This window comes from Chlorocebus sabaeus, chromosome 12 (genome assembly GCF_047675955.1).
Source record: "Chlorocebus sabaeus isolate Y175 chromosome 12, mChlSab1.0.hap1, whole genome shotgun sequence".
In the NCBI taxonomy this organism is placed as follows: domain Eukaryota; kingdom Metazoa; phylum Chordata; class Mammalia; order Primates; family Cercopithecidae; genus Chlorocebus; species Chlorocebus sabaeus.
The window spans coordinates 92,838,751-92,910,839 of NC_132915.1; positions in this window are offsets into that span (position 1 = coordinate 92,838,751).

Below are 72,089 nucleotides of genomic sequence, written 5' to 3' on the forward strand. Positions count from 1 at the left end.
TTGCTAACCCTGTTTTCTTGGAATCTGCAAAGGCATATTTGGGAGTGCATTGAAGCCTATTGTGAAAAAGGAAATATCCTCAGTCAAAAACTGGAAGCTTTCTGAGAAACTGTTTTGTGATGTGTGAATTCATATCACAGAGTTACACCGTTCTTTTCATTGAGCTGTTTGATAACACTGTTTTTGTGGAATCTGCAATAGGATATATGGGAGCACGTTGAAGCCTATAGTTACAAAGGTATCATCCTCAGGCAAAAAACAAAAAGATGCTTTCTGAGAAATGACTTTGTGATGTGTGAGCTCATCTCACAAAGTTAAACTGTTCTTTTCATTGATCAATTTGCTAATACTGTTTTCTTGGATTCTGCAAGGGGATATTTTGGAGAGCATTGAAGCTTATGGTGACAAAGGAAATATCTTCAGACAAAAACTAGATAGAAGCTATCTGAGAAACTGCTTTTTATTTGTGAATTCATCTCACAGAGTTAAACTGTTCTTTTCATTGAGCTGTTTGATCATAGTCTTTGTGAAATCTACAAAGGTATATTCGGGAACACATTGAGGCCTATGATGACAAAGGAAATATCCTCAGATAAAAACTAGGAAGAAGCTTTCTGAGAAACTGCTTTGTGATGTGTGAATTCGTGTCACAGAGTTACATGATTCTTTTCTTGAAGCAGTTTGCTAACACTATTTTCAAGGAATCTGCAGTATTGTACTTGGGAGTTCATTGAAGCCTACAGTGACAAAGGAAATATTCTTGGATAGAAACCAAAAAGAAGCTTTCTGAGAAACTGCTTTGTGATGTGTGAATTCATCTGACAGATTTTCACCTTTCTTTTCACGGAGCAATTTGCTCACACCATTTTCGTGGAATCTGCAAAAGTATATTCGTGAAAGAATTGAGGCCTATTGTGAAAAAGGAAATACCCTCAGACAAAACCTAGAAAGAAGATTTCTGAGAAACTGCTTTGTGATGTGTGAATTCATCTCACAGAGTTTCACGACTCTTTTCATGGATCATTTGCATTTTCATGGAATCTGCAATAGGATATTTTGAGTGCATTGAAGCCTATGGTGACAAAGGAAATATCGTCATATAAAAAGTAGAAAGAAGCTTTCTTAGAAAGCACTTTCTGGACGGGGGCGGAGCAAGATGGCCGAATAGGAACAGCTCCGGTCTCCAACTCCCAGCGCGAGTGACACAGAAGATCGGTGATTTCTGCATTTTCAGCTGAGCCTCTGCTGCTGATACCCAGGCAAACAGGGTCTGGAGTGGACCTCAAGCAATCTCCAACAGACCTACAGCTGAGGGTCCTGACTGTTAGAAGGAAAACTATCAAACAGGAAGGACACCTACACCAAAACCCCATCAGTACATCACCATCATCAAAGACCAGAGGCAGATAAAACCACAAAGATGGGGAAAAAGCAGGGCAGAAAAGCTGGAAATTCAAAAAAGAAGAGCGCATCTCCCCTGGCAAAGGAGCGCAGCTCATCACCAGCAACGGATCAAAGCTGGATGGAGAATGACTTTGACGAGATGAGAGAAGAAGGCTTCAGTCCATCAAATTTCTCAGAGCTAAAGGAGGAATTACGTACCCAGCGCAAAGAAACTAAAAATCTTGAAAAAAAAGTGGAAGAATTGATGGCTAGAGTAATTAATGCAGAGAAGGTCATAAAGAAAATGAAAGAGATGAAAACCATGACACGAGAAATACGTGACAAATGCACAAGCTTCAGTAACCGACTAGATCAACTGGAAGAAAGAGTATGAGCGATTGAGGATCAAATGAATGAAATGAAGCAAGAAGAGAAACCACAAGAAAAAAGAAGAAAAAGAAATGAACAAAGCCTGCAGGAAATATGGGATTATGTAAAAAGACCAAATCTACGTCTGATTGGGGTGCCTGAAAGTGAGGGGGAAAATGGAACCAAGTTGGAAAACACTCTTCAGGATATCATCCAGGAGAACTTCCCCAACCTAGTAGGGCAGGCCAACATTCAAATCCAGGAAATACAGAGAACGCCACAAAGATACTCCTCGAGAAGAGCAACTCCAAGACACATAATTGCCAGATTCACCAAAGTTGAAATGAAGGAAAAAATCTTAAGGGCAGCCAGAGAGAAAGGTCGGGTTACCCACAAAGGGAAGCCCATCAGACTAACAGCAGATCTCTCGGCAGAAACTCTACAAGCCAGAAGAGAGTGGGGGCCAATATTCAACATTCTTAAAGAAAAGAATTTTAAACCCAGAATTTTATATCTAGCCAAACTAAGTTTCATAAGTGAAGGAGAAATAAAATCCTTTACAGATAAGCAAATGCTTAGAGATTTTGTCACCACTAGGCCTGCCTTACAAGAGACCCTGAAGGAAGCACTAAACATGGAAAGGAACAACTGGTACCAGCCATTGCAAAAACATGCCAAAATGTAAAGACTATCAAGGCTAGGAAGAAACTGCATCAACTAACGAGCAAAATAACCAGTTAATATCAAATGGCAGGATCAATTTTACACATAACAATCTTAACCTTAAATGTAAATGGACTAAATTCTCCAATTAAAAGACACAGACTGGCAAACTGGATAAAGAGTCAAGACCCATCAGTCTGCTGTATTCAGGAGACCCATCTCACACGTAGAGACATACATAGGCTCAAAATAAAGGGATGGAGGAAGATTTACCAAGCAAATGGAGAACAAAAAAAAGCGGGGGTTGCAATACTAATCTCTGATAAAACAGACTTTAAACCATCAAAGATCAAAAGAGACAAAGAAGGCCATTACATAATGGTAAAGGGATCAATTCAACAGGAAGAGCTAACTATCCTAAATATATATGCACCCAATACAGGAGCACCCAGATTCATAAAGCAAGTCCTTAGAGACTTACAAAGAGACTTAGACTCCCATACAATAATAATGGGAGACTTCAACACTCCACTGTCAACATTAGACAGATCAGCGAGACAGAAAGTTAACAAGGATATCCAGGAATTGAACTCATCTCTGCAGCAAGCAGACCTAATAGACATCTATAGAACTCTCCACCCCAAATCAACAGAATATACATTCTTCTCAGCACCACATCGCACTTACTCCAAAATTGACCACGTAATTGGAAGTAAAGCACTCCTCAGCAAATGTACAAGAACAGAAATTATAACAAACTGTCTCTCAGACCACAGTGCAATCAAACTAGAACTCAGGACTAAGAAACTCAATCAAAAGCGCTCAACTACATGGAAACTGAACAACCTGCTCCTGAATGACTACTGGGTACATAACGAAATGAAGGCAGAAATAAAGATGTTCTTTGAAACCAATGAGAACAAAGATACAACATACCAGAATCTCTGGGACACATTTAAAGCAGTGTGTAGAGGGAAATTTATAGCACTAAATGCCCACAAGAGAAAGCAGGAAAGATCTAAAATTGACACTCGAACATCGCAATTAAAAGAACTAGAGAAGCAAGAGCAAACACAGTCGAAAGCTAGCAGAAGGCAAGAAATAACTAAGATCAGAGCAGAACTGAAGGAGATAGAGACACAAAAAACCCTCCAAAAAATCAATGAATCCAGGAGTTGGTGTTTTGAAAAGATCAACAAAATTGACAGACCACTAGCAAGACTAATAAAGAAGAAAAGAGAGAAGAATCAAATCGACGCAATTAAAAATGATAAAGGGGATATCACCACCGACCCCACAGAAATACAAACTACCATCAGAGAATACTATAAACACCTCTACGAAAATAAACTGGAAAATCTAGAAGAAATGGATAATTTCCTGGACACTTACACTCTTCCAAGACTAAACCAGGAAGAAGTTGAATCCCTGAATAGACCAATAGCAGGCTCTGAAATTGAGGCAATAATTAATAGCCTACCAACCAAAAAAAGTCCAGGACCAGATGGATTCACAGCTGAATTCTACCAGAGGTACAAGGAGGAGTTGGTACCATTCCTTCTGAAACTATTCCAATCAATAGAAAAAGAGGGAATCTTCCCTAACTCATTTTATGAGGTCAACATCATCCTGATACCAAAGCCTGGCAGCGACACAACAAAAAAAAGGAATTTTAGACCAGTATCCCTGATGAACATGATGCAAAAATCCTCAATAAAATACTGGCAAACCGGATTCAGCAACACATCAAAAAGCTTATCCACCATGATCAAGGGGGCTTCATCCCTGGGATGCAAGGCTGGTTCAACATTCGCAAATCAATAAACATAATCCAGCATATAAACAGAACCAAAGACAAGAACCACATCATTATCTCAATAGATGCAGAAAAGGCTTTTGACAAAATTCAATAGCCCTTCATGCTGAAAACGCTCAACAAATTTGGTATTGATGGAACGTACCTCAAAATAATAAGAGCTATTTATGACAAACCCACAGCCAATATCATACTGAATGGGCAAAAACTGGAAAAATTCCCTTTGAAAACTGGCACAAGACAGGGATGCCCTCTCTCACCACTCCTATTCAACATAGTGTTGGAAGTTCTGGCTAGGGCAATCAGGCAAGAGAAAGAAATCAAGTGGATTCAGTTAGGAAAAGAAGAAGTCAAATTGTCCCTGTTTGCAGATGACATGATTGTATATTTAGAAAACCCCATTGTCTCAGCCCAAAATCTCCTTAAGCTGATAAGCAACTTCAGCAAAGTCTCAGGATACAAAATTAATGTGCAAAAATCACAAACATTCTTATACACCAGTAACAGACAAACAGAGAGCCAAATCAGGAATGAACTTCCATTCACTATTGCTTCAAAGAGAATAAAATACCTAGGAATCCAACTTACAAGGGATGTAAAGGACCTCTTCAAGGAGAACTACAAACCACCACTCAGTGAAATAAAAGAGGACACAAACAAATGGAAGAACATACCATGCTCATGGATAGGAAGAATCAATATCGTGAAAATGGCCATACTGCCCAAGGTAATTTATAGATTCAATGCCATTCCCATCAAGCTACCAATGAGCTTCTTCACAGAATTGGAAAAAACTGCTTTAAAGGTCATATGGAACCATAAAAGAGCTTGCATCTCCAAGACAATCCTAAGTCAAAAGAACAAAGCTGGAGGCATCACGCTACCTGACTTCAAACTATACTACAAGGCTACCGTAACCAAAACAGCATGGTACTGGTACCAAAACAGTGATATAGACCAATGGAACAGAACAGAGTCCCCAGTAATAATACCACACATCGACAGCCATCTGATCTTTGACAAACCTGAGAGAAACAAGAAATGGGGAAAGGATTCCCTATTTAATAAATGGTGCTGGGATAATTGGCTAGCCATAAGTAGAAAGCTGAAACTGGATCCTTTCCTTACTCCTTATACGAAAATTAATTCAAGATGGATTAGAGACTTAAATGTTAGACCTAATACCATAAAAATCCTAGAGGAAAACCTAGGTAGTACCATTCAGGACATAGGCATGGGCAAAGACTTCATGTCTAAAACACCAAAAGCAACAGCAGCAAAAGCAAAAATTGACAAATGGGATCTCATTAAACTAAAGAGCTTCTGCACAGCAAAAGAAACTACCATCAGAGTGAACAGGCAACCTACAGAATGGGAGAAAATTTTTGCAATCTACTCATTTGACAAAGGGTTAATATCCAGAACCTACAAAGAACTCAAACAAATTTACAAGAAAAAAACAAACAACCCCATCAAAAAGTGGGCAAAGGATATGAACAAACAGTTCTCAAAAGACGACATTCATACAGCCAACAGACACATGAAAAAATGCTCATCATCACTGGCCATCAGAGAAATGCAAATCAAAACCACAATGAGATACCATCCCACACCAGTTAGAATGGCGATCATTCAAGAGTCAGGAAACAACAGGTGCTGGAGAGGATGTGGAGAAATAGGAACACTTTTACACTTTTGGTGGGATTGTAAACTAGTTCAACCATTATGGAAAACAGTATGGCGATTCCTCAAGGACCTAAAACTAGATGTACCATATGACCCAGCCATCCCATTACTGGGTATATACCCAAAGGATTATAAATTATGCTGCTAAAAAGACACATGCACACGTATGTTTATCACAGCACTATTCACAATAGCAAAGACTTGGAATCAACCCAAATGTCCATCAGTGACAGATTGGATTAAGAAAATGTGGTACATATACACCATGGAATACTATGCAGCCATAAAAAAGGATGAGTTTGTGTCCTTTGTAGGGACATGGATGCAGCTGGAAACCATCATTCTTAGCAAACTATCACAAGAACAGAAAACCAAACACCGCATGTTCTCACTCAGAGGTGGGAACTGAACAATGAGATCACTTGGACTCGGGAAGGGGAACATCACACACCGGGGCCTATCATGGGGAGGGGGGAGGGGGGGAGGGATTGCATTGGGAGTTATACCTGATGTAAATGACGAGTTGATGGGTGCTGATGAGTTGATGGGTGCAGCACACCAACATGGCACAAGTATACATATGTAACAAACCTGCACGTTATGTACATGTACCCTACAACTTAAAGTATAATAATAATAAATAAATTTAAAAAAAAAGAAAAAAAAGAAAGCCCTTTCTGATGTGTGAATTCATCTTACACAGTTACACCTTTCCTTTGATGGAGCAGTTTGCTAACACTGTTTTCATGGAATCTGAAAATGGATATTTGGGAGTGCATTGAGGCCTATAGTGAAAAACTAAATACCCTCAGATAAAAACTAGAAAGAAGCTTTCTGAGAAAATGCTTTGTGATCTGTGAATTCATCTCAAAGAGTTACACTGTTCTTTCATGGAGCAGTTTGCTAACACTGTTGTCCTGGATTCTTTAATGGCATATTTCGGAGCCCATTGAAGCTTATGGTGACAGAACAAATATCCTCAAACAAAAACTAGAAATAAGTCTTCTGAGAATCTGCTTTGTGTTGTTTCAATTCATTTCACAGAGTTACACGATTCTTTTCATGGAGCAGTTTGGTAGCACTGTTTTTGGGTAATCTGAGAACCGATAATTTGGACCGTATTGAACCCTATGGAGACAAAAGAAATATCCTCAGATAAAAAGTATAAAGAAGCTTTCTTTGAAAGCTTTTTGTGATGTGTGAATTCATCTCACAGAGTTACAGCTTTCTTTTCATGGAGCAGATTGCTAACCCTGTTTTAGTGGAATCTGCAAAGACATATTTTGGAGCACATTGAGGCCTATGGTGAAAAAGAATTTGTCCTCCAATAATAAGTAGAAAGAAGCTTTTTGAGAAACTGCTTTGTGATGTGTTAATTCATATCAGAGAGTTACACCATTCTTTTCATTGAGCAGTTTGATAACACTGTTTTCCTGGAATATGCAATGAGATATTTCGAGGGCATTGAAACCTATTCGCCAAAGGAAATATCCTAAGACAAAACTAGAAAGAAGCTTTCTGAGAAAGTGCTTTGTCATATGCTAATTTATCTCACACAGTTACACAATTCTTTTCATGGATCAACTTGGTAGCACTTTTTATGGTGAATTTGTGAAGGGATATTTTGGATTGCATTGAATCCTATGGTGACAGAGGAAATATCCTCAGATAAAAACTGGAAAGACACTTTCTGAGATACTTCCTTGTGATTCGTGTATTCATCTCACAGAGTAACACCTTTCTTTTCATGGAGCAGTTTGCTAACACTGTTTTCATGGAATCTACAAAGCGATATTTGGGAGCAAGTTCAGGCCTCTGGTGAAAAAGGAAATATCCACAGGTAAAAACTAGATAGATGCTTTCTGAGAAACTGCTTTGTGATGTGTTAATTCATCTAACAGAGTGACACCACTCTTTTCATGGAGCAGTTTCATAACGCTGTTTTCTTGGAATGTCCAATAGGATATTACAGATTGCATTGAAGCCTATGTTGACAAAGGGAATATTCTCAGATAAAAGCTAGAAAGAAGCTTTCTGAGAATGATTCTTGTGATGTGTGAATTCATCTCAAACAGTTACACCTTTCTTTTCATGGAGCAGTTTGCTAACACTGTTATCGTGGAATCTGCAAAGGGATATTTGGGAGCGCATTGATGCCTATGGTGAAAAAGGAATTATCCTCAGATAAAAACTAGAACGAAACTTTCTGAGAAAGTCCTTTGTGATGTGAATTCATCTCACAGAGTTATACCTTACTTTTCTTGGATCAATTTGCTAACACTGTTTTCGTGGAATCTGCAAAGGGATATTTGGGAGTGCATTGAGGCCTATACTGAAAAAGTAAATATCCTCATAGAAAAACTAGAAAAAAGCTTTTGAGAATCTACTTTGTGATGTTTGAATTCAAGGCACAGAATTACACAGTTCTTTTCATGAAGCAGTTTGCTAAGACAGTTTTCTTGGAATCTACAATGGCATACTTCAGAGCAAATTGAAGCTATGGTGACAAAGAAATTATCCTCAGATAAAAACTAGAAAGAAGGTTTCTGACAAACTGCTTTGAGATGCGTTAATTCATCTCACAGCATTGCATGATTCTTTTCATGAATCAGTCTGTTAGCACTGTTTTTGGGGGATTTGAGAAGGGATATTTTTTATCGCTTTGAAGCCTATGATGACAAAGGAAATATCCTAAGAGAAAAACAAGAAAGAAGCTTTCTGAGAAAGTTCTTTGTGATGTGTGACTTCATCTCACAGTGTTACACCTTTCTTTTCCTGGAGCAGTTTGCCCACACTGTTTTCATGGAATGTGCAAAGGGATATATCGGAGAGCATTGAAGCTTATTTTGACAAAGGAAATACCTCAGACAAAAACTGGAAAGAAACTTTCTGAGAAACTGTTTTGTGATTTGGGAATTCATCTCACAGTGTTACACTGTTTTAAGGAGCATTTTGTTAGCACTATTTTTTGGGAATCTGAGAAGGGATATTTTGGATTGCATTGAAGCCTGCGGTGACAAAAGAAATATCCTCACACAATAATATATACTCTGATAAAAATTATAAAGAAGTTTTATCAGAAGCTGCTTTGTGATGTGGGAATTCAACTCACAGTGTTGCACCTTTCTTTTCATGGAGCAATTTCTAACCCTGCTTTTGTGGAATCTGCAAAGGGATATTTGGGAGTGCGTTGAGGCCTAATGCGAATAAAGAAATATCTTTAGGTAAATACTATAAAGAACCTTCCTGACAAACTGCTTTGTAATATGTGAATTCACCTCAGAGTTACAATGTTCTTTTCATTTAGCAGTCTGCTAACACTGTTTTCTTGGAATATGCATTGAAATGTTTTGCAGTGCATTGAAATTTGTGATGACTAAGGAAACATCTTCATATAAAAACTAGAAAGAAGCTTTCTGAGAAACCGCTTTGTGATGTGTTAATTCACCTCACAGAGTTACATGATTCTTTTAATGGATCAGTTTGGTAGCACTGTTTTAGGGGAAACTGAGAAGGTACGTTTTGGATCACACTGAAGCCCATGGTGACAAAGGAAACATACTCAGATAAAAACTAGGAAGGGGCTTTCTGAGATAGTGTTTTGTAATGTGTGAATTCATCTCACAGAGTTACACTGTTCTTTTCATTTAGCAGCTTGCTAACACTGTTTTCGTGGAATCTGCAATAAGATATTTGGGAGCGCATTGAAGCCAATGGTGACCAAGAAAGCATAATCAGATAAAAACCAAAAAGAAGCTTTCCGATAAAGTGCTTTGTGACGTGTGAACTCATCTCACAGACTTACACTGACCTTTTCATTGAGCAGTTTGCTCACACTGTTTTCTTGGAACCTGCAAAGGGATATTTTGGAGTACACTGAAGCTTAAGGTGGCAAAGGAAATATCCTCAGAAAGAAACTAGAAAGAAGCTTTTTGAGAAACTGCTTTGTGATGTGTGAATCCATATCACAGAGTAACACAATACTTTTCATGCAGCAGTTTGGTCGCAGTGTTTTTGGGGAATCTGAGAAGGGATATTTTGGATTGCCTTAAAGTCTATGGTGACAAAGGAAATATCCTCAGTTAAACACTAGTAAGAAGCTTTCTAAGAAACTTCTTGGTGATATGCAAATTCATCTCACATAGTTACACCTTTCTTTTCATGGAGCAGTTTGCTAACACTGTTTTTGTGGAATCTGCAACGGGATATTTGGGAGCGGTTTGAGGCCTATGGTGAAAAAGAAAAAATACCCTCAGCTAAAAAATAGAAAGAAGCTTTATGAGAAACTGCTTTGTGATGTGTGAATTCATCTCACTGACTTACATGATTCTTTTCATGGAGCAGTTTCCTAACACTGTTTCCTTGGAATCTGCAATGGGATATTTCAGAGTGCATTGAAGCTTAGGGTGACAAATGACATATCATCATACAAAAACTAGAGAGAAGCTTTCTGAGAAACTGCTTTGTGATATGTTACTACATCTCCCAGATTTACACGATTCGTTTCATGGATCAGTTTGGTAGCACTGTTTTTGGGGAATGTGAGAAGGGATATTTTGGATCACATTGAAGCCTATGGTGTCAAAGGAAATATCCTCAGATTAAAACTAGAAAGGTTTCAGAGAAACTTCTTTGTGATGTGTGTATTCATCTCACAGAGTTACACTGTTGTTTTCATTGAGCAGTTTGGTAACACTGTTTTCTAGGAATCTGCAATGGGATATTTTGGAGTGCTTTGAAGCTTATGGTGACAAATGAAACACATTCATATAAAAACTAGAAAGAAGCATTCTGAGAAACTATGTTGTCATGTGTTAATTCATCTCACAGAGTTACAAAAGTCTTTTCATGGATCAACTTTTTAGCACTGTTTTGGGGGAATCTGCGTAGGTATATTTCAGATAGCATTGAAGCCTAGGGTGACAAGAGATTAGCCTCAAATAAAAACTAGAAAGAAGCTTTATGAGAAAGGCTTTGGTGTTGTCTGAATTTATCTCACATAGTTACACCTTTGTTTTCGTGGAGCAGCTTGCTAACACTGTTTTCGTGGAATCTGCAAAGGGATATTTGGGACTGCTTTGAGGCCTATAGTGAGAAAATAGATATTCTCAGTTAAAAACGAGAAAGAAACTTTGTGAGGAAGTGTTTTGTGATGTGTGAATTCATCTCATATAGATACAGTGTTCATTTCATGGAGCAGTTTTGTATCAACGTTTTTGGGGAATCTGAGAAGGGATATTTTTGATTGGCATTGATGCCTATGGTGACAAAAGAAATATCCTCTGATAAAAAAGTAGAAAGAAACTTTCTGAGTAAGTTTCTTGTGTTGTGTGAATTCATGTGACCAATTTAACCCTTTCTTTTCATTTAGCAGTTTGCTAACACTGTTTTCCTGGAATCTGCAAAGGGATATTTGGAAACGCATTGAGGCATATGGTGAAGAAGGAAGTATCCTCAGGTCAAATCTAGAAAGAACCTTCCTGAGAAACAGCTTTGTGATTTGTAATTTCATCTCACAGAGTTACATCGTTCTTTTCATTGAGCAGTTTGATGACACTGTTTTTGTGAAAACTGCAATAGGATATTTGGGAGTGCATTGAAGCCGATGGTGACAAAGGAAATATCCTCAGAAAAAAACCAAAAAGAAGCTTTCTGAGAAACTGCTTTGTGATGTGTGAATTCACCTCTCTATGTTACACTGTTCTTTTCATTGAGCAGTTTGCTAACACTATTCTCTTGGAATCTGCTATGGGATATTTCAGAGGGCATTAAAGCTTATGGTGACAAAGGAAATGTCCTCAGACAAAAACTAGAAAGAATCTTTCTTAGAAGCTGCTTTGTGGTTTGTGAATTCATGTTACAAAGTTACATGATTCTTTTCATGATGCAGTTTGTTAGCACAGTTTTTGGTCAATCTGGAAGGTATATTTGGATCTCACTGAAGCCTATGGTGACAAAGGAAATATCCCCAGACAGAAACTAGAAAGAACCTTTCTGAGACACTGCTTTGTGATTTGTGAATTCACCTCACAGTGTTACACATTTCTTTTCATGAAGCTGTTTGCTAACACTGTTTTCCTGGAATCTGTAAAGGGATATTTGTGAACGCATTGAGGCCTATGGTGAAGAAGGAAGTATCCTCAGATAAAAAGTAGAAGGAACCTTTCTGAGAAACTGCTTTGTGATGTGTGATTTCATCTCATAGAGTTTCATCGCCCTTTTCATTGAGCAGTTGGATAACACTTTTTTCATGGAATCTACAATAGGGTATTTGGGAGTGCATGGAAGTCCAAGGTGACAAAGGAAATATCCTCAGATACAAATCAAAAAGAAGCTTTCTGAGAAACTGCTTTGTGATGTGTGAATTCAACTCACAGAGTTACACCTTACTTTTCATGGAGCAGTGTGCTAACACTGTTTTTGTGGAATCTACCAAGGGATATTTGGGAGTGCTCTGAGGCCTATAGTGATAAAGGAAATATCCTCAGATAAAAACTAGAAGGAAGTTTTCTGAGAAACCACTTTGTAATGTGTTAATTCATCTCATGAAATTACATGATCCTTTTCATGGATCAGTATGTTAGCACTGTTTTTGGTAAATCTCAGAAGGGATATTTTGGATCACATTGAAACCTATGGTGACAAAGGAAATATCCTCAGAGAAGAACTAGAAAGAAGCTTTCTGAGAAAGGTCCCTGTGATGTGTGAATCCATCTCAGAGTTTAACCGTTCATGAGCAGTTTGCTAACACAGTTTTCTGGGAATCTGCAGTGGGATATTTGGGAGTGCATTGAAGCTTATGGTGACAGGAAAATGCTCATATAAAAACAAGAAAGAAGCTTTCTCAGAAACTGCTTCGTGATGTGATAATACATCTCACAGAGTTATACAATACTTTTCATGGAGCAATTTGGCAGCACTGTTTTAGGGGAATCTGAGAACGGATATTTTGGATCACATTAAAGCTGACAAAGGAAATATCCTCATATAAAAACTTGAAAGAAGCTTTCTGAGAAACCACTTTCTGATGTGTTAATTCATCTCACAGAATTTCACGATTCACTTCATGGAACAGTTTCTTAGCAGTGTTTTGGGGGAATCTGAGAAGGGATATTTTGGATTGCATTGAAGCCAATGTTGACAAATTAAATATCCTCAGATAAAAACTAGCAAGAAGGTTTGTGGGAAAGGTTTTTGTGATGTAAGAATTTATCTCACAGAGTTACACCTATCTTTTCCTGCAGCAGTGTGCTACCACTGTTTTCATGGAATCTGCAATGGGATATTCCAGAGCCCTTTGATGCGTATAGTGAACAATGCACTTTCCACAGATAGAAAGTAGAAAGAAGCCTTCTGAAAAACAGCTTTGTGATGAGTGAGTTCATCTTACAGAGTTTTGCCGTTCTTTTCATTGAGCAGCTTGATAACACAGTTTTCGTGCAAGCTCAACAGGACATTTGGCAGTACATTGAAGCCTATGGTGACAAAGGAAATATTCACAGATAAAAGTCCAAAAAGAAGCTTTCTGTGAAACTTCTTTGGGATGTGTGAACTCTTCTCACAGAGTTACACAGTTCTTTTCATTGAGAAGTTTGCTAACACTTTTTTCGATTAATCTGGTATGGGATATTGGGGAGTGCATTGATTAATATGGTGAAAATGGAAATATACTCAGATAAAATATAGAAAGAATATTTCTGAGAAACACCTTTGTGATATGTGAATTCATGTAACAGTTTGATAGCACTCTTTTTGAGAAATGTGAGAAGGGTTATTTTGGGTTACATTGAAGCCTATGGTGACAAAAAAAATCCTCAATTAAAAATTAGAAGGAAGGTTTCTGAAAAACTACTTCATGATGTGTGAATTTTTCTCAGAGAGTTACACTGTTGTTTTCATTGAGCAGTTTCATAACACTGTTTTCGTGGAATCTGCAATAGGATATTTGGGAGAGCACTGAACCCTATGGTAACAAAGGAACTATCCTCCGACAAAAACCAAAAAGAGGCTTTCTGAGAAACTGCTTTGGGATTTGTGATTTCAACACACAGATTTACACTTTTCTTTTTATGGCTCAGTGTGCTAACACTATTTTCCTGGAAGCTCCAAAGGGATATTCAAGAGCACATTGAGGCAAATGGTGAAAAAGGAAATATCCTCAGATAAAAAATAGAAAGAAGGTTTCTAAGAAAGTTCTTTGCGATGTGTGAATTCATTTCAGAGTTGCACCTTTCTTTTCATGTAGCAGTTTGCTAACACTGTTTTTTTTTTTTTTTTTTTTTTTTTTTTTGGAATCTGCAAAGGAATATTTTTGAGCGCTTTGAGACCTATGGTGAAAAAGGAAATATTCTCACATAAAAACTAGAAAGAAGCTTTCTCAGAATCTGCTTTCTGATGTGTAAATTCATCTCACAGAGTTACACTGTTCTTTTCATTGAGCACTTTGCTAAAACTGTTTTCTTGGAATTTGCATTGGGATCTTTAGGAGTGCATTGAAGCTTATGGTGATAAAGGAAATATTCTCATATAAAAAGTAGAAAGAAGCTCTCTGAGAAACCGCTTTGTGAGGTATTAATTCATTTTACAGATTTACACGATCCTTTCCATGGATCAGTTTGGTAGCACTGTTTTTGTGGAATCTGAGAAGGGATATTTTGGATTGCATTGGAGCTTTTGGTGACTAAGGAAATATACTCAGATAAAAACTAGAAGAAGCTTTCTGAGAATGTTATTTTTGATGTGTGAATTCATCTCGCTGAGTTACACCTTTCTTTTCATGGAGCAGTTTGCTAAAACTGCTTTCCTGGATTTACAAAGGGATATTTGGGAGCGCCTTGAGGCCTATGGTGAAAAAAGAAACATCCTCAGATAAAAACTAGAAAGAAGCATTATGAGAAACTGCTTTGTGATGGGTGAATTCATCTCACAGAGTTACACCTTTGTTTTCATGGAGCAGTTTGATAGAACTGTTTTTGGGGAATCTGCAAAGGGATATTCAGGAGCTCATAGAGGCTGATGGTTAAAAAGGTAATATCTTCAAATAAAAACTGGAGGGAAGGTTTTTGAGAAACTGTTTTGTGATGTGTGCATTCACCTCATAGAGACAAACCATTTTTTTTGATTGACCAGTTTGGCATCACTGTTTTTGTGGTGTCTGTGAAGGGATATTTGGGAATGCATTGAGACTGATGGTAGAAAAGTAAATATGCTGAACTCATGAAAGGTAGAAAGGAACCGTCTGAGAAATTTCTTTGTGATGGGTGAATTCATCTCCCCAAGGTAAAGCATTCTTTTCATTGAGGAGTTTGTTAACCCTGTTTTTCTGGAATCGACAAAGGGATATTCGAAGCACAGAGAAGCTTATGGTGAAAAAGGAAATATCCTCAGATAAAAATTAGAAAGAAGCTTTCTGAGAGACTGTTTTGTGATGGGTTAATTCATCTCACAGGGTTAAATCTTTTTTTTAAGCACATAGAGTCCTAAGGTGAAATAAGAAAATTCTCCAGGTTCAAACTGGAAAGAAGCTTTCAGAGAAAATCCTTTGTGATTCTTGCATTCGTCTCATACAGCCAAACATTTGTCTTGAGGGAGCACTTTGGCATCACTGTTTTTGTGGTGTCTGAGAACGGATATTTGAGAGCACATTGAAGCATATGGTTTAAAAAGAAATATCTGTATATAAAAACTAGAAAGAAACTTTCTGAGAAACTGCTTTGTGATGTGTGAATTCATCTCACTGAGTTTCACTGTTCTTTTCATTGAGCAGTTTGCTAACACTGTTTTCTTGGAATCTGCAATGGGATATTTCAGAGCACATTCAAGCTTATGGTAACAAATTAAATAATATCATTTAGAAACCAGAATGAAACTTTCTGAGAAAACGCTTTGTGATGTGTTAACTCATCCCACAGAGTTACACGACTCTTTTCATGGAGCAGTTTACTAGCAGTGTTTCTGGGGAATCTGAGAAGGGATATTTTGGATCGCATTGAATCCTATGGGGACAAAGGGAATATCCTCATATAAAAACTGGAAAGAAGTTATCTGAAAAAATGCTTTGTGATGTGTTAGTTCAACTCACAGAGTTACACCTTTCTTTTCTGGAGCACTTTGCCATCACTGTTTTCATGTAATCTGCAAAGGGATATTTGGGAGCACATTGGGGCCTATAGTGAAAAAGGAAATATACTCAGATAAAAATTAGAAAGAAGCTTTCTGATAAACTGCTTTGTGATGTGTGAATTCATTGCACAGAGTTACACCACTCTTTTCATGGAGCACTTTGGTAGCACTGTTTTTGGGGAATCTGAGAAGGGATATTTTCATTTGCATTGAAGTCTTTGGTGACAAAGGAATAATCCTCAGATAAAAGCTTCAAAGAAGCTTTCTGAGAAACTTATTTGTGATGCCTGAATTCACCGCACAAAGTCACACCTTTCTTTTCATGGAGCAGTTTGCTAACACTGTTTTTGTGGAATATGCAAAGGGATATTTGTGAGTGTATTGAGGCTTATGGTGAAAAGGGAAATATCCTCAGATAAAAACTACAAAGAACCTTTCTGAGAAACTGCTTTGCAATGTGTGAATTCATCTCACAGAGTTACACCACTCTTTTCATGGAGCAATTTAGTAGCATTGTTTTTGGGGAATCTGAGAAGGAACATTTTCGTTTCCATTGAAGTCTTTGGTGACAAACTAATAATCCTCAGATAAAAGCTAGAAAGAAGCCTTCTGAGAAACTTGTTTGTGATGTGTGACTTCACCTCACAAGGTTACAGCTTTCTTTTCATGGGGCAGTTTGCTAACACTGTTTTTGTAGACTATGCAAAGGGATATTTGTGAGTGTATTGAGGCTTATGGTGAAAAGGGAAATATCCTCAGATAAAAACTAGAAAAAAGCTATCTGAGAAACTGCTTTATGATATGTGAATTCACCTCACACAGTTTCATGGTTCTCTTCAATGAACAGTTTGCTAACACTGCTTTCATGGAATCTGCAAAGGGATATTTGGGAGAGCATTGAAGCCTATATTAAAAAAGGAAATATCTTCAGATAAAAACCAAAAAGAAGCTTTCTGAGAAACTGCTTTGTGATGTGTGAATTCAGCTTATGGAGTTACACTGTTCATTTACCACTTTGCTAACACTCTTTTCTTGGATTCTGCAATTGGATATTTCTGAGCACATTGAAGCTTATGGTGGCAAAGGAAATATCCTCATATAAAAATTACAAAGAAGCATATTGAGGAACCATTTTATGATGTGCTAATTCATCTCACAGAGTTACACAATTCTTTTCATGGATCACTTTGGTAGCACTGTTTTGGGGGAATCTGAGAAGGGAGAGTTTTGATTACCTTAAAACCTGTGGTGACAAAGGAAATATGCTCAGATAAAAACTAGAAGAAAGCTTTCTGAAAAAGGTTTTGGTGATGTGTGAATTCACCTCACAGAGTTACACCTTTCTTTTCTTGGAAGAGTTTGCTAATACTGTTTTCATGGAATCTGCAAAGGGATATTTGGGGGCATATTGAGGCCTAGGAAATATCCTCAGATAAAAACTAGAAAGAAGATTTCGGAGAAACAACTTTGTGATGTGTGAATTTGTCTCACAGAGTTACACCTTTCTTTTCATGGAAGAGTTTGCTAATACTGTTTTCATGGAAACTGCAAAGGGATATTTGTGGGCAAATTGAGGCCTAGGAAATATCCTCAGATAAAAACTAGAAAGAAGTTTTCCGAGAAACAACTTTGTGATGTGTGAATTCATCTCACAGAGTTACACCTTTCTTTTCATGGAGCAGTTTGGCACTACTGTTTTTGGGGAATCTGAGAAGGGATATTTTGGACTCCGTTGAAGCCTAAGATGACAAAGGAAATATCCTCAGATAAAAACTAGAAAGAAGCTTCCTGAGAAAGTTATTTTTGATGTGTGAAATCATCTTACAGAGTTACAACTTTGTTTTCATGGAGCTGTTGGATAACACTCTTTTAGTGGAATCTGCAATAGGATATTTGGGAGTGCATTGAAGTCTATGGTTACAATGGAAATATGCTCAGATAAAAAGCAAAAAGAAGCTTTCTGTGAAAATGCTTTGTGATGGGTGAATTCATTTCACTGATTAACACTGTTCTTTTCATTGAGAAGTTTGTTAACACTTTTTTCGTTTAATCTGCAATGAGGTATTTGGGAGCGCATTGAGGAATACCATGAAAAACGAAATATCCTCAGATAAAAACTAGAAAGAATCATTCAGAGAAACTCCCTTGTGATGTGTGCAATCATCTCATAGAGATAAAATTTTCTATTGAGGGAGCACGCTGGCATCACTGTATTTGTGGTGTCTAAGAAGGGATGTCTGAGAGCGCATTGAAGCCTGGGATGGCAAAGGAAATACCCTCAGACAACAACCAACAAGAAGCTTTCAGAGAAACTGGTTTATGATGTTTGAATTCATCTCACAGATTTACACTTTGCTTTCCATGGAACAGTTTGCTAACACTATTTGCATGGAATCTGCAAAGGAATATTCATAAGTGCATTGAGGCAAATGGTGAAAAAGAAAATTTCCTCAGACAAAAACTAGAAAGCAGCTTTCTGACAAACTGCTTTGTGATTTGTGAATATATCTCATAGAGTTACATGATTCCTTTCATAGAGCAGTTTTGTAGCACTGTTTTTGGAGAATCTGAGAAGGGATAATTTGGAACACATTGAAGACTATGGTGACATAGGAAATATGCTCACATAAAATCTAAAAAGAAACTTTCTGAGAAACTTCCTTGTGCTTTGTGAATTCATCTCACAGAGTTACATGGTTCTTTTCACTGAGAAGTTTTTAACACTTTTTTCATGGAATCTGCGATGGGATATTACGGAGTGCATTGAGACCTGTGGTGGAAAAGGAAATATCCTCAGATAAAAAACAAAAGGAAGCTTTCTGAGAAACTAATTTTTGATATGCGAATTCATTTCACACAGTTACACTGTTGTTTTCATGGAGAAGTTTGCTAAAGCTGTTTTCTTGGAATCTGCAATGGGATATTTCGGAGCGCATTGATGCTTCTGGTGACAAAGGAAATATCCTCATAAAGAAACTAGAAAGAAGGTTTCTGAGAAACCACTTTGTGATTTGTGAATTCATCTCATAGAGTTACATGATTCTCTTCATGGAAGAGTTTGGTAGCACTGCTTTTGGGGAATCTGAGAAGGGATATTTGGGGTCGCTTTGAAGCCTATGGTGACAAATTAAATACCTCACATAAGAACTAGATAGAAGCTTTATGAGAAACTGCTTTGTGATGTGTGAATTAATTTCACAGAGTTACACTGTTCATTTCCTTGAGCAGTTTGCTAACACTGTTTCCTTGGAATCTGCAATGGGATATTTCGGAGCACATTGAAGCTTATGGTGACAAAGAAATATCCTCAGACATAAACCAAAAAGAACCTTTCTGAGAAACCACATTGTGATCTGTGAATTCATCTCACAGATTTACACATTTCTTTTCATGGAGCCATTTGCTAACACTGTATTCGTGGAATCTGCAAAGGGATATTCACTAATGCCTTGAGGCAAATTGTGAAAAAAGGAAATATCCTAAGACAAAAACTAGAAAGAACCTTTCTGAGAAACTGCTTTGTGATTTGTGAGTTCATTTCACAGAGTTACACCTTTCCTTTCATGGAGAAGTTTGGTAGCACTGTTTTTAGGGAATCTGAGAAAGGATATTTTGCATCACATTGAAGCCTATGATAACAAAGGAAATATTCACAGATGAAATCTAGAAAGAAACTTTCAAAGGAACCTCTTTGTGATGTGTGAATTCATCTCACAGAGTTACACCATGCTTTTCATTGAGAAGTTTGCTAACACTCTTTTCGTGGAATCTGCCATGGGATATTTGCTAGCACCTTGAGGCAAATGGTGAAAAAGGAAATATCCTCAGATAAGAACTAGAAAGAAGCTTTCTGAAAAACAGCTTTGTGATGTGTGAATTCATCTGACTGAATTACACCATTGTATTCATTGAGCAGTTTGGGAGCACTGTTTTTGGGGAATCTGAGTAGGTATATTTTGGATTGTATTGAAGCCTAGGGTAACAAAGGAAATATCCTCAGAGAAAAACTAGAAAGAAGCTTTCTGAGAAACTTCTTTGTAATGTGGGAATTTATCTTACAGAGTTACATGATTCTTTAAATGGAGGAATTTGCAAACACTGTTTTCATGGAATTTGTAAAGGGAGGCAATGAGGCCAATGATGACAAAGGAAATATCCTCAGATAAAAACCAGAAAGAAGATTTCAGAGAAACTGCTTTGTGATGTGTGAATTCAGCTAACAGAGTCACACTGTTCTTTGCATTGAGCAGCTTGCTTACACTGTTGTCTTGGAATCTGCAATCTGATATTTTGGAGTGCATTGGCCATTATGGTGACAAAGGATATATCCTCATACAGAAACTAAAAGAAGCTTTCTGAGAAACTTCTTTCTGATGTTTTAATTCATCTCACACAGTTACATGATTCTTTTCATGGAGCAGTTTGGTAGCACTGTTTTCGGTGAATATGAGAGGGGATATTCTGGATGACATTGAATCATAAGTTGACAAAGGAAATACCGTCAGATAAAAACTAGAAAGTAGCTTTCTGTGAAAGTTCTTTGTGATGTGTGAATTCATCTCACAGAGTTGCACCTTTCTTTTCATGGAGCTTTTTGCTAACACTGTTTTCATTGAACTTGAAAAGGGATATTTGGGAGTGCATTGAGGACTGCAGTGAAAAACAAAATATCCTCAGAAAAAAATTAGAAAGAGTCTTTCTGAGAAACTCCTTTGTGATGTGTGAATTCATAACACAGAGATACACCATTCTTTTCATAGAGAAGTTTGCTAACACTGTTTTCATGGAATCTTCAAAGGGATATTTGGGAGCACATTGAAGCCTATGATGACAAAGAAATATCCTCAGCTAAAAACCAAAAAGAGGTTTTCTGAAAAACTGCTTTGTGATGAGGGAATCCATCTCACAGAGGTACACTGTTGTTTTCACTGAGCAGTTTGCTAACACAGTTTTATTGGAATCTTCAACAGTATATTTCGTAGTGCATTGAAGCTTTTGATGACAAAGGAAATACCATCATACAAAAACTAGAAAAAAGCTTTCTGAGAAACCCATTTGTGATGTGTTAATTCGTCTAACTGTTTTACATGATCCTTTTCATGGATCAGATTGGTAGCACTGTTCTTGGGCAATCTGAGAAGGAATATTTTGGATCACATTGAAGCCTATGGTGACAAAAGAAATATCCTCAAGTAAAAACTAGAAAGAAGGTTTCTGTAAAAGTTCTTTATGATGTGTTAATTCATCTCAAAGAGTTACACCTTTCTTTTCATAGGGAAGTGTGCTAACACTGTTTAACTCGGTTCTGCAAAGGGATATTTGGGAGTGCACTGAGGTCTAAGGTGAAAAAGGAAATATCCTCAGATAAAAACTAGAAAGAAGCTTTCTGAGAAACTGCTTTGTGATGTGTGAATTAATTTCACAGAGTTACACTGTTCTTTTCATTGAGCAGTTTGCAAACACTCTTTTCTTGGAATCTGCAGTGGGATGCTTCGGAGTGCATTGAACCTTATGGTGACAAAGGAAATATCCTCATATAAAAACTAGAAAGAAGGTTTCTGAGACGCCACTTTTAGATGTGCTAATTCATCTCAAAGTGTTACATGATCCCTTTTAATCACCATTTTGGTAGTAGTGTTTTTGGGGAATATGAAAAGGGATATTTTGTATTACATTGAAGCCTATGGTGACAAGGGAAATATCTTCAGATAAAAACTAGAAAGAATCTTTCTGAGGAAGTACTTTCTGAAGTGTTAATTCATCACACAGAGTTACACCTTTGTTTTCATGGAGCAGCTTGCAAACACTGTTTCCCTGCAATCTGCAAAGTGATATTTGTGAGCACAATGAGGCCTACAGTGAAAAAGGAACTATCCTCAGATAAAAACTAGAAAGAACCTGTCTGAGAGACTGTTTTGTGATGTCTGAGTTCATCTCCCAGAGTTACACCATTCTTTTCATGGAACAGTTTTGTTGCACTGCTTTTGGGGAATCTGAGAATGGATATTTTGGATTGCATTGAAGTCTAAGGTGATAAAGGAAATATCTTCAGATAAAAATGAGAAAGAAGCTTTCTGAGAAACTTCTTTGTGATGTGTGAATTCCTCTCACTGAGTTACACCTTAGTCTTCATGAAGCAGTTTGCTAACACTGTTTTCATGGAATCTGCAAAGTGATATTTGGGAGCGCATTGAGGCCTAAGGTGAAAAAGGAAGTATCCTCAGATAATAACGAGAAAGAAGCTTTCTGATAAATTGCTTTCTAATGTGTGAATTCATTTCACAGAGTTACACTTTTTTTTTCGTGGAACAGTCTATTACTACTGTCTGGGGAATCTGAGAAGGGATACCTTGGATTGCATTGAAGCCTATGCTGACAAAGGAAATATCCTCAAATAAAAACGATAAAGAAGCTTTCTGAGAAACTTCTTTGTGATGTGTGAATTCATCACACAGAGATTCACCTTTCCCTTCTTGTAGCGGTTTGCTAACACTCTTTTCGTGGAATCTGCACAGGGATATTTGGGAGCTCATTGAGGCCAATAGTGATAAAGGAAATACCCTCAGATAAAACCTAGGAAGAATCTTTCTGGAAAACTGTCTTGTGATGTGTGAATTTATCTTACAGTGTTACACCATTCTTTTCATTGAGAAGTTTGCTCACACTGTTTTTGGGGAATCTGAAAAGGGATTTCTGGCAGCACCTTGAAGCCTACGTTCACAAAGGAAATATTCTCAGATAAAAACCAAAAATAAGCTTTCTGAGAAACCGTTTTGTGGTGTGCCAATCCATCTCACAGTGTTACATGATTCTTCCTGTGGATCAGTTGGGTAGCACGTTTTTGGGGAAACTGAGAAGGGATATTTTGGATCACATTAAAGCCTATGTTAGCAAAGGAAATATCCACAGATAAAAACTAGAAAGAAGCTTTCTGAGAAAGTTTGTTGTGATGTGTGAATTCATCTCACAGAGTTACATTGTTCTTTTCATTGAGCAGTTTACTAACACTGCTTTCGTGGAATCTGCAAAAGGATATTTGGGAGCACCTTGAGGTCTATGGTGTCAAAGGAAATATCCTCAGATAAAAACCAAAAAGAAGATTTCTAAGAAATTGATTTGCGATGTGTGATTTCATCTCACAGTGTTACGCTGGTCTTTTCATTGAGCAGTTTGCTAACACTGTTTTCTTGAAATCTGCAATGGGATATTTCAGAGCGCATTGCTGCTTATGGTGACAAAGGAAATATTCTCATATAAAAACGAGAAGGAAGATTTGTGAGAAACTGCTTTGTGATGCTTTAATTTCTCTCACAGAGATACATGATCCTTTTCATGGTTTAGTTTGGTAGCAGTGTTGTTGGGGAATCTTAGAAGGGTTATTTTGGATCACATTGAAGCCTATGGTGACAAAGGACATATCCTCAGACAAAAACTAGAAAGTAGTATTCTGAGAAAGTTCTTTGTGATGTGTGAGTTCATCTCTCAGAGTTACACCTTTCTTTTCATGGAGCAGCTTGCAAACACTGGAATCTGCAATGGAATATTCTGGCCTACAGTGAAAAAGGAAATATCCTCAGATGAAAACTAGAAAGAAACTTTCTGAGAAACGGCTTTGTGATGTTTGAATTCATCTTACAGAATTACACCGTTCCTTTCATTGAGGAGTTGGAAAATACTGTTTTTCTGGAATCTGCAATAGTATATTTGGGAGCGCATTGAAGCGTATGGTGACAAAGTAAATATCTTCAGACAAAAAACAAAAAGAAGCTTTGTGAGAAACTACTTTGTGATGTGTGAATTCATCTGACAGAGATACACGATTCTTTTCATGGAACAGTTTGCTAACACTATTTTCCTGGAATCTCCAAAGGGATGTTCACAAGTGCTTTGAGGGAAAAGGTGAAAAAGTTTTTCTAAGTCCTCAGAGAAAAACTAGAAAGAAGCTTCCTAAGAAACTACTTTGTGATATGTGAATTCATCTCACAGAGATACATGATTCTTTTCATGCAGCAGTTTGGTAGCACTGTTTTTGAGGAATCTGAGAAGGCATATTTTGGATTGAACTGAAACCTATGGTGAAAAAGGAAATAATCTCAGATAAAAACTAGAAAGAAGCTTTCTGAGAAACTGCTTTGTGATGTGTCAATGCATCTCACCGAGTTACACTGCTCTTGGCATTGAATAGTTTCGTTACACTGTTTTCTTGGAATCTGCAATCTGATATTTTGAAGCACATTAATACTTATGGAGACAAGGGAAATATCCTCATATAAAAACTAGAAAGAAGCTTTCTGAGAAACTCCTTTGTGCTTTGTCAATACATCTCACAGAGTTACATGATTCCTTCCATGGATCAGTTTGGTAGCACTGTTTTTGATGAATCTGAGGAAGGATATTTTGGATCTCAATGAAGCCAATGGTGACAAAGTAAACATCCTTAGATTAAAAACAAGAAAGGAGCTTTCTGAGAAAGTTCTTTGTGATGTGTGAATTCATCTAACAGAGCTGCACCTTTCTTTTCATGGAGCAGTTTGCTAACACTGTTTTTGTGTAATCTGCAAAGGGACATTTGGGAGCGTAATGAGGCCTATAGTGAAAAAGGAAACATCGTCAGATAAAAACTAGAAAGAAGCTTTCTGAGAAACTTCTTTGTGATGTGTGATTTCATCTCACAGAGTTACACTTTTCATGGAGCAGTTTGCTAACACTGTTTTCCTGGAATCTGCAAAGGGATATTTGGGAGTGCATTGAGGCTTGAGGTGAAAAAGGAAACATCCTCAGAAAAAAACTAGAAAGAAGCTATCTAAGAAACTGCTTTATGATGTGTGAATTCGTCTCACAGAGTAACACTGTTCTTTTCATTGATCAGTTTGCTATCATTGTTTTTTTTTTCTTTTTGAATCTTCAACAGGATATTTCAGAGCACATTGAAGCATATGGTGAAAATGGAAATATTCTCATACAAAAACTAGAAAGAATTTTCTTGAGAAACTGCTTTGTGATTTGCAAATTATTCTCAAAGAGATACATGATTCTTTTCATGGATCAGTTTGTTACCACTGAGTTTGGGGAGTTTGAGAAGGGATGTTTTGCATGACATTGAAGCATATGGTGACAAAGAAAATATACTCAGATAAAAACTAGAAAGAAATTTTCTGAGAAAATTTGTTGTGACGTGTTTTTTCATGTCACAGAGTTACAACTTTCTATTCATGGAGCAGTTTGCTAACACTGTTTTCATGGAATCTGCAAAGGTACATTTGGGAATGCATTGAGCCCTATGGTGAGAAGAGAAATATTCTCTGATGAAAACCAAAAAGAAGCTTTCTGAGACACTGTTTTGTGATGTGGGAATTCATGTTACAAAGTTACACTGTTCTTTTCATTGAGCAGTGTGCTAACCCTGTATTCTTGGAATCTGCAATGGGATATTTTGGAGCACATTGAAGTTTATGGTGACAAAGAAAATATCCTCATATAAAAACTAGAAAGAAGCATTCTGAGAAACAGCATTGTCATGTGTTAATTCATCTCACAAAGTTACACGATTCTTTTCATATAGCAATATGGTAGTAATGTCTTTGGGGAATCTGAGAAGGGATATCATGGATCTCATTGAAACCTAAGGTGACAATGGAAATATCCTGATATAAGAACGAAAAAGCAGCTATCCAATAAGCTGCTTTGTGATGTGTGAATTCATCTCACAGGGTTACACTGTTCTTTTCATTGAGCAGTTTACTCACACTGTATTCTTGGAAACTGCAATGGATTATTGCGGAGCATATTGAACCTTATGGTGACAAAGGAAATATCCTCAGACAAAAACTAGAAAGAAGCATTCTGAGAAACTGCTTTGTGACTTGTGAATTCGTCTCACAGAGTTACACCTTTCTTTTCATAGATCAGTGTGGTAGCATTGTTTTTGGGGAATCTGAGAAGGGATATTTTGCATCGCTTCAAAGCCTATGGTGACAAAGGAAATATCATCAGATAAAATCTATAAAGAAGCATTCTGAGGAACTTCTTTGTGATGTGTGATTTCATTTTGCAGTGCCACACCTTTGATTTCATGGAGAAATTTGGTCGCACTCTTTCTGGTGAATCTGAGAAGGCATACTTTGCATTGCATTCAAGAGTATGGTGACAAAGGAAATTTCCTCAGATAAATAATAGAAAGAAGACTTGTGAGAAACTGCTTTGTGATGTGTGAATTCATCTCACAGAGTTACACTGTTCTTTTCATTGAGCGGTTTTCTCACACTGTACTCTTGGAATCTGCAATGGGATATGTCAGAGAACATTGAAGCTTATGGTGACAAAAGAGATATCCTCAGCCAAAAATTCTCAAGAAACTTTCTGAGAAACTGTTTTGTGATTTGTGAATTCATCACACAGAGTTACACAATCCTTTTCATGGAGGAGTTTGGTAGAACTGTTTTTGGGGAATCTGAGAATTGATATTTTGAATTGCAATGAAGTTTAGGGTAACAAAGCAAATATCCTCAGATAAAGACTAGAAGGAAGATTTCTGAGAAACTTCTTTGTGATGTATGAATTCATCTCAGAGAGTTACACCTTTCTTTCCATGGAGCAGTTTGCTAACACTGTTTTCGTGGAATCTGCAAAGAGATATTTGGGAGTGCTTTGAGGCCTTTGGTGAAAAAGGAAATATCCTCAGATAAAAACTAGAAAGAAGCTTCGTGAGAAACCGTTTTGTGATTTGTGAATTCATCTCACAGAGTTACACCTCATCTTTTCGTGGATCTGTTTGATAGCACTGCTTTGGGGAATCTGAGAAGGGATATTTTGGATGACATTGAAGCTTATATTGACAAGGGAAATGATATCACATAAAGACTAGAAAGAAGCTTTCTGAGAAACTTCTTCATGATGTGTAAATTCATCTCAGAGAGTTGCACCTTTCTTTTCATGGAGCAGTTTGCTAACACTCTTTCCATGGAATCTGCAATGGGATATTTGGGAGCACATTGCAGCCTATGGTGACAAAGGAAATATCCTCAGATAAAAACTAGAAAGAAATTTTCTGAGAAACTGCTTTGTGATATGTGAATTCATCTCACAGAGTTACACTGTTGTTTTCAATGAGCAATTTGATAACACTGTTTTCTTGGAATCTGCAATGGGATATTTCAGAGCACATTGAATCTTATGGTGACAAATGAAATACCCTCGTATAAAAACCAGAAAGAAGCTTTCTGAGAAACTGCTTTGTGATGTCCTATTTCATCTCACAGATTTACACGACTCTTTTCATGAATCAGTTTGGTAGCACTCTTTTTGTGGAATCTGTGACGGGATATTTTGGATCACATTGAAGAATATGGTGACAAAGGAAATATCCTCAAATAAACACAGAAAGAAGCCTTCTGAGAAATTTCTTCATGATGTGTGAATTCATCTCGCAGAGTTACACTCTTCTTTTCATTGAGCAGTTTGCTAATGCTATTTTCTTGGAATCTGCTATGGGATAGTTCAGAATGCATTGAAGCTTATGGTGAAAAAGGAATTATCCTCATATAAAAATTATAAAGAAACTTTCTGAGAAACCGCTTTGTGTTGTGTTAATTCATCTCACAGTGTATCATGACTTATTTCATGGATCAGTTTGTTAGAACTGTTTTTTGGGGAATCTGAGAAGGGATATTTTTAATTGCATTGAAGTCTATCGTGACAAAGGGAATATCCTCAGAAAAAACTAGGAAGAAGCTTTCTGAGAAAGTTCTTTGTGATGTGTGAATTCATCTCACAGACTTACACGTTTCTTTTCATGGAGCAGTTTGATAACACTGTTTTCGTGGAATCTGCAAAGGGATATTTGGAAGTGCATTGAGGCCAATAGTGAAAAAGGAAATATCCTCACTTAAAAACTGGAAAGAATCTTACTGAGAAACAACTCTGTGATGTGTGAATTCATCATACAAGTTTATACCATTCATTTAGTTGAGCAGTTTGATGACTCTGTTTTCGTGGAATCTGCAATAAGGATATTTGGGAGTGCTTTGAAGCCTTTGGGTACAAAGGAAATATCCTCAGATAAAAACCAAAAGAAGCTTTCTGTGAAACTGCTTTGTAATGTGTGAGTTCATCTGAGAGTTACATCGTATTTTTCACTGAGAAATTTTCTAACACTTTTTTTTGCAGAATCTGCCATGGGATATTCCGGAGCACACTGCAGAATATGGTGAAAAAGGAAATACCCTCAGATAAAAACTTGAAAGAACACATCTGAGAAACAGCTTTGTGATGTGTGAATTCATGTCACAGAGTTACACCACTCTTCTCACAGAGCAATTTGGTAGAACTCTTTTTGGGGAGTCTGACGAGGGGTATTTTGTACAGCATTGAAGCCTATGGTGACAAAGGAAATATCCTCAGGTAAAAAGTACAAAGAACCTTTCTGAGAAACTGTTTTGTGATGTGTGAATTCATTGCACACATTTTCATGATTCTTTCCTTGGGGCAGTTTGCTAACACTGTTTTAGTGGAATCTACAATAGGATATTTGGGAGTGCAGTGAAGCCTATCTTGACAAAGGAAATATATTCAGACAAAAACCAAAGAGAAGATTTCTGAGAAACTGCTTTGTGATATGTGAATTCATCTCACGGAGTTCTACCTTTCTTTTTATGGAGCAGTTTGCTAATACTGTTTTCTTGCAATCTGCATTGGGATATTTTGGAACGCATTGAAGCTTATGGTGACAAAGGAAATATCCTCACAGAAAAACTAGAAACAAGATCTCTGAGAAACCGCTTTGTGATGGATTAATTCATCTCACAGAATTACACAATTCTTTATATAGAGAAGTTTTGTAACACTGTTTTTGAGGATTCAGAGAAGGAATAGTTTTTATTGCAATGTAGCCTATGATGACAAAGGAAATATCTTCAGGTAAAAAGTAGAAAATGTCTGAGAAACTGCTCTGTGATGAGTGAATTCCTCTCCCAGAGTTACACTCTTCTTTTCATTGAGCAGTTTGCTAACACTATTATCTTGGAAAATGCAATGGGATAGTTCAGAGTGCATTGAAGCTCATGGTGAAAAAGGAAATATCCTTGTACAAAAATTAGAATAAAGTTTTCTGAGAAACTGATGTTTGATGTGTTAATTCATATCACAGAGTTACACAATTCTTTTCATAGATCAGTTTGGTAGAAATGTTCTTGGGGAATCTGAGAAGTGACATTTTGGATTGCATTGAAGCCTATAGTGACAAAGGAAATATCCTCAGATAAAAACTAGAAAGAAGTTTTCTGAGAAAGTCCTTTGTGATGTGTGAAATAATCTCTCAGAGTTACACCTTTCTTTTCATGGAGCAGGTTGATAAAACTGTTTCCGTGGAATCTGCAAAGGGATAGTTGGGAGTGCATTGAGGCCTATAGTGAAAAAGGAAATATCCTCCGATAAAAACTGGAAAGAATCTTCTGAGAAACTGCTCTGTAATGTGTGAATTCATCATACAGAGTTACCCATTCATATAATTGAGTACTTTGAAACACTGTTTTTGTGGAATCTGCAGTAAAATCTTTTGGAGTGCATTGAAGCCAATGGTGACAAAGGAAATATCCTCAGACTGAAATCAGAAAGAAGCTTACTGTGAAACTGCTTTGTGATGTACGGATTCATCTTACCGAGTTACACTGTTCTTTTCATTGAGAAGTTTGCTAACACATTTTTCAGGGAATTTGCATTGAGATATTCCGGAACACATTGAGGAATATGGTGAAAAAGGAAACACACTCATATAAAAACTTGAAAGAACCTATCTGAGAAAGAGCTATGTGATGTGTGAATTCATCTCACAGAGTTACACCCTCTTTTCACAGAGCAGTTTGGTAGCACTCTTTTTAGGGAATCTGAGAAGGGATAATTTGAATAACATTGAAGTCTATGGTGACAAAGGAAATATCCTCAGTTAAAAACTAGAAAGAAACTTTCTGAGAAACTACTTTGTGATGTGTGAAGTCATCTCACAGATTTACATGATTCTGTTCCTGGAGCAGTTTACTAACACTGTTTTCATGGAATTCTAAAATAGGATATTTGAGAGTGCCTTAAAGCCTATATTGATGAAGGAAATATCCTCAAACAATAACTAAAAAGAGGCTTTCTGAGAAACAGCTTAGTGTTGTGTCAATTCAACTCACAGATTTACACCTTTCTTTTCATGGAGCACTTTACTAACGCTATTTTCATGGAATCTACAAAGGGATATTCGGGAGCGCATTGAGGCCTAAGGTGAAAAAGGAAATATCTTCAGATAAAAACTAGAAAGAAGCTTTCTGAGAAACTGCTTTGTAATTTGTTAATTCATCTCACTGAGTTACTTGATCCTTTTCATGGAGTTGTTTTGTAGTACTGTTTTTGGGGAATCTGAGAAGGGATGTTTTGGACTGCATTGAAGCCTATGGTGACAAAGGAAATATCCTCAGATCAAAACTATACAGAAGATTTCTGAGAAACTGCTTTAGGATTTGTGAATTTATCTCACAGAGTTACACGATTTTTTCTATTTTTTTTTTCTGACATTTTAGTTTACTTTCTATTTGTAAATTAGTACAATATAGAACTTTTTAAAATATTTACTCTGGGAAAGCAAGTTTTCTTTTTTTTATTATTATACTTTAAGTTCTAGGGTACATGTGCATAATGTGCAGGTTTGTTACATATGTATATTTGTGCCATGTTGGTGTGCTTCACCCATCAACTCGTCAGCACCCATCAACTCATCATTTACATCAGGTATAACTCCGAATGCAATCCCTCCCCCATCACCCCTCCCAATAATAGACCCCGGTGTGTGATGTTCACCTTCCCGAGTAAAGTGATCTCATTGTTCAGTTCCCACCTATGAGTGAGAACATGCAGTGTTTGGTTTTCTGTTCTTGTGAAAGTTTCCTGAGAATGATGGTTTCCAGTTGAATCCATGTCCCTACAAAGGACATAAACTCATCCTTTTTTATGGCTGCATAGTATTCCATGGTGTATATGTGCCACATTTTCTTAATCCAGTCTGTCATTGATGGACATTTGGGTTGATTCCAAGTCTTTGCTATTGTGAACAGTGTTGCAATAAACATACATGTGCATGTGTCTTTATAGCAGCATGATTTATAATCCTTTGGGTATATACCGAGTAATGGGATGGCTGGGTCATATGGTACATCTAGTTCTAGATCCTTGAGGAATCGCCATACTGTTTTCCATAATGGTTGAACTAGTTTACAATCCCACCAACAGTGTAAAAGTGTTCCTGTTTCTCCACCTCCTCTCCAGCACCTGTTGTTTCCTGACTTTTTAATAATTGCCATTCTAACTGGTGTGAGATGGTATCTCAGTGTGGTTTTGATTTGCATTTCTCTGATGGCCAGTGATGACAAGCATTTTTTCATGTGTCTGTTGGCTGCATGCCTGTCTTCTTTTGAGAAATGTCTGTTCATATCCTTTGTCTACATTTCGATGGGGCTGTTTGTTTTTTTCTTGTAAATTTGTTTGAGTTCTTTGTAGGATCTGGATATTAGCCCTTTGTCAGATGAGTAGATTGCAAAAGTGTTCTCCCATTCTGTAGGTTGCCTGTTCACTCTGGTGTTAGTTTCTTTTGCTGTGCAGAAGCTCTTTAGTTTAATTAGATCCCATTTGTCAAGTTTGGCTTTTGTTGTCGTTGCTTTTGGTGTTTTAGACATGGAGTCCTTGCCCATGCCTATGTCCTGAATGGTATTACCTAGGTTTTCTTCTAGAGTTTTTATGGTATTACGTCTAACATTTAAGTCTCTAATCCATCTTGAATTAATTTTCGTATAAGGAGTAAGGAAAGGATCCAGTTTTAGCTTTCTACTTATGGCTAGCCAATTATCCCAGCACCATTTATTAAATAGGGAATCCTTTCCCCATTTCTTGTTTTCCTCAGTTTTGTCAAAGATCAGATGGCTGTAGATGTATGGTATTATTTCTGAGGACTCTGTCCTGTTCCATTGGTCTATATCTCTGTTTTGGTACCAGTAGCATGCTGTTTTGGTTATTGTAGCCTTGTAGTATAGTTTGAAGTCAGGTAGCGTGATGCCTCCAGCTTTGTTCTTTTGACTTAGGATTCTCTGGGCAATGTGGGCTCTTTTTTGGTTCCATATGAACTTTAAAGCCGTTTTTTCCAATTCTGTGAAGAAACTCAATGGTAGCTTGATGGGGATGGCATTGAATCTATAAATTACTTTTGGCAGTATGGCCAATTTCACGATATTGATTCTTCCTATCCATGAGCATGGTATGTTCTTTCATTTGTTTTTGTCTCCTTTTATTTCACTGAGCAGTGGTTTTTAGTTCTCCTTGAAGAGGTCCTTTACATCCCTCGTAAGTTGGATTCCTAGGTATTTTATTCTCTTTGAAGCAATTGTGAATGGGATTTCATTCATGTTTTGGTTCTCTGTTTGTCTGTTACTGGTGTATAAGAATGCTTGTGATTTTTGAACATTAATTTTGTATCCTGAGACTTTGCTGAAGTTGCTTCTCAGCTTAAGGAGATTTTTGGCTGAGATGATGGGGTTTTCTACATGTACAATCACGTCATCTGCAAACAGGGACAATTTGACTTCTTCTTCACAGGCTGCTGTGCTATCAATGAGGGAGGCTCTGCAGGCATTGGACCCTCCCAGCCAGGTGTGGAATATAATCTCTAGGTGTGCCGTTTGCTAAGACTCTTGGTAAAGCACAGTATTGGAGTGGGAGTTAAATGATTTTCCAGGTGTTGTGTGTCTCAGTTTCCCTGGCTATGAAAAGGGATTCCCTTCCCACTTGTGCTTCCCAGGTGAGGCGATGCCTCACCCTGCTTCAGTTCTCGCTGGTTGGGCTGCAGCAGCTGACCAGCACTGATTGTCCTGTACTCCCTAGTGAGATGAACCTGTTACCTCAGTTGAAAATGCAGAAATCACCCGTCTTCTGTGTTGCTCGAGCTGGGAGCTGGAGACTGGAGCTGTTCCTATTCACCCTTCTTGCTCTGCCCCACCACACAATTCTTTTCATAGAGCAGTTGTGTTACCCTGTTTTTTGGGAATCTCAGAAGGGATATTTTGGATCACATTGAAGCCTATGGTGACAAAGAAATATAAACAGATAAAAACTCGAAAGAAGCTTTCTGAGAAATTTCTTTGTGATATGTGAATTCATCTCACAGAGTGATACCTTTCTTTTCATGGAACAGTTTGCTAACAATGTTTGCATGCTATCTACAAAGTGATATTTGGGAGTGAGTTGAGACCTATGGTGAAAAAGGAAATATCCTCAGATAAATACTAGAAAGAAGCTTTCTGAGAAAATGCTTTGTGATGTGTGAATTCATCTCACAGAATTACACCATTAGTTTCATGGAGCAGTTTGCTAACAGTTTTCTTGGAATCTGCAATAAGATATTTCGGAGTGCTTTAAAGTCTATGGTGACATATGAAATATCCTCAGACAAAAACCCAAAAGAAACATTATGTGAAACTGCTTTGTAATGTGTGAATTCATCTCCCAGAGTTACATCTTTCTCTACATGGAGCAGTTTGTTGACACTGTTTTCATGGAATCTGCAAAGGAATCTTTGGGAGCCCATTGAGACTTACAGTGAAAAAGGAAACATCAACAGATAAAAACCAGAAAGAAGGTTTCTGAGAAACTGCTTTGTGATGTGTGAATTCATCGTACAGTGTTACACTGTTCTTTTCATTGAGCAGTTTGCAAACACTGTTTTCTTGTAATCTACAATGGGATATTTTGGAGCACTTTGAAGCTTATACTGACAAAGGAAATATCCTCAAATAAAAATTAGAAAGAAGCTTTCTGAGAAACTGCTTTGTGATGTGTTAATTCACCTCACAGTGTTACATGATTCCTTTCATGGAACAGGTTGGTAACACTGTTTTTGGGGAATCTGAGGAGGGATACATTTGATCTCATTGAAGCCTATGGTGACAAAGGTAATATCCTCAGATAAAAACTAGAAAGAATCTTTCTGAGAAAGTTCTTTGTAATATTTGACTTCATCTGACAGTTTTACAACTTTGTCTTCATAGAGCAGTTAGCTAACACTGTTTTTGTGGAATCTGCAAAGGGATATTTGGGAGCGCATTTAGGCCTTTGGTGAAAAAGGAAATATCCTCAGATAAAAACTAGAAAGAAATTTCCTGAGAAACCGTTTTGTGATTTGTGAATTCATCTCACAGAGTTACACCTCATCTTTTCATGGAGCTGTTTGCTAGCACTGCTTTGGGGAATCTGAGAAGGGATATTTTGGATGATGTTGAAGTCTATATTGACAAAGGATATATTATCAAATAAAAACTAGAAAGAAGCTCTGAAAAACTTCTTCATGATGTGTAAATTCATCTCACAGAGTTACACCTTTCTTTTCATGGAGCAGTTTGCTAACACTGTTTTCATAGAATCTGCAGTGGGATATTTGGGAGTGCATTGAAGCCTAGGGTGACAAAGGAAATATCCTCAGATAAAATCCAAAAATAAGTTTTCTGTGAAACTTCTTTGTGATGCGTGATTTCATCTCACAGAGATACACCATTCTTTTCATTGAGATGTTTGCTAACACTTGTCTCCTTTAATCTGCAATGCGATATTCAGATGCACATATAGGAAAATAGTGAAAAAGGAAATATCCTCAGATGAAAACAAGAAAGAAGCTTTCTGAGAAAGTTCTTTGTGATGTGTGAATTCATCTCACAGAGCTTCAGCTTTTTTTTCATGGAGCAATTTGCTAACACTGCTTTTGTGGAATCTCCAAGGGAATATTGGGGAGCACATTGAGGCCTACCTTGAAAAAGGAAGTATTCACAGATAAGAAGTTGAAATAAGCTTTCTGAGAAACAGATTTGTGATGTATGAATTCATCTCACAGAGTTACACTGTTCATTTCATTGAGTAGTTTGCTAACACTGTTTTTGTGGAATCTGCAAAGGGATATTTGGGAGCACACTGAAGTCTATGGTGACAAAGTTAATATCCTCAGATAAAATCCAAAAAGAAGCTTTCTGAGAGACTGCTTCACTATGTGTGAACTGAATTCACAGAGTTACACTGTTCTTTTCATTGGGCAGTTTGCTAACACTATTTTCTTGGAATCTGCAATGAGATATTTCAGAGTGTATTGAAGCTTATGGTGACAAAGGAAATATCCTGAGACAACAAGTACAAAGAAGCTTCCAGAGAAACTGCTTCATGATTTGTGAATTCATCTCAGAAAGTTACAGCTTTCTTTTCATGGATTAGTTTGGTAACCCTGTTTTTGGGGAATTTGAGATGGGATATTTTGGATTACACTGAAGCCTATATTGACAAAGGAAATGTCCTCAGATAAAAACTAGAAAGAAACTTTCTGGGTAACTCCTTCATTATGTGTGAATTCATCTCACCAAGTTACACCTTTTTTTTTTTTTTTTTGAGATGAAGTCTTGCTCTGTCACCCAGGCTGGAGTGCAGTAGCTGGATCTCAGCTCATTGCAAGCTCCACCTCCTGGGTTCATGCCATTCTCCTGCATCAACCTCCCAAGTAGCGGGGACTACAGGTGTCCGCCACCTCGCCCAGCTAGTGTTTTTGTAGAGACAGGGTTTCACCATGTTAACCAGGATGGTCTTGATCTCCTGACCTCGTGATCCGACTGTCTCGGCCTCTCAAAGTGCTGGGGTTACAGGCTTGAGCCACCGTGCCCGGCCTACACCTTTCTTTTCATGGAGCAGTTTGCTAACACTGTTTTCGTGGAATCTGCAAAGGGATATTTGGGAGCGCCTTGAGGCCTAAGGTGAAAAAGGAAATATTCTGAGATAAAAACTAGAAAGCTGCTTTCTGAGAAACTGCTTTGTGATGTGTGAATTCATCTCACAGCGTTACACTGTTCATTTCATCAGGCAGTTTGCTAACTCTGTTTTCATGGAATTGGCAGTGATATATTTTGGAGCTTATTGAAGATTATGGTGACAAAGAAATTATCTTGAGACAGAAACTAGAAAGAAGCTCTCTGAGAAAGTGCTTTCTGATTTGTGAATTCATCACAGAGTTAAACAATTCTTTTTATGGAGCAGTTTGGTAACACTGTTTTGCGGGAATCTGAGAAGGGATATTTTGGATTGCATTGAAGCCCCTGGTAACAATGGAAATATCCTCAGATAAAAACTAGAAAGAAGCTTTATGAGAAATTTCTTTGTGATGTGTGAATTCATCTCACAGAGCTACAGCTCTCTTTTCTTGGAGTAGTTTGCTAACATGGTTTTCATGGAATTTACAAAGGGATGTTGGGAACGCATTGCAGCCTATGGTGACAAAGGAAATATCCTCAGATAAAAACCAAAAAAAAGCTTTCTGAGAGACTTCTTAATGATGTGTGAATTGATCTCACAGAGTTACACTGTTCTTTTCATTGAGCAGTTTAATAACACTCTTTTCTTTAAATCTGCAATGACATATTTTGGAGTGCATTGAAGCTTAGGGTGACAAAGGGAAAATCCTCAGGCAAAATCTAGAAAGAAACTGTTTTGTGAATTGTGAATTAATCTCGCAGAGTTACACTATACTTTTCATGTGGCAGCTTGGTAACACTGCTTTTTTGGAATCTGAGAAAGTATATTTTGGATTGCATTGAAGCCAAAGGTGACAAAGGAAATATCCTCAGATAACAACTAGAAAGAATCCTTCTGAGTAACTTCTTTGTTTGTATGAATTCTTCTCACAGTGTTACACTGCTCTTTTTGTTGAGCAGTTTCCTAACACTCTTTTTATGGAATCTGCAAAGGGATATTTTGGAGCAACTTGAGGCCTATCTTGAAAAAGGAATTATCCTCAGCTAAAAACTAGATAGAAGCTTTGTGAGAAACTGCTTTGTGCTGTGTGAATTAATCTCATGGAGTTACACTGTACTTTTCACTCAACAGTTTGCTAACACTGTTTCCTTGGTATTTGCAGTGGAATACTTCGAAGTGCGTTGAAGATTATGGTGTCAAAGGAAATATCCTCAGGAAAAAAAATAAACTCTCTGAGAAACTGCTTTGTGATGTTTGAATTCATCTCAGAGAGTTACACCATTCTTTTCATTGGGAAGTTTGCTTACACTTTTCTCTATTAGCCTGCAATCTGATGTAAGGCCACACATTCAGGAATACAGTGACAAAGGAAATATCCTCAGATCAAAACTAGAAAAAAGCTTTCTGAGAAACAGTTTTGTGATGTATGAATTAATCTCACAGAGTTACACCACTGTTTTCCTGGAGCAGTTTGGTAGGGCTGTTTTTGGGGAATCTGAGAAAGGATATTTTGAATTGCATTCAAGCCTATGGTGACAAAGGAAATATCCTTAGACAAAAACCAAAAATAAGCTCTCTGAGAAACTGCTTTGTGATGTTTGAATTCATCTCACAGAGTTACACTGTTCTTTTCATTGAGAAGTTTGCTAACACTGTTTTCTTAGAATCTGCTATGGGGTACTTTGGAGCACCTAGAAATTTATGGTGACAAATGAAACATCCTCATATAAAACCTAGAAAGAAACATTCTGAGAAACCACTTTGTGATGTGTGAATTCATCTCACAGAGTTACACCATTCTTTTCATTGAGCTGTTTGATAACACTGCTTTTGAGGAAACTGCAACAGGATATTTGGGAGGGCATTGAATCCTATAGTGTAAAAGGAAACATCCTCAGATAAAAACCAAAAAGAAACTTTCTGTAAAACTTCTTTGTGATGTTTGAATTCATCTCATTGAGTTACACTATGCTTTTCATTTAGCAGTTTGATAACACTGTTTTCTTGGAATCTGCAATAGGATATTTTGGAGTGCTCAGAAGCTTATAGTGACAAAGGAAATATCCTCATATAAAAAGTAGAAAGAAGCTTTCTGAGAAACTGCTTTGTGATGTGCTAATTTATCTAAAAGAGTTACATGATTCTTTTCATTTAGCAGTTTGGTTGCACTGTTTTTGGGGAATCTGAGAAGGGATATTTGAGATTGCATTGAAGCCTATGGTGACAAAGTAAATACTCTCAGATAAAATCTAGAAAGAAGCTTTCTGAGAAAGTTCTTTGTGATGTGTGAATTCATCTCACAGACCTACACCTTTGTTTTCATGGAGTTGTTTTTCACTCTTTTGGTGAAATCTGCAATAGGATATATGGGAGCACATTGAAGCCTATGGTAACAAAGGAAATATGCTCAGATAAAAACCAAAAAGAACTTTTCTGTGAAGCTGCTTTGTGATGCTTGAATTCACCTCACTGAGTAACACTGTTGTTTGCATTGAGAAGTTTGCTAACACTTTTTTCATTTAATCTGCAATGGGATATTCAGGAGCACTTTGAGGAATATGGTGAAAAATGAAATATCTTCAGATAAAGACTTGAAAGAAGCTTTCAGAGAAACTCCTCTGTGATGTGTGCATTTAACTCATAGAACTAAACGTTTCTGTGGAGGGATCACTTTGGCATCACTGTATTTGTGGTGTCTGAGAAGGAATATCTGAGAGCGCATTGAAGCCTATGGTGACAAAGGAAATATCCTCAGACAACAACCAACAAGAAGCTTTCTGAGAAACTGCTTTATGATGTTTGAATTCATCTCACAGATTTACACCTTACTTTCCATGGAACAGTCTGCTAACACTATTTTCATGGAATCTGCAAAGGAATATTCATAAGTGCATTGAGGCAAATGGTGAAAAAGGAAATATCCTCAGACAAAAACTAGAAATAAGCTTTCTTACAAACTACTCTGTGATTTGTGAATACATCTCACAGAGTGACACGATTCTTTTCATAGAGCAGTTTGGTAGTAGTGTTTTTGGGGATTCTGAGAGGGATAATTTGGATCTCATTGAAGACTATGGTGACCTAGGAAATATCCTCACATAAAATCTAAAAGATATTTTATGAGAAAATTCCTTGTGCTTTGTGAATTCATCTCACAGAGTTACAACATTCTTTTCATTGAGAAGTTTGCTAACACTTTTTTTGTGGAATCTACGATGGGATACTATGGAGCACATTGAGGCTTATGGTGAAATAGGAAATGTCCCCAGATAAAAACTAGAAAGAAGCTTTCTGAGAAACTGCTTTTTCATGTGTGAATTCATTTCTCAGAGTTACACCATTCTTTTCATGGAGTAGTTTGGTAGGACTGTTTTTGGGGAATTTGAGAATAGATATTTTGGATTGTGTTGAAGCCTATGGTGACAAAGGTAATATCTTCTGATAAAAACAAGAAAGAAGCTTTCTGAGTAATTTCTTTGTGACATGTGAATTCATCTCACAGATTTCCATCTTCTTTTCATGGAGCAGTTTGCAATTGCTGTTTTTGTGGAATCTGCAAAGTGATGTATGGGAGTACATTGAGGCCTATGGTGTGAAAGGAAATATCCTCAGATAAAAACTGGAAAGAAGCTTTCTGAGAAACTAACTTTGGATAGGTGAATTCACCTCACAGAGATACATTCTTGTTTTCATTGAGCAATTTGATAACACTGTTTTCATGGAATCTGAAATAGAATATTTGGGTGCACACTGAAACCTATGGTGGGAAAGTAAATATCCTCAGAGAAAAACCAAAAAGAAGCATTCTCAGAAACTGCTTTGTGATGTGTGAATTCATCTCACAGATTTACACCTTTCTTTTCATGGAAGAGTTTGCTAACACTGTTTTCCTGGAATCTGCAAAGGGATATTCACGAGCCCATTGAGGCCTATGGTGATAAAGGAAATATCCTCAGACAAAAGCTAGAAAGAAGTTTTCTGAGCAACTACTTTGTGATGTGTGAAATCATCTGACAGAGTTACACCATTCTTTTCAATGAGCAGTTTGGTAACACTGTTTTCGTGGAGTCTGCAGTAGCATATTTGGAAGTGCTTTGAAGCCTACGGTGATAAAGGAACTATTCTCAGATAAAAGTCAAAAATAAATTTTCCGTGAAACACTTTCATGATGTGTGAATTCACCTCATACAGTTACACCGTTCTTTTCAGTGAGAAGTTTGTTGACAGTTTTTTTGATTATTCTGCAATGGGATATTCGAGAACGCCTTGAGGAATATGGTGAAAATGCTAATATCCTCGGATAAAACTAGAAAGAAGGTTTGTGAGAAACAGCATTGTGATATGTCAATTCATCTCACAGAGTTACAGCTTTCTTTTAATGGAGAAGTTTGCTAACACTCTTTTCATGGATTCTGCATAGGGATATTTTAGAGTGCACAGAAGACTAGAGTGAAAAAGGAAATATCCTCAAATAAAAAGTAGAAAAAAATTTTTCTAAGAAACTGCCTTGGGATGTGTGAATTCATCTCACAGTGTTCCACTGTTCTTTTCACTGAGCAGTTTCTCAACACTGTTTTCGTGGAATCTACAATAGGATATTTGGGAGCACATTGAAACCTACGGTGACAAGGAAATATCCTCAGATAAAAGGAAGCGCTCTGAGAAACTACTTTGTGATGTGTGACTGCATCTCACACCGTTACACTGTTGTTTTCATTGAGAATTTTGTTAAAACTGTTTTCTCGGAATCTGCAATGGGATATTTCGGAGTGCATTGATGCTAATGGTGACAAAGGGAATATCCTGTTATAAAAAGTAGAAAGAAGCTTTCTGAGAAACTGCTTTGTGATTTGTGAATTCATCTCACAGAGTTACATGATACGCTTCATGGAGCAGTTTGTTATCACTGCTTTTGGGGAATCTGAGAAGGTATATTTGGGATCGCATTGAAGTCTATGGTGACAAATTAAATACTTCAGATAAAAACTAGAAGGAACCTTTATGAGAAACTGCTTTGTGATATGCGAATTCATCTCACGGACTTACACTGTTCATTTAATTGTGCAGTTTGCTAACACTGTTTTGTTGGAATTTGCAATGGAATATATCAGAGCACATTGAAGCTTATGGTGACAAAGAAATATTCTCAGACATAAACCAAAAAGAACCTTTCTGAGAAACATTGCGTGATGTGTGAATTCATCTCACAGAATTGCAATGTTCTTTTCATTCAGCAGTTTGCTAACACTGTTTTCTTGGAATCTGCAATGGGATATTTCAGAGTGCACTGAAGCTTATGGTGACAAAGGAAATATCCTCATATAAAAACTGGAAAGAAACATTCTGAGAAGCAGCATTCCATGTGATAATTCATCTCATGGAGTTACACGATTCTTTTCATGTAGCAATATGGTAGCAATGTTTTGGGGAATCGAAGAAGGGATATTTTCCATCACATTGAAGCTTACAGTGACAATGGAAATATTCTGAGATAAAAACGAAAAAGAAACTATCCAGTAAGCTGCTTTGTGATGTGTGAATTCTTCTCACAGGGTTATACTGTTCTTTTCATTGAGCAGTTTGCTCACACTGTATTCTTGGAATCAGCAATGGGTTATTTCAGATCACATTGAAGCTTATGGTGACAAAGGAAATATCCTCAGACAAAAACTAGAAAGAAGCTTTCTGAGAAACTGCTTTGTGACTTGTGAATTCATCTCACAGAGTTACACCTTTGTTTTCATGGAGCAGTTTTCTAGCACTGTTTTTGGGAATCCGAGAAGGGATATTTTGAATCACTTCAAAGCCCATGGTGACAGAGGAAATATCCTCAAGTAAAATCTATAAAGAAGCTTTCTGAGAAACTTCTTTGTGATGTGTGAATTCATCTCACAGTGTTACACCTTTCTTTTCATGAAGAGGTTTGGTTGCACTGTTTCTGGAGAATCTGAGAAGGGATATTCTGAATTGCATTCAAGCCTATGGTGACAAAGGAAATATCCTCAAATAAGTAACAGAAAGAAGCTTTCTGAGACATTGCTTTGTGATGTGTGAATTCATCTCACAGAGTTACATTATTCTTTTCTTGGAGCCGTTTGGTAACAGTGCTTTTTGTGGAATCTGCAAAGGGATATATGGGAGCGCAATGAAGCCTATGGTGACAAAGAAATATCCTGAGATAAAAACCAAAAAGAAGCTTTCTGATAAGCTGCTTTGTGATGCGTGAATTCATCTCACAGATTTACACTGTCCTTTGCATTGAGCAATTTTCTCACAGTGTATTCTTGGAATCTTCAATGAGATATATCAGATAACAATGAAGTTTATGGTGACAAAGGAAATATTCTCAGATAAAAATTCTAAAGAAATTTTCTGAGAAACTGCCTTGTGATTTGTGAATTTATCACACAGAGTTACATGATTCTTTTCATGGAGCAGTTTGGTAGAACTGTTTTTGGGAAATCTGAGAATTGATATTTTGAATTGCATTGAAGCTTAGGGTGACAAAGGAAATATCCTCAGATAAAAACTAGAAGGAAGCTTTCTGAGAAACTTCTTTGTGCTGTATGAATTCATCTCAGAGCGTTACACCCTTCTTTTCACGGAGCAGTTTGCTAACACTGTTTTTGTGGAATCTGCAAAGGGATATTTGAGAGCACTTTGAAGCCTATGATGAAAAAGAAAAAATACCCTCATATAAACACTAGAAAGAAGCTTCCTGAGAAACTGCTTTGTGATGTGTGAATTCATCTCATGGAGTTACACTCCTCTTTTCAATGAGCAGTTTGATAACACTGTTTTCTTGGAATCTGCAATGGGATATTTTGGAGCGCATTGAATCTAATGGTGACAAATGAGATATCCTCATGTAAAAACTGGAAAGAAGCTTTCTGAGGAAGACTTTTGTGATGTCCTACTTCATCTCAAAGAGTTACAAGATTATTTTCATGGATCAGTGTGGTAGTACTCCTTTTGTGGAATCTGAGATGGGATGTTTTGGATCACATTGAGGAATATGTTGACAAAGGAAATATCCTCAAAAAAAAACAAACTAGAAAGAAGCCTTCTGAGAAACTTCTTCACAGTGTGTGAATTCATCTCACAGAGTTACACTCTAATTTTCATTGAGCAGTTTTCTAACACTATTTTATTGAAATCTGCAATGGGATAGTTCAGAGCACATTGAATCTTATGGCAACAAAGAAAATATCCTCTTATAAAAATTAGAAAGAAGCTTTCTGAGAAACCGCTTTTTGTTGTGTTAATTCATCTCACAGAGTTACATGATTTTTTTCATGGATCAGTTTGGTAGAACTGTTTTTGGGGAATCTGAGAAGGGATATTTTGAAATGCATTGAAGCCTTTTGTGACAAAGGAAATATCCTCAGAAAAAAACTAGGAAGAAACTTTTTGAGAAAGTTATTTGTGATGTGTGAATTCATCTCACAGACTTACACGTTCCTTTTCATGGAGCAGCTTGACAACACTGTTTTCATGGAATCTGCAATAGGATATTTGGGATTGCTTTGAAGCCTATGGGGACAAAGGAAATATCCTCAGATAAAAACTGGAAGAACCTATCTGAGAAACAGCTTTGCAATGTATGAATTCATGTCACAGAGGTACACCACTCTTTTCATAAAGCAGTTTGGTGGAACTATTTTTGGGAAATCTGAGAAGGGATATTTTGTACTGCATTGAAACCTATGGTGACAAAGGCAATATCCTCAGATAAAAACTACAAAATACCTTTGTGAGAAACTGTTTTGTGATGTGTGCTTTCATCACACACATTTTCATTCTTTTCTTGGGGCAGCTTACTAACACTGTTTTAGTGGAATCTAGAATAGGATATTTGGGAGTAATGTGAAGCCTATCTTGACAAAGGAAATATTCTCAGACACAAACCAAAAAGAAATTTCCTGAGAAAGAGCTTTGTGATGTGTGAATTCACCTCACAGATTTACACGTTTCTTTTCATGGAGCACTTTGCTAACACTATTTTCGTGGAAACTACAAAGAGACATTCAGGAGCGCATGGAGGCCTGTGGTAAAAAAAGAAATATCCTCAGATAAAAACTAGAAAGAAGCTTTCTGAGAAACAGCTTTGCAATTTGTGAATTCATCTCACAGAGTTACTTGATTCTTTTCATGGAGCAGTTTGGTAGCACTGTTTTTGGTGAATATGAGAAGGGATACTTTGTATCGCATTGAAGCCTATGGTGACAAAGGAAGTAGTATCCTCAGATAAAAACTAGAAGAAGCTTTCTGAGCAACTGCTTTGTGATGTGTGAATTCATCTCAAAGAGTTACACCTCTGTTTTCTTGCAGCAGTTTGCTAACACTGTTTTTGTGGAATCTGCAATATGATATTTTGGAGTGCAGTGAAACCTGTGGTGATAAAGGAAATATCCTCAGACTAAAACCAAAAAGATTTCTGAGAAACTGATTTGTGATGTGTGAATTCATCTCACAGAGTTACACTGTTCTTTTCATTCAGTAGTTTGCTAATACTGTTTTCTTGCAATCTACATTGGGATATTTCAGAGTGCACTGAAGCTTATGGTGACAAAGGAAATATCGTCACAGAAAAACTAGAAAGAAGCTCTCTGAGAAACCACTTTGTGATTGGTTAATTCATCTCACAGAGTTACACAGTTCTTTTTATAGACCAGTTTTGTAGCACTGTTTTTGAGCAATCAGAGAAGGGATATTTTTGATCACAATGTAGTCTATGATGACAAAGGAAATATCTTCAGGTAAAAAATAGAAAGAAGCTGTCTGAGAAACTGTTTTGTGATGTGTGAATTCGTCTCACTAAGTTACACTCTTCTTTTCATTGAGCAGTTTGCTAACACTATTTTCTTGGAAAATGCAATGGGATAGTTCAGAGTGCATTGAAGCTTATGGTGAAAAGGGAAATTTCCTCGAATAAAAATTAAAAAGAAGCTTTCTGAGAAACCGATTTGTGATGTGTCAATTCATCTCACAGAGATACATGATTGTTTTCATGCATCAGTTTGGTAGAACTGTTCTTGGGGAATCTGAGAAGGGATATTTTGGATCGCATTGAAGCCTATCATGACAAAGGAAATATCCTCAGATAAAAACTAGAAAGAAGTTTTCTAAGACAGTTCTTTGTGATGTGTGAATTCAACTCTCAGAGTTATACCTTTCTTTTCATGGAGCAGTTTGATAAAAATGTTTTCATGGAATCTGCAAAGGGATATTTGGGAATGCATTGAGGCCCTCAGTGAAAAAGGAAATATCCTCAGATAAAAACTGGAAAGAATCTTTCTGAGAAACTGCTCTGTGATGTGTGAATTCATCATACAGAGTTACCCCGTCCTTTAATTGCATACTTTGATGACACTGTTTTCGTGGAATCTGCAATAGGATATTTGGGAGTGCATTGAAGCAAATGGTGACAAAGGAAATATCCTCAGAAAAAAATCAAAAAGAAGCTTACTGTAAAACTGATCTGTGATGTGTGAATTCATCTTACTGAGTTACACTGTTCTTTTCATTGAGACACTTTTTTCAGGGAATCTGCAATGGGATATTCTGGAGCACATTGAGGAATATAGTGAAAAAGGAAATATCCTCAGATAAAAACTGGAAAGAACCTCTCTACGAAAGAGCTATGTGATGTGTGAATTCATCTCACAGAGTTACACACCTCTTTATATAGAGTAGTTCCTTAGCACTTTTTTTGGGGAATCTGAGAAGGGATATTTTTAATAGCATTGAAGCCTATGGTGACAAAGGAAGTATCCTCAGTTTAAAACTAGAAAGAAGCTTTCTGAGAAACTGCTTTGTGATGTATGAATTCATCTCACAGATTTACATGATTCTTTTCTTGGAGCAGTTTGCTAACACTGTTTTTGTGGAACCTAAAGTAGGATATTTGAGAGCACGTTAAAGCCTATATAGACAAAGGAAATATACTCAGACAAAAACCAAAAAGAAGCTTTCTGAGAAACAGCTTTGTGTTGTTTGAATTCACCTCACAGACTTACATCTTTCTTTTCATGGAGCACTTCACTAACACTATTTTTGTGGAATCTACAAAGGGATATTCGGGAGTGCATTGAGGCTGAGGATGAAAAAGGAAATGTCTTCAGATAAAAACTAGAAAGAAACTTTCTGAGAAACTGGTTTCTGAGTTGTGAATTCATCTCACAGAGTCACTTGATTCTTTTCATGGAGTGAATCTGTGAAGGGATATTTGGCAGCGCATTGAGGTCTACAGTGAAAAAGGAAATACCCTCAGATAAAAACTAGAAAGAAGCTTCCTGAGATACTTCTTTGTGATTTGTGAATTCATCTCACAGAGATACACCTTTCTTTTCATGGAGCAGTTTGGTAGCACTGCTTTTGGGGAATTGCATTGAAGCCTATTTTGACACAGGAAATATCCTCAGATAAAAACTAGAAAGAAGCTTTCTGAGACATTACTTTCTGATGTGTGAATTCATCTCACAGAATTACACTTTCTTTTCATGGAGCAGTCTATTACCACCGTCTTTGGGGAATCTGATAAGGGATATTTTGGATCGCATTGAAGCCTATGCTGACAAAGTTAATATCATCTGATAAAAACAAGAAGAAAGCTTTCTGAGGAAGTTCTTTGTGATGTGCGAATTCATCTCACAGAGTTACACTTTTCTTTTCATGGAGCAGTTTGCAAACACTGTCTTCATATAATCTATAAAGTGATGTATGGGAGCACATTGGGGCCTATAGTAATAAAGGAAATATCCTCAGATAAATACTAGAAAGACGCTTTCTGAGAAACAACTGTGTGATATGTGATTTTTTTCTCACAGAGTTACACAATTATTTTCATGGAGCAGTTTGGTAGCACTTTTTTGGGGAATCTGAGAAGGGATATTTTGGATCGCATTGAAGCCTGTGGTGGCAAAGTTAATATCATCTGATAAAAACAAGAAAAAAGCTTTCTGAGAAAGTTTTTTGTGATGTGCGAATTTATCTCACAGAGTTACACCTTTCTTTTCATGGAGCAGTTTGCAAACACTGTTTTCATATAATCTGCAAAGTGATGTATGGGAGCTCCTTGAGGCCTATCGTGTAAAAGGAAATACACTCAGATAAAAACTGGAAAGAAGCTTTCTGAGAAACTAACTTTGGATGGGTGAATTCACCTCACAGAGTTACACTCTTGTTTTCATTGAGCAATTTGATAACACTGTTTTCATGGAATCTGAAATAGGATATTTGGGCGCACATTGAAGCCTATGGTGGCAAAGTAAATATCTTCAGACAAAAACCAAAAGAAAGATTTCTGAGAAACTGCTTTGTGATGTGTGAATTCATGTCACAGATTTACACCTTTCTTTTCTTGGAGCAGTTTGCTAGCACTGATCTCATGGAATCCACAAAGGGATATTCGAGAATGCATTGAGGCCTATGGTGAAAAAGGAAATACCTCAGACAAAAACTAGAGAGAAGATTTTTGAGAAACTGCTTTCTGATTTCTGAATTCATCTCACAGAGTTACATGATTCCTTAAATGGAACAATTTGGTAGCACTGTTTTTGGTGAATGTTAGAAGGGATATTTTGGATCTCATAGAAGCCTGTGGTGACAAAGGAAATATCCTCAGATAAAATATGGAAAGAAGATTTCTGAGAAAGTTCTTTGAGATGTGTGAATTTTTCTCACAGAGTTACACCTTTCTTTTCATGGAGCAGTTTGCTAACACTGTTTTCATGGAATCTGCAAAGGATATTTGGGAGCATGTTGAGGCCTATGGTGAAAATAAAAATATCCTCAGATTAAATCTAGAAAGAAGCTTTCTGAGAAACTTCTTCATGATAGGTGAATTCTTCTCACACAGCTATACTGTTCTTTTCTTTGAGCCGTTTGATTATACTGTTTTCATGGAGTCTACAAAAGGATATTTCTGAGTGCATTGAAGTCTATGGTGACAAAGGAAATATCCCCATAGAAATACCAAAAAGAAGCTTTCTGAGAAACTGCTTTGTGATGTGTGACTTCAACTAACAGAGTTACCCTGTTCTTTTCATTGAGCTATTTGCTAACATTGTTTTCTTGGAATCTATGATGGGATATTTTTGAGCACTTTGAACCTTATTGTGAAAAAGTGAATATCCTCAGACAAAAACTGGAAAGAAACATTCTGAGAAACTGTTTTCGGATTTGTGAATTCATTGCACAGAGTTACATGATTCTTTTCATGGATCAGTTTGACAGCTCTGTTGTTGGGGAATCTAAGAAGGGATATTTTGGATCACATTGAAGCCTTTGGTGACAAAGGAAATATCCTCAGATAAAAGCTAGAAAGAGCTTTCTGAGAAAGTTGTTTGTGATGTGTGAATTCATCTCACAGAGTTACATCAATCTTTTCATGGTGCAGTTTGCTAGCTCTGCTTTCCTGTAATCTGCAAAGGGATGTTTGGGAGTGCCTTGAGGCCTACGGTAAAAAAGGAAATATCTTCAGGTAAACAATTCATTCATTTCAATTCAAACTTTCTGTTGGTTGAGCAGTTTGGCATCACTGTTTTTGTGGTATCTGAGAGGAGTTATTTGGGAGCACATTGAAGCCTATGGTGTAAAAGGAAATATCCCCAGATAAAAATAAGAAAGACGCTTTCTGGGAAACTGCTTTGTGGTGGGTGAATTCTACTCACAGAGTTATAGTTTTCTTTTCATGGAGCACTTTGCTAACACTATTTTTGTAGAATCTGCAAAGGGATATTCACGAGTGCTTTCAGGTAAATGGTTAAAAAGGAATTATCCTCAAAAAAAAAAAAACAAAAACCTGAAAGAAGCTTTCTGAGAAACTCCTTTGTGAATTCATCTCACAGAGTTACACGATTCTTTTAATGGAGCAGTTTGGTAGCACTGTTTTTGGGGAATCTGAGAAGGGATATTTTGGATCGCATTGAAGCTTTGGTGACAAAGGAAATATCCTCAGATAAAATCTAGAAGGAAACTTTCTGAAAAAGTTCTTTGTGATGTGTGAATTCATCTCACAGAGTTACACCATTCTTTTCATTGAGAAGTTTTCTAACACATTTTTTTGGAATCTGCTATGGGATATTCAAGAGTGTATTGAGGAATAAGGTGAAAAAGGAAATATCCTCAGATAAAAACTAGAAAGAAGCTTTCTCAGAAACAGTTTTGTGATGTGTTAATTGATTTCACAGAGTTACACCATTCTATCCATGTAGCAGTTTGGTAGCACTGTTTTTGGGGATCTGAGAAAGGATATTTTGCATCGCATTGAAGCCTATGTTGACAAAGGAAATATCCTCATATAAAAACTAGAAATAAGCTTTCTGAGAAAGTTCTTTGTGATGTGTGAATTCATCTCACAGACGTATACCCTTCCATTCATGGAGCCGTTTGCTAACACTGTTTTCGTGGAGTCTGTAAAGGGATATTGGGGAGCGTATTGAGGCCTATGGTGAAAAACTAAATATCCTTGGGTAAAAACTAGAAAGCAGCTTTCTAAAAAACTGCTTTGTGATGTGTGAATTCATCTCACAGAGTTACACTGTTCTTTTCATTGAGTAGTTTGTTAACACTTTTTTCGTGGAATCTGCAAAGGGTTATTTGCGAGTGCATTGAGACCTATAGTGAAAAGGGAAATACCCTCATATAAAAAGTAGAAAGAAGCCTTATGAGAAACTGCTTTGTGATGTGTGAATTCGTCTCACAGAGTTACACTGTTATTTTCATTGAGCTGTTTGATAACACTGTTTTCGTGGAATCTGCATTGGGATATTTGGGAGCGCATTGAAGCTTTTGGTGACAAGGAAAATATCCTCAAATAAAAACCAAAAAGAGCTTTCTGAGAAACTACTTTGCAATCTGGGAACTCATCTCACAGAGTTACACATTTCTTTTCATGGAGCAGTCTGCCTACACTGTTTTTGTGGAATCTCTAAAGGCATATATGGGAGCGCATTGAGGCCTATGGTGAAAAAGGAAATATCCTCAGGTAAAAACTAGAAAGAAGCTATCTGAGAAACTGCTTTGTCATGTGTGAATTAATCTCACAGTGTTACACTGTACTTTTCATAGAGAAGTTTGCTAACACTGTTTTCTTTAAATCGGTACTGGGATATTTTGGAGCACACAGAAGCTTATGGTGACAAAGGAAATATGCTCATATAAAAGTAGAAAGATGCTTTCTGAGAAACTGCTTTGTGATGTGTTAACTCATCTCATGGAGTTACATGATTCTTTTCATTTAGCCATTTGGTTGCACTGTTTTGGGGGAATCTGAGAAGGGATATTTCAGATTGCATTGAAGTCTGTGATGACAAAGTAAATATTCTCAGATATAAACTATAAAGAAGCTCTCTGAGAAAGTTTTTTGTGATGTGTGAATTCATTTAACAGACTTACACCATGCTTTACATTAAGCAGTTTGATAACCCTGTTTTCATGGAATCTGCAACAGGATATTTGGGAGCGCATTGAATCCAATGGTGACAAAGGAAATATCCTCAGATAATAAACCAATAAGAAGCTTTCTGAGAGATTGCTTTGTGATGTTTGAATTGATCTCACAGATTTACACTGTTCTTTTCATTGAGCAGTTTACTAACACTGTTTTCTTGGAATCTGCAGTGGGATATTTTGGGGCACATTGACTTACGGTGACAAAGTAAATATCCTCAGACAAAAACTAGAAAGAAGCTTCCTGGGAAACTGCCGTGTGATGGGTCAATTAAGTCACAGAGTTACATCATTCTTTTCATGAAGCAGTTTGTTAGCACTGTTTTTGTGGAATCTGCAGAGGGATATTTGGGAGCACATAGAGGCCTAAGTTGATAAAACAAAATTCTTCAGGCAACAACTGGAGAGAAGCTTTCCGATAAACCACTTTGTGATATGTGTATTCATCTCATAGAGCTAAAAGTTGCTGTTGAGGTAGCACTTTCTCAACACTGTTTTTGTGATGTCTTGAAAGAGATATTTGGGGTACATTGAAGCCTTTGGTGGAAAAGTAAATATCCTCATATAAAAACTGGAAAGAAGCTTTCTGAGAAATCACTTTGAGATGTGTTAATTCATCTCTCTGAGTTATGCAATTCTTTTCATGGAGCAGTTTGGTAGCACTGTTTTTCGGGGGATCTGAGAAGGGATATTTTGGATTGCATTGAAGACTATGGTGACAAAGGAAATAACCTCAGATAAAATCTAAAAAGAAGCTTTCTGGAAAGTTCTTCATGATGTGTGAATTCATCTCACAGAGTTACACCGTTCTTTTCATTCAGCAGTTTGCTAACTATGTTTTCTTGGAACCTGTAATAGGATATTTGGGAGCGCATTGAAGCCTATGGTGAAAATGGAAATATCCTTAGATAAAAACCAAAAATAAACTTTCTGAGAAACTGCTTTGTGATGGGGGAATTCATCTCACAGGGTTACACTGTTCTTTTCATTGAGCAGATTGCTAAAGCAGTTATCTTGAAATCAGCAAGGGGATATTTTGCAGCCCATCAAATCTTTGGGTGACAAAGGAAATACCCTCAGATGAAAACTAGAAATAAGCTTTCTGAGAAACTGCTTTGTGATTTGTGAATTCATCTCACAGTCTGCACGATTGTTTTCATGGAGCAGTTTGGTAGCACTGTTTTTATGGAATCTGCAAAGAGATATTGGGGAAATCCTGGAGATCTATGATGCAAAAGAAAATAACTTCAGATAAAAACTGGAGAGAAGCTTTTTGAGAAATGTTTTTCATCTCTTACAGTTTAATCTTCTTGTTGATTGTGAAGTTCGGCATCGCAGTTTTTGTGGTATCTGAGAAGAGGTATTTGGGAGCACATTGAAGCCTATGGTGAAATAGGAAATATTCTCAGATTTAAACTAGAAAGAACTATTCTGAGAAACATCTTTGTGGTGTGTGAAGTCAATTCACAGAGTTACACCTTTCTTTTCATTGAGCAGTTTGGTAACACTGTTTTTGTGGAATCTGCAAAGGGATATTCAGGAGTGTGTAGAGTCTAATGGCAAAACAGGAAATATCTTCAGTTAGAAACTGGAGAGAAGCTTTCTTAGAAACTCCTTTGTGATCTGTGCATTCATCTCATAGAGCTAAACGTTTCTGTTGAGGGAGCAGTTTGGCATCACTGTTTTTGTGGTGTCTGAGAAGGGATATTTGGCAACGCATTTAAGCCTTCAGTGGAAAAGGATATATCCTCATATATAAACTAGAAAGAAGCGTCCTGAGAAACTACTATGTGATGGGTCAATTAGGCTCACAAACTTACATCACTCATTTTTACAGTGGAGTTTGTTAGCACTGTTTTTGTGGAATCAACAGGGGGATATTTTGGAGTGCATGGAGTCTAAGGTGAAAATAGAAAATACTTCAGGTAACAACTGGAGAGAAGCTTTCGGAGAAACTCCTTTGTAATATGTTCATTAGTTTCATAAAGCTAAACATTTCTATTGAGGAAGCATTCTGGCATCACTGTTTTTGTGGTGTCAGAGAAGGGATACTTCGGAGTGCATTGAAGCTTATGGTGAAAAAGGAAATATCCTCAGAAAAAATCTGGAAAGAGGCTTCCTGAGAAAATCACAGAATTAAAACTTTCTTTCATTACACAGTTTGGTAGCACTGTTTTTGTGGAATCTGCAGTGGGATATTTGGGAGTGCATAGAGGCCCAATGGGAAAAAGGAATATTCTTCAGGTAAAACCTGGAGAGAAGCTTTCTGAGAAGCACCTTTGTGATGTGTGCATTCGTCTCATAGAGTTAAACATTTCTGTTGAGGGAACACTTTGGCATCACTGTTTTTCTGGTGTCTGAGAAGGGATATTTTGGTGCTCATTGAAGCTTATGGTGGAAAAGGAAGCATCCACATATAAAACTAGAAAGAAGCTTTCTGAGAAATCACCTTGTGATGTGTTACTTCATCTCACAGAGTTACACGATCCTTTTCAAGGAGCAGTTTGGTAGCACTGTTTTTGTTGAATCTGAGAAGGGATATTTTGGATCGCATTGAAGCCTATAGTGACAAAGGAAATATAATCAGACACAGACAAAAAAGAAGCTTTCTGAGAAAGTTATTTGTGGTGTGTGAATTCATATCAAAGAGTTACACCTTTCTTTTCATGGAGCAGTTCGCTACCACTGTTTTCGTGGAATCTACAAAGGGATATTTTGGAGCGCATTGAAGTTTATGGTGGAAAAGGACATATCCTCAGATAAAAACTAGAAAGACGCTTTCTGAGAAACTGCTTTGTGATGTGTGAATTCATCTCACAGAGTGACACTGTTCTTTTCATTGAGCAGTTTGCTAACATTCTTTTCATAGTATATGCAATAGGATATTTGGGAGCACATTGAAGCCTATAGTGACAAAGGAAATATCCTCAGTTAAAAAACAAAAAGATGCTTTCTGAGAAACTGCTTCCTAATGTGTGAATTCATCTCACAGAGTTACACTGTTCTTCTTATTGAGCACTTTGCTAACACTGTTTTCTTGGAATCTGCAATGGGATATTTTTGAGCACATTGAAGCTTAGGGTGACAAAGTAAATATCCTCAGACAAAAACTAAAACGAAGCTTTCTGAAAAACTGCTTTGTGATTTTTGAGTTCATCTCACAGAGTTACATGATTCTTTTCATGGAGCAGTTTGATCTCATTGTTTTTATGGAATCTGCAATGTTGATATAGGAAATATCCTCAGATTTAAACTAGAAAGAAGCGGATGGTAGAAAAGAAAATATCCTCAGATAAAAACTAGAAAGAAGCTTTCCGAGAAATTTCTTGTGATGGGTGAATTCATCAAACAGAGTTATACCTTTATTTTCTTTCAGCAGTTTAGTAGCACTGTTTTCGTGGAATCTACAAAGGAATATTCAGGAGCTCCTAGAGGCCTTTGGTGGAAAATGAAATAACTTCAGATAAACACTGAAGAGAAGCTTTGCAAGAATCGGTTTTTTGATGGGTCTATTCATCTCATGGAGTTTAACATTTTTGTTGATTGAGCAGTTCGGCTTCACTGTTTTTGTGGTATCTGAGAAGAGATATTTAGGAGCACATTGAAGCCTAAGGTGATAAAGGAAATATCCTCAGATTTGAACTAGAAAGAACCTTTCTGAGAAACTGCTTTGTGATGTGTGAATTCATCTCACAGTATTACACCTTTCTTTTCATTGAGCAGTTTGGTAACACCGTTTTTGTGGAATCTGCAAAGGGATATTCAGGAGCGTGTAGAGTCCAATGGCAAAAAAGGAAATATCTTCAGGTAAAAACTGGAGAGAAGCTTTCTGAGAAACTCCTCTGTGATGTGTGCATTCACCTCATAGAGCAAAACATTTCTGTTGAGGGAGTACTTTGGCATCACTCTTTTTGTGGTGTCTTAGAGGGAATATTTGGGAGTGCATTGAAGAATATGGTGGAATAAGAAATATCCTCAGATAAAAACTAGGAAGAAAGTTCCTGGGAAACTCCTTTTTGTTGAGTGAATTCATCTCACAGAGTTAAACCATTCATTTCATTCTGCAGTTTTGTAGTACTGTGTCTGTGGAATCTGTAATAGGATATTTGGGAGCACATTGAAACCTATGATGACAAAAGAAATATCCTCAGGCAAAAACCAAAAAATAGCTTTCTGAGAAACTGCTTGTGATGCATGAATTAATCTCACAGATTTACCTTTTCTTTTCAGGGAGCAGTTTGCTAACACTACTTTCGTGTAATCTGCAAAGGGATATTTGTGAGTGCATTGAGGCCTACCGTGAAAAGTAAAATATCCTCATACAAAAACTAGAAAGAAGCTTTCTGAGAAACTACTTTGTGATTTGTGAATTCAACTCACGGAGTTACATGATTCTTTCATGGAGTAGTTTGGTAGCACTGGTTTTGTGGAATCTGAGAAAGGATATTTTAGATCGCATTGAAGCCTTTAGTTACAAAGGAAATATCCTCAGAAAAAAAACTAGAAAGAAGCATTCTGAGAAACTTCTTTTTGATGTGTGATTTCACCTCACAGAGTTACACTAATCTTTTCATTGAGAAGTTTGCTAGCACTTTACTTGTGGAATCTGAAATAGAAAATTTGGGAACACATTGAGGTATATGGTGAAAAAGTAAATACTCTCACATAAAAACTAGAAAGAAGGTTTCTGAGAAACCCCTTTGTGATGTGTTAATTCATCTCACAGAGTTACACTTTCGTTTCTTGCAGCAGTCTACTACTACTGTCTTTGGGGAAATTGAGAAGGGATACTTTGGATCACATTGAAGTCTATCCTGATAGAGGAAATATTCTCAATTGAAAACGTGAAAGAAGCTTTCTGAGAAACTTCTTTGTGATCTGTGAATTCATCTCACAGAGTTACAATTTAGTCTTCATGAAGCAGTTTGTTAACGCTACTTTCGGGGAATCTGCAAAGCGATATTTGGGAGGGCATTGAGGGCTATGGTGAAAAAGCAAATATCGTCACAAAAATAAAATGGAAAGAAGCGTTCTGAGAAACTGCATTGTGACCTCTGAATGTAACACACAGAGTTACACTTTTCATCGATAACAATGTTTTCTTGATATCTGCAATGGGATATTTCTCAGTGCAATGAAGCTTCCGATGACAAAGGAAATATCCTGAGATAAAAACGTGAAAGATGGTTTCTGAGAAACTTCTTTGTGATCTATGAATTCATTTCATAGAGTTACCCTTCCGTTTCAGAGAGCACTCTTTAGGGAACCTGAGAAAGGATAGTTTGGATCGCATTGAGGACTACACTGATAAAGGAAATATCCTCAATTAAAAACGTGAAAGAAGCTTTGTGAGAAACTTCTTTGTGACACGTGAATTCATCTAACAGAGTAACAATTTAGTCTTCATGAAGCAATGTGCTAACACTGTTTTCGTGCAATCTGCAAAGTGATATTTGAAAGCGCATTCAGGTCTACGGTGAAACAGGAAATATCCTCAGATAATAACTAGAAAGAAGCTTTCTGAGAAATTGCTTTCTGATGTGTGAATTCATCACACAGAGTTTCACATTTCCCTTCTTGTGCCAATTTGCTAACACTGTTTTCAGGGATTCTGCAAAGTGATACATGGGAGTTCACTGAGGGCTATGGTGCAAAAGGAAATATCCTCAAAAAAAAAAAAAAAAAAACTGAAAAGAAGCGTTCTGAGAAGCTGCATTGTGATGTGTGAATGCAACTCATGCAGTTACAGTTTTCTTTTCATTGATCAATTTGCTAACAGTTTTCTTGAACTCTGCAATGGGATACTTCTCAGAGCAATGAAGTTTATGGTGACAAAGGAAGTATCCTCAGATAAAAATGTGAAAGAAGTTTTCTGAGACATTTCTTTCTGATATGTGACTTCATCTCACAGAGTTACACCACTCTTTCTTGGAGACGTTTCCTAGTACTATTTTTGTGGATTCTGAGAACTGATATTTTGGATGGGTTTGAAGAGTATAAGGACAAAGGAAATATCCTCCAAGGAAAACCGGAATGAACTTTTCTGAGAAACTGCTTTGTGATGTGTGAATTCATTTCAAAGTGTTACACTACTCTTTCATGGATGAGTTTGCTAGCACTGTTTTTGTGGAATCTCAGAAGTGATGTCTTGGATATCGTTGAAACCCATTGTGAATAAAGATATATCCTCAGACAAATCTGCAGAGAAGCCTTCACAGAAATTTCTTTGTTGCCAGTGAATTCAGCTCACAGAATCACATCATTGTTTTCATTGAGTAGCTTGCTAACAGTGTTTCCGCAGAATCTGAAATAAGACACTTGGTGTTGCTCTGAGACCACAAATAACCTCAGCTCAGCAAAGAAAGAAGCTTTCTGAGAAATTGCATTGTGGCGTGTGAATTCAACTCGCTGAGTTACAGCTGTATTTTGTGGAGCCGTCGGCTCACACTGTTTTCGTGGCATCTGAGAACTGATATTTCGGATCCTTTTGAAGACTATAGGGCCTAAGGAAATATCCTCCGATAGAAATAAGAAAGAAGCTTTCTGAGAAACTTCTTTGTGATCTGTGAATTGATCTCACAGAGTGACACCTCTCTCCTCACTAAGACTGTTCTTGTGGAGTTTGCAACGTGATATTTGGGAGCCCATGGAGGACTACAGTGAAAAAGGAAATATTCTCAGATAAAAACTGGAAAGAAGCGTTCTGAGAAACTGCATTGTGACATATGAATGAAACTCACAGAGTTACACTCTCCTTTTCAATGATCCGTTTGGTAACACTGTGTTCTTGAAATCTGCATTGGGATATTTATTAGTGCAATGAAGCATACGGTGACAAAGGAAATATCCTCAAATTAAAACTACAAAGTAGCTTTGTGAGAAACTTCTTTGTGATATGTGAATTCATCTCAGCAAATTACAACTTTGTCTTCATGAATCAGCTTGCTAACACTATTTTTGTGGAATCTGCAAAGAGACATTTGGGAACGCATTGAGGCCCATGGTGAAAACGGAAATATCCTCAGATAATAACTAGAAAGAAGCTTTCTGAGAAATTGCTTTCTGATGTGTGAATTCATCACACAGAGATTCACCTCTCCCTTCTTGTAGAAATTTGCTAACACTGTTTTCGTGGATTCTGCAAAGTGATATTTGGGAGCTCATTGAGGGTTATGGTGAAAAAGGAAATATCCTCAGATAAAAATTGGAAAGGAGCGTTCTGAGAAACTGCATCATGATGTGTGAATGCAACTCACAGAGTTACACTTTTCTCTTCAGTGATCAGTTTCCTAAGACAGTTTTCTGGAAATCTGCAATGGGATACTTCTTAGCGCTATGCAGCTTATGGTGACAAAGGAAATATCCACACATAAAAAATGAAAGAAGCTTCCTGAGAAATTGCTTTCTGATATATGACTTCATCTCACAGAGTTACACCACTCTTTCTTGGAGCCATTTCCTAGCACTGTTTTTGTGGATTCTGAGAACTGATATTTTGGAAGGGTTTGAAGAGTATAAGGACAAAGGAAATGTCCTCCGAGAAAAACCGGAATGAAGCTTTCTGAGAAACTGCTTTGTGATGGGTGAATTCATTTCAAAGTGTTCCACCACTCTTTCATGGAGAAGTTTGCTAGCACTGAGTTTGTGAAATCTCACAAGTGATATCTTGTATATCGTTGAATCCCATGGTGAATCATGAAATATCCTCAGACAAAACTGTAGAGAGCCTTCTCAGAAACTTCTTTGTTGTAGGTGAATTCAGCTCACAGAGCTACATCATTGTTTTCATTCAGAAGCTTGCTAACAGTGCTTTCGCAGTGTCTACAATAAGACACACGGTGGCGCTCTGAGACCACAAATGACCTGAGCACGGAAAAGCAGCTTTCTGAGAAACTGCATTGTGGTGTGTGAATTCAACTCACCGAGTTACACCTGTACTTCGTGGAGCCGTCGGCTAGCCCTGTTTTCGTGGAATCTGAGAACTGATATTTCTGATACCTTTGAAGAATATAGGGTGAAAGGAAATATCTTCCGATAAAAATGAAAAAGAAGCTTTCTGAGGAACTTCTCTGTGATCTGTGAATTCATCTCACAGAGTTACACATTACTCCTCATGAAGCCATTCACTAAGACTGTTCTCGTGTAATTTGCAAAGTGATATTTGGGAACTCATTGAGGGCTATGGTGAAAAAGAAAATATCTTCAGATAAAAACTGGAAAGGAGTGTTCTGAGAAACTGCATTGTAATGTGTGAATTCAACACACAGAGTTACACTTTTCTCTTCATTGATCAGTTTGCTAACACAGTTTTCTTGAAATCAGCAATGGGATACTTCTTTTTTTTTTTTTATACTTTAAGTTCTAGGGTACCTGTGGATAAAGTGCAGGTTTGTTACATATGTATACTTGTGCCATGTTGGTGTGCTGCAGCCATCAACTCGTCAACAACCATCAACTCGTCATTTACATCAGGTATAACTCCCAATGCAATCGCTCCCTCACCCCCTTCCCCATGATAGGCCCCAGTGTGTGATGTTCCCCTTCTCGAGTCCAAGTGATCTCATTGCTCAGTTCCCACCTATGAGTGAGAACATGCGGTGGTTGGTTTTCTGTTCTTGTGATAGTTTGCTAAGAATGATGGTTTCCAGCTGCATCCATGTCCCTACAAAGGACACAAACTCATCCTTTTTTATGGCTGCATAGTATTCCATGGTGTATATGTGCCACATTTTCTTAATCCAGTCTGTCACTGATGGACATTTGGGTTGATTCCAAGTCTTTGCTATTGTGAATAGTGCCGCAATAAACATACGTGTGCATGTGTCTTTATAGCAGCATGATTTATAATCCTTTGGGTATATACCCAGTAATGGGATGGCAGGGTCGTATGGTACTTCTAGTTCTAGATCCTTGAGGAATCGTCATACTGTATTCCATAATGGTTGAACTAGTTTACAATCCCACCAACAGTGTAAAAGTGTTCCTATTTCTCCACCTCCTCTCCAGCACCTGTTGTTTCCTGACTTTTTAATGATTGCCATTCTAACTGGTGTGAGATGGTATCTCATTGTGGTTTTGATTTGCATTTCTCTGATGGCCAGTGATGATGAGCATTTTTTCATGTGTCTGGTGGCTGTATGAATGTTCTCTTTTGAGAAATGTCTATTCATATCCTTTGCCCACTTTTTGATGGGGTTGTTTGTTTTTTTCTTGTAAATTTGTTTGAGTTCTTTGTAGGTTCTGGATATTAGCCCTTTGTCAGATGAGTAGATTGCAAAAATTTTCTCCCATTCTGTAGGTTGCCTGTTCACTCTGATGATAGTTTCTATTGCTGTGGAGAAGTTCTTTAGTTTAATTAGATCCCATTTGTCAATTTTGGCTTTTGCTGCTGTTGCTTTTGGTGTTTTAGACATGAAGTCCTTGCCCATGCCTATGTCCTGAATGGTATTACCTAGGTTTTCTTCTAGGGTTTTTATGGTATTAGGTGTAACATTTAAGTCTCTATTCCATCTTGAATTAATTTTCCTATAAGGAGTAAGGAAAGGATCCAGTTTCAGCTTTCTACTTATGGCTAGCCAATTTTCCCAGCATCATTTATTCAATAGGGAATCCTTTCCCTATTTCTTGTTTTTCTCAGATTTATCAAAGATCAGATGGCTATAGATGTGTGGTATTATTTCTGAGGACTCTGTTCTGTTCCATTGGTCTATATCTCTGTTTTGGTACCAGTAGCATGCTGTTTTGGTTACTGTAGCCTTGTAGTATAGTTTGAAGTCAGGTAGTGTGATGCCTCCAGCTTTGTTCTTTTGACTTAGGATTGTCTTGGCGATGTGGGCTCTTTTTTGGTTCCATATGAACTTTAAAGCAGTTTTTTCCAATTCTGTGAAGAAACTCATTGGTAGTTTGATGGAGATGGCATTGAATCTATAAATTACCTTGGGCAGTATGGCCATTTTCACTATATTGATTCTTTCTATCCATGAGCATGGTGTGTTCTTCCATTTGTTTGTGTCCTCTTTTATTTCACTGAGCAGTGGTTTGTAGTTCTCCTTGAAGAGGTCCTTTACATCCCTTGTAAGCTGGATTCCTAGGTATTTTATTTTCTTTTAAGCAATTGTGAATGAGAGTTCATTCATGATGTGGCTCTCTGTTTGTCTGTTACTGGTGTATAAGAATGCTAGTGATTTTTGCACATTAATTTTGTATCCTGAGACTTTACTGAAGTTTCTTATCAGCTTAAGGAGATTTTGGGCTGAGACAATGGGGTTTTCTAAATATACAATCATGTCATCTACAAACAGGGACAATTTGACTTCTTCCTTTCCTAACTGAATACCCTTTATTTCTTTCTCTTGTCTGATTATCCTAGCCGGAACTTCCAACACTATGTAGAATAGGAGCGGTGAGAGAGGGCATCCCTGTCTTGTGCCAGTTTTCAAAGGGAATTTTTCCAGTTTTTGCCCATTCAGTATGATATGGCTATCGGTTCATCATGAATAGCTCATAGGATTTTGAGATACGTTCTTTCAATACCGAATTTATTCAGAGTTTTTCGCATGAAGGGCTGTTGAATTGTGTCAAAGGTCTTTCCTGCATCTATTGAGATGATCATGTGATTTTTGGCTTGGTTCTGTTTATAAATGGGATACTTCTTAGTGCAATGAAGCTTAAGGTGACAAAGGAAATATCCTCAGATAAAAAAGTGAAAGAAGGTTTTTTAAAAATTACTTACTGATATGTGAATTCAACTCACTGAGTTGCATCTGTATTTCGTGGAGCTGTTTGCTAGCTCTATATTTGTGGCATCTGAGAACTGATATTCCAGATCCCTTTGAAGACTATAGGGCCAAAAGAAATATTCTCCACTAAAAATGAGAAAGAAGATTTCTGAGAAACTTCTTTGTGATCTCTGAATTCACATCACAGAGTTACACCTTGCTCCTCATGAAGCCATTCACTAAGCCTGTTCTCGTGGAATTTGCAAAGTGATATTTGGAAGCTCATTGAGGGCTATGGTTAAACAGGAAATAGCCTCAGATAAAAACTGGAAAGAAGCGATCTGAAACTGCATTGTGACATGTGAATGCAACTCAAAGAGTTACACTTTTCTTTTCATTGATCCGTTTGCTAACACTGTTTTCTTAAAATCTGCAGTGGGATATTTCTTACCTCAATGAAGCTAAGGGTGACAAACGAAATATCTTCAAATAAAAACTAGAAAGAAGCTTTCTTAGAAACTTCTTTTTGATGTATGAATTCATTACATGGAGTTACAACTTAGTCTTCATGAAGCAGTTTACTAACGCTGTTTTAGTGGAATCTGCAAAGTGATATTCGGGAGCGCTTTGAGGCCATGGTGAAAAAGGAAACGTCCTCAGATAATAACTAGAAAGAAGCTTTCTGAGAAACTGCTTTGTGATGTGTGAATTCAACTCACTGAGTTACAACTGTATTTCAAGAAGCAGTTGGTAACACTGTTTTCGTGGAATCTGAAAACTGATATTTCGGCACCCTTTGAAGACTATAGGGCCAAAGGAAATATACTCTGATAAAACTGAGAAAGAAACTTTCTGAGGAATTTCTCTGTGATCTGAGAATTCATCTCACAGAGTGACACCTTTCTCTTCATGAAGCCGTTTGCTAAGACTTTTCTCATGGAATTTGCAAAGTGATATTTGGGAGCCCATGGAGGGCTATGCTGAAAAAGGAAATATTCTCTGATAAAAACTGAAAAGAAGCTTTCTGAGAAACCGCAATACAATGTGTGAAGGCAACTCCCAGAGTTACACTTTTCTCTTCAGGGATCAGTTGGTTAACACAGTTTTCTGGAAATCTGCAATGGGATCTTCTTAGCGCAATGAAGCTTACGGTGACAAAGGAAATATCCTCAGATAAAAACTAGAAAGAACTTTCTTAGAAACTTCTTTTGGATGTGTGAATTCATCTCACGGAGTTACTCTTACGTTTCATGGAACAGTCGGTTAACACTCTCTTTGAGGAATCTGAGAAGGGCTACTTTAGATCGCATTGAGGCCTACGCTGATAAAGGAAATATCCTCAATTAATCTACAATGTGATATTTGTGAGCTAGTTGTGACCTATGGTGAAAAAGGAAATATCCTCACATGAAAATTAGAAAGTAGCTTTCTGAGAAACCACTTTGTGATGTGTGAATTCACCTCACTAAGTTACACATTTTTTACATGGAGCAGGCTATTACTGCTGTCTTTAGGGAATCTCAAAAAGGATATTATGGATCGCATTCAGGCCTACACTGTTAAAGGAAATATCCACAAATAAAAACGTGAAAGAAGCAGTATGAAAAATTGCTTTCTGATGTGTGAATTCATCACACAGAGATTCACCTTTCCCTTCTTGCAGCAGTTTGTTAACACCGTTTTCACAGATTCTGCAAAGTGATATTTGGGAGCCCAGGGGGCTATGGTGAAAAAGGAAATATCCTTAGATAAAAATTGGAGAGAACTGTTCAGAGAAACTGTAGTGACATGTGAATGCAACTCAGAGAGTTACACTTTCCTTTTCAGTGATCCATTTGTTAACATTGTTTTCTGGAAATCGGCATTGGGATCTTCCTTAGTGCAAAGAAGCTTAGTTTGACAAAGGAAATAACCTCAAACGAAAACTGGAAAGTACCATGTGAGAAACTTCTTTTTGATATATGAACACATCTCACCGAGTTACAACTTAGTCTTCATGAAGCAGTTTGCTAACACTATTTTCCTAGAATCTGCAAAGTGATATTGGGGATGGCATTGAGGACCATAGTGAAAACGGAAATATCCTCAGATAATTACTAGAAAGATGCTTTCTGAAAAACTGCTTTGTGATGTGTGAATTCAACTCACTGAGTTACACGTGTATTTGGAGGAGCCATTGACTAGCCCTGTTTTCGTGGAATCTGAGAACTGATATTTCGGATCACTTTGAAGACTATAGGGCCAAAGGAAATATCCTCCAATGAAAATGAGAAAGAAGCTTTCTGAGGAACTTCTCTGTGATCTGTGAATGCATCTCACAGAGTGACACCTCTCTCCTCATGAAGCCGTTCGCTAAGACTTTTCTCGTGGAATTTGCAAAGTGATAATTGGGAGCCCACAGAGGGCTATGGTGAAAGAGAAAATATCCTCAGATAAAAATTGGAAAGAAGCTTTCTGAGAAACTGCATTGTGACATGTGAATGCAACTCATAGAGTTACAATCTCTTTTTCATTGAACCGTTTGTCAACACTCTTTTCTTGAAATCTGCATGGGAGATTTCATAGCGCAATGAGGCTGATGGTGACAGGGGAAATATCCTCAAAATAAAAACTAGAGTGTAGCTTTCTGAGAAACTTCTTTGTGATATGTGAATTCATCTCACCAAGTTACAACTTTGTCTTCATGAAGCAGTTTGCTCACACTGTTTTCCTGGAATCTGCAAAGTAATAGTTGGGAGTGCATTGAGGCCCATGGAGAAAACGGAAATATCCTCAGATAATAACTAGGAAGAAGCTTTCAGTGTAACTACTCTGTGATGTGTGAATTCAACTCACTGAGTTACATGTGTATTTGGAGGAGCCGTTGGCTAGCCCTGTTTTCATGGAAGCTCAGAACTGATATTTCGAATCCCTTGGAAGACAATAGGGCCAAAGGAAATATCCTCAGATGAAAATGAGAAAGAAGTTTTCTGAGGAACTTCTGGGCAATCTGTGAATTCATCTCAGAGAGTGACACGTTTCTCCTCATGAAGCCGTTCGCTAAGACTTTTCTCGTGGAATTTGCAAAGTAATATTTGCAAGCCCATGGAGGGCTATGGTGAAAAAGGAAATATCCTCAGATAAAAACTGGAAAGAAGCTTTCTGAGAAACTACACTGTGACATGTGAATGCAACTCACAGAGTTACACTCTCCTTTTCATTGAACCGTTTGCCAACACTCTTTTCTTGAAATCTGCATTGGGAGATTTCTTAGCACAATGAAGCTGATAGTGACAGGTGAAATATCCTCCAAAAAAAACTAGAGTGTAGCTTTCTGAGAAATTTCTTTCTGATATGTGAATTCATCTCACCGAGTTACAACTTTGTCTTCACAAAGCAGTTTACTCACACTATTTTCCTGGAATCTGCAAAGTGATATTTGGGAGTCCATTGAGGCCCATGGTGAAAACGGAAATATCCTCAGATAATAACTAGAAAGATGCTTTCTGAGAAACTGATTTGTGATGTGTGAATTCAACTCACTGAGTTACACGTGTATTTGGAGGAGCCGTTGGCTAGCCCTGTTTTTGTGGAATCTGAAAACTGATATTTCAGATCCCTTTGAAGACTAGAGGGCCAAAGGAAATATCCTCCTAGGAAAATGAGAAAGAAGCTTTCTAAGGAACTTCTCTGTGATTGGTGAATTCATCTCACAGAGTGACACCTTTCTTCTCCTGAGGCTGTTCGCTAAGACTTTTCTCATGGAATTTGCAAACTGATAATTTGGAGTCCATGGAGGGCTATGGTGAAAAAGGAAATATCCTCAGATAAAAAATGGAAAGAAGCTTTCTGAGAAACTGCATTGTTACATGTGAATGCAACTCACAGAATTACACCATCCTGTTCATTGAACCGTCTGCCAACACTCTTTTCTTGAAATCTGCATTGGGAGATTACTTAGTGCAATGAAGCTGATGGTGACAGGGGAAATATCCTCCAATAAACACTAGAGTGTAGCTTTCTGAGAAACCTCTTTGTGATATGTGCATTCATCTCACTGAATTACAACTTGTCTTCACGAAGCAGTTTGCTCACACTGTTTTCATGGAATCTGCAAAGTGATATTTGGGAGTGCATTGAGGCCCATGGTGAAAACAGAAATATCCTGAGATAATAACTAGAAAGACACTTTCTGAGAAACTGCTTTGTGATGTGTGAATTCAACTCACTGAGTTACACGTGTATTTGGAGGAGCCGTTGGCTAGCCCTGTTTTCGTGGAATCTGAGAACTGATATTTCGGATCCCTTTGAGGACTAGAGGACCAAAGAAATATCCTCCGTTGAAAATGAGAAAGAAGCTTTCTGAGGAACTTCTCTGTGATCTGTGATTTCATCTTATACAGTGACACATTTCTCCTCATGAAGTCGTTTGCTAAGACTTTTCTTGTGGAATTTGCAAAGTGATATTTGGGAGCCCATGGAGGGCTATGCTGAAAAAGGAAATATCCTCAGATACAAACTGGAAAGAAGCTTTCTCAGAAACTGCATAGTGACATGTGAATGAAACTCACAGAGTTACACCGTCCTTTTCATTGAACCGTTTGCCAACACTCTTTACTTGAAATCTGCATTTGGAGATTTCTTAGCGCAATGAAGCTGACGGTGACAGGGGAAATATCCTCCAATAAAAACTAAAGTGTAGCTTTCTGAGAAACTTCTTTGTGATATGTGAATTCATCTCACCAAGTTACAACTTTGTCTTCACGAAGCAGTTTGTTCACACGGTTTTCCTGGCATCTGCAAAGTGATATTTGGGAGTGCACTGAGGCCCACGGTGAAAACGGAAATATCCTGAAATAATAACTAGAACGAAGCTTTCTGAGAAACTGCTTTGTGATGTGTGAATTCAACTCACTGTGTTACACGTGTGTTTGGAGGAATCACTGGCTAGCCCTGTTTTCGTGGAATCTGATAACTGATATTTCGGATCATTTTGAAGACTATAGGGTCAAAGGATATATCCTCCAATGTAAATGAGAAAGAAGCCTTCTGAGAAACTTCTGTGTGATTGGTGAATTCATCTCAGAGAGTGACACGTTTCTCCTCATGAAGCCATTCGCTAAGACTTATCTCATGGTATTTGCAAAGTGATATTTGGGAGCCCATGGAGGGCTATGCTGAAAAAGGAAATATCCTCAGATAAAAACTGGAAAGAAGCTTTCTGAGAATCTGCATTGTGACATGTGAATGCAACTTCCAGAGTTACACTCTCCTTTTCATTGAACCGTTTGCCAACACTCTTTACTTGAAATCTACATTGGGAGATTTCTTAGCGCAATGAAGCTGACGGTGACAAGGGAAATATCCTCAAATAAAAACGAGAGTGTAGCTTTCTGAGAAATTTCTTTCTGATATGTGAATTCATCTCACCGAGTTACAACATTGTCTTCATGAAGCAGTTTGCTCACACTTTTTTCCTGGAATCTGCAAAGTGATATTTGGGAGTGCATTGAGGCCCATGGTGAAAACGGAAATATCCTCAAATAATAACTAGAAAGAAGTTTTCTGAGAAACTGCTTTGTGATGTGTGAATGCAACTCACTGAGTTACACATGTATTTGGAGGAGCCATTGCCTAGCCCTGTTTTTGTGGAATCTGATAACTGATATTTCGGATCCCTTTGAAGACTATAGGGACAAAGAAAATATGCTCCGATGAAAATGAGAAAGAAGCCTTCTGAGGAACTTCTCTGTGATCTGTGATTTCATCTCAGAGAGTGACATGTTTCTCCTCATGAAGCCGTTCGCTAATACTTTTCTTGTGGAATTTGCAAAGTAATATTTGTGAGCCCATGGAGGGCTATAGTGAAAAAGGAAATATCCTCAGATAAAAACTGGAAAGAAGCTTTCTGAGAAACTGCATAGTGACATGTGAATGCAACTCACAGAGTTACACTCTCCTTTTCATTGAACCGTTTGCCAACACTCTTTTCTTGAAATCTGCATTGGGAGATTTCTTAGCACAATGAAGCTGACGGTGACAGGTGAAATATCCTCCAAAACAAACTAGAGTGTAGCTTTCTGAGAAACTTCTTTGTGATATGTGGATTCATCTCACCGAGTTACAACTTTGTCTTCACAAAGCAGTTTACTCACACTATTTTCCTGGAATCTGCAAAGTGATATTTGGGAGTGCATTGAGGCCCATGGTGAAAACGGAAATATCCTCAGATAATAACTAGAAAGAAGCTTTCTGAGAAACTACTTTGTGATGTGTGAATTCAACTCACTGAGTTACATGTGTATTTGGAAAAGCCGTTGGCTAGCCCTGTTTTCGTGGAATCTGAAAACTGATATTTCAGATCCCTTTGAAGACTAGAGGGCCAAAGGAAATATCCTCCAATGAAAACGAGAAAGAAGCTTTCTAAGGAACTTCTCTGTGATCGGTGAATTCATGTCACAGAGTGACACCTTTCTTCTCCTGAGGCCGTTCGCTAAGACTTTTCTCGTGGAATTTGCAAGGTGACAATTCGGAGTCCATGGAGGACTATGCTGAAAAAGAAAATATCCGCAGATAAAAACTGGAAAGAACTTTCTGAGAAACTGCATTGTTACATGTGAATGCAACTCACAGAGTTACACCATCCTTTTCATTGAACCGTCTGCCAACACTCTTTTCTTGAAATCTATATTGGGAGATTTCTTAGCGCAATGAAGCTGATGGTGATAGGGGAAATATTCTCCAATAAAAACTAGAGTGTAGCTTTCTGAGAAACCTCTTTGTGATATGTGCATTCATCTCACTGAGTTACAACTTGTCTTCACGAAGCAGATTGCTCACACGGTTTTTGTGAAATCTGCAAAGTGATATTTGGGAGTGCATTGAGACCCATGGTGAAAACGGAAATATCCTGAGATAATAACTAGAAAGACATTTTCTGAGAAACTGCTTTGTGATCTGTGACTTCCACTCACTGAGTTACAAGTGTATTTCGTGCAGCTGTTTGCTAGCCTTATTTCTGTGGAATCTGAAAACTGATATTTCGGATCCCTTTGAAGACTATAGGGCCAAAGTAAATATCATCCGATAAAAATGAGAAAAAAGCTTCCTGATAAACTTCTTTGTGATCTGTGAATTCTTCTCACAGAGTTACAGCTTTACTCTAAAGAAATCGTTTGCTAACACTGTTCCAGTGGTATTTACAAAGTGATATTTGAAAGCCCATGGAGGGCTATGGTGAAAAAGAAAATATCCTCAGATTAAAACTGGAAAGAAGCTTTCTGAGAAACTGCTTTGTGATCTGTGAATTCATATCAAAAATTACATCATTCCTCTCTAGAATCCGTTAGCTAAGACTGTTCTTGTGGAATTTGCAAAGTGATATTTGGACGCCCATGGAGGACTATTGTGAAAAAGAAAACATCCTCAAATAAAAACTGTAAAGAAGCTTTCTGAGAAAGTGCTTTGTGATCTGTGACTTCCACTCACTGAATTACAGCTGTATTTCGTGGATCTGTTTGCTAGCCTTATTTCTGTGGAATATGAGAACAGATCATTCGGATCCCTTATAGAGTGTAGGCCCAAAGGAAGTATCCTCCGATAAAAATGAGTAAAAATCTTTCTGAGAAACGTTTTTGTGATCTGTGAATTCATCTCACGCAGTTACAGCTTTCCCTGCAAGAAGTCGTTCACTAAGGCTCTTCCTGTGGAATATACAAAGTGATATTTTGAAACCCATGGAGGACTATGGTGAAAAACAAAATATCCTCAGATAAAAACTGGAAAGAAGCTTTCTGAGAAACTGCTTTGTGATCTGTGAATTCATCTCACAGAGTTACATCTTTCCCCTCTAGAAGCCGTTCGCTAAGATGGTTCTTGTGGAATTTGCAAATTGATACTTGGAAGCCCATGGAGGGCTATGGTGAAAAAGAAAATATCCTCATATAAAAACTGGAAAGAAGCTTTCTGAGACACTGCTTTGTGATGTGTGATTTCCACACTGAGTTACAGGTGTATGTCGTGCAGCTGTTTGCTAGCCTTATTTCTGTGGAAACTGAGAACTGATAATTCAGATCCCCTTGAAGAGTACAGGGCCAAAGGAAATATCCTCTGATAAAAAGAGAAAGGAGGTTTCTGAGAAATTCCTTTGTGATCTGTGAATTCATAACACAGAATTACTGCTTTCCCCTCAAGAAGCCGTTCGTTAAGACTGTTCTTGCCGAATTTGCAAAGTGATATTGGGAAGCCCATAGAGGCCTATGGTGAAAAAGAAAATATCCTCAGATGAAAACTGGAAAGAAGCTTTCTGAGAAACTGCTTTGTGGTATGTGACTTCCACTCACTGAGTTACAACTGTATTTCATGGAGCTCTTTGCTAGCCTTATTTCTGTGGAATCAGAAAACTGATATTTCAGATCCCTTTGAAGACTATATGGCCAAAGGAAATATCCTCCGATTAAAATGAAAAAGAAGCTTTCTGAGAAACTTCTTTGTGATCTGTGAATTCAAGAAGTCTTCCCGTCAAGAAGACTGTTCCTGTGGAATTTGCAAAGTGATATTTGGAAGCTCATGGAGGTCTACAATGAAAAATAAAATACCCTGAGTAAAACACTTCAAAGAAGCTTTCTGAGAAACTGCTTTATGATCTGTGAATTCACCTCACAGAGTGACAACTTTAGCCTCAAAAATCCATTTGCTAAGACTGTTTTTGTGGAATTTGCAAAGTGATATTTGAAGGCCCATGATGGACAATGGAGAAAAAGAAATTATCCACAGATAAAAACTGTAAAGAAGGTATCAGAGAAAATGCTTTGTGATGTTGACTTCAACTCACTGAGTCCCAGCTGTATTTCATGGAGTTATTTGGTAGCCCTATTTCTGTGGAATCTGAGAACTGATATTTCAGAACCCATTGAAGACTCTAGGACCAAAGGAAACATCCTCCAATAAAAAAGAGAAACAAGGATTCTGAGAACCTTATTTGTGATCTTTGAATTCATCTCACGGAGTTACAGCTTTAAACTCAAGAAGCCGTTTGCTGAGACAGTTCTTGTGGAATTCGTAAAGTGATATATGGAAGCCTATGGAGGGCTATGGTGAAAAAGAAAATATCCTCAGATAAAAACTGGCAAGAAGCTTTCTGAGAAACTGCTTTGTCATCTGTGAATTCATCTCACAGAGTTACGTCTTTCCAATCTAGAAGCCGTTCGCTTAGACTGTTCTCGTGGAAATTGCAAAGTGATATTTGGAAGCCCATGGAGGGCTATGGTGAAAAAGAAAAGATCCTCAGATACAAACTGGAAAGAAGTTTTCCGAGAAACTGCTTTGCAATGTGTGACTTCAACTCACTGAGTTACAGGTGTATTTCATGGAGCTGTTTGCTAGCTGTATTTCTGTGGAATCTGAGAACTGATATTTTGGAACACTTTGAAGACTATAAGACCAAAGGAAATACCCTCCGATAAAGAGAAAGAATCCTTCTGAGAAACATTTTGTGATCTGTGAATTCATCTCAGAGTTACAACTTCAACCTCAAGAAGCCGTTCACTAAGACTGTTCTTGTGGAATTTGCAAAGTGATATTTGGAAGCCCATGGAAGGCTACGTTGAAAAAGAAAATATCCTAGGATAAAAACTCGAAAGAAGTTTTCTGAGAAACTGCTTTGTAATCTGTGAATTCATCTCACAGAGTGACAGCATTAAACTCAAGAAGCTGTTCGCTAAGACTGCTGTTGTGGAATTTGCAAAGTGGTATTCGGAAGCCCTTGTAGGGCTATGGTCAAAAAGAAAATACCCTGAGACAAAAACTGGAAAGAAGCTTTCTGAGAAATTGCTTTGCGATGTGTGATTTCAACTCACTGAGTTACAGTAGTATTTCAGGGAGCTGTTTGCTGGCCCTGTTTCTGTGCAATCTGAGAACTGATATTTCGGTCCCCTTTGAAGACTATAGGGCCAAAGTAAATATCCTCTGATAAAACAGAGAAAGAAGGTTTCTGAGAAACTTCTTTGTGATCTGTGAATTCATCTCACAGAGTTACAGATTTAACCTCAAGAAGCAGTTCGCTAAGACTGTTCTTGTGGAATTTGCAAAGTGATATTTGGAAGCCCATGGAGGGCTATGGTGAAAAAGTAAATATCCTCATATAAAAACTGCAGAGAAGCTTTTGAGAAACTGTTTTGTGATCTGTGACTTCATCTCACAGTGTTACATCTTTCACCTCTAGAATCCATTCACTAAGAGTGTTCTTGTGGAAATTGCAATGTGATGTTTGGAATCCCATGGAGGGCTATGGTGAAAAAGAAAATATCCTGAGATAAAAACTGCAGAGAAGCTTTCTGAGAAACTGTTTTGGACCTGTGAATTCATCTCACAGAGTTTTATCTTTCCCCTCTAGAATCCGTTCGTTAATACTGTTGTTGTGGAATTTGCAAAGTGATATTTGGAAGTCCATGGAGGGCTATGGTGAAAAAGAAAATATCCTCAGATAAAAACTGGAAAGAAGCTTTCTGAGAAACAGGTTTGTGATCTGTGACTTCCACTCACTGAGTTACTGCTGTACTTCGTGGATCTGTTTGCTTGCCTTATTTCTCTGGAATCTGATAACTGATAATTCGGATCCCTTTGAAGACTATACGGAAAGAGAAAATGTCCCCTGAGAAAAATGAGAAAGAAGCTTTCTGAGAAACTTCTTTGAGATCTGTGAATTCATCTCACAGAGTTACAGCCTTCCCCTCAAGAAGCCATTCGCTAAAACGGTTGTGGTGGAATTTGCAAAGTGATATTTGCAAGCCCATGGAAGGCTATGGTGAAAAAGAAAGTATTCTCAGATAATACCTAGAAAGAAGCTTTCTGAGAAACTGCTTTGTGATGTGTGAATTCAACTCACTAAGTTACACGTGTATTTTGAGGAGTCATTGGCTAGCCCTGTTTTCGTGGAATCCGAGAACTGATATTTCTTATCCTTTTGAAGACTACAGGGCCAAAGCAAATATCCTCCGATGAAAATGAGAAAGAAGCTTTCTGAGGAACTTCTCTGTGATCTGTGAATTCATCTCACAGAGTGACACCATTCTCCTCATGAAGCCATTCGCTAAGACTTT